Below are 72,089 nucleotides of genomic sequence, written 5' to 3'. Positions count from 1 at the left end.
CTGTTTCTATTTTGTGGAAGAGTTTGAGGAGTATTGGTATTAGTTCTTCCTTGAATGTCTGGTAGAATTCTGCACTGAAGGCATCTTGCTCTGGGATATTTTTGGTTGGAAGGCTTTTGATGACTGATTCTATTACATTGTGGGTTATAGGTCTATTTAAGTTGTTTGTCTGTTCTTGATTTAATTTTGGTAGGTGATAGTTATCCAGAAATTTGTCCATTTCCACTGAATTTTCAATTTTTGTGAAATACAGGTTTTCGAAATATGATCTGAAAATTGTCTGTGTTTCCTCTGTGTCCATTGTTATGTTCGCCTTTTCATTTCTGAATTGTTAATTTGCATGTTCTCTGCTTTTTTTGTTGATTTAGATAAAGGTTTGTCTATCTTGTTGATTTTCTCAAAAAACCAAATCTTTGTTGCATTGAGTTTTTGTATTGCTTTCCTGGTTTCTATTTTGTTGATTTCAGCCCTCACATTGATTATTTCCTGGCATCTACTCCTACAGAGTGAGTTTTCTTCTCTCTGTTCTAAGGCTTTCAGTTGTGCAGTTAATTAATTCTCTTATGTGACTATCCTCTGTTTTCTTCATATGGGCACTTAATACAATGAACTTCTGTGGTAACACTGCTTTCAGTGTTTCCCATAAGTTCAGATATGTTGTGTGCTCATTCTCCTTGAATTTCAGAAAGTCCTTAATTTCTTTCTTTACTTCTTCTTTGACCCCAGTGGGGTGCAATTGCACAATGTTCAGTTTCCATGAGTTTGTAGGGTTTCTGCCATTTGTGTTGTTGTTGAATTCCAATTTTAAAGCATGGTGGTCTGATAAGATACAAGGGACTGTTCCAAGTCCCTTGTATTTGTTGAGGTTGGTTATGCCAGCTAGTATGTGGTCAATATAGAGAAGGTTCTATGTGGAGCAGAGAAGAAGGTATATTCTTTAGTGTTTGAATGGAATGTTCTATAGATGTCTGTTAAACCCTGTTGGGACATAACTTCTGTTAGTTCTTTTGTTTCTTTGTTAAGTTTCTGACATGTGGTCCTATCTAGTGGTGAGAGTGGTGTGTTGAAGTCTTTCACTATAAGTGTGTGAGGTTTTATGTGAGGTTTGAGTTTTAGTAGCATTTCTTTTACATATGTGAGTGCCTTTGTATTTGGGGCATAGATGTTCAGAACTGAGAATTTGTGTTTATGGATTTCTCCTGCAATGAATATGAAATGACCGTCTTCATCTCTTTTGACTAATTTTGGTTTGGTGTCTAACTTGGTAGATATTAGGATAGCCACACCTGCTTGCTTCTTGGGTCCATTTGATTGGAAGATCTTTTCCCAACCCTTTACCCCAAGGTAATGTCTATCTTTGAAGCTTAGATGTGTTTCTTGTATGCAGCAGAAGGATGGATTCTGTCTTTGTATCCATTCTGTTAGCCTGTGTCTTTTTATAGGTGTGTTAAAACCATTAATGTTGGGGGAGAGTAAGGATCATTGATTGTTAATGCTTGTTTGTTTTAGTTTTTTGTTGGCAGTGGTATTGTGAATATATTTGTTCTGCTTTACCCTTCATTTCTGGTGTATTGAGATTTACTGTTGGCTACATCTTTGTTGGCGTAGTTAACTGCCTTGGGTTGTAGTTTTCCTTCCAAATCTTTCTGTAGGGCTGTATTTGTAGATATGTATTGTGAAAATCTGGCTTTCTCATTAAATAACTTGTTTGTCCATCTATAGTGACTGAGAGGTTTGCTAGATATAGTAGCCTGGGCTGGCATCTGTGGACTGTTAGTTCTTGTAGAAAATCTATCCAGGACCTTCTGGCCTTGAGGGTTTTCATGGAGAAATCAGGTGTAATTTTGATAGGTCTGCCTTCATATGTTACCTTTTTTCCTTCATGCTCTTAATATTCTTTCTTTATTCTGTATGTTAGGTGTTTTGATTATTATATGCCGAGGGGTCTTTTTTCTTTGGTCCAGTCTATTTGGTGTTCGGTGTGCTTCTTGTACTTTCATGGGCATGTCCATCTTCAGATTGGGAAAGTTTTCCTCAATGATTTTGTTGACTATGTTTTTGGCACCTTTGAGCTGGGCTTCCTCACCTTCCTCTGTGCCTATTATTCTTAGGTTTGATCTATTCATGGTATCCCACATTTCTCAGATGTTTTGTGTTAAGGATTTGTTGGATTTATGATTTTCTTTGGTCGATGAATCTATTTCTTCTAGGTTATCTTCCATGCCTTAGATTTTCTCTTCCATCTCTTAAATTCTGTTGGTTATGCTTGTATCTGTAGTTCCTGATCATTTGCCCAGTTTTTCTATTTCCAGCATTCCTTCAGTTTGTGTTGCCTTTATTTTCTCTATTTCAGTTTTCAAGTCTTGAACCGTTTCCTTCACCTCCTTAATTGTTTTTTTCTTGGCTTTTTGAACTTTCTTTACTTTCCTTAAGAAATTTCTTCATTTCTCCCCCCCCCCTTTTTTTTTTTTTTGTTTGTTTGTTTGTTGGTTTTTTTTTGTTTGTTTGTTTTTTGTTTTTTGGTTTTTGGTTTTTGTTTTTTCTTCCATTTCTTTAAGGGATTTTCGCACATCTTCTTTGAGGGCCTCTATCATGTTTATGATGGTAATTTTTAAGTTGTTCCCTTCTGCTTCATCTGTTATGTTGTTGTGCTCCGTTCTAGTTGGAGTAGATTCCCTAGATTCTGGTGGTGTCATGCTTGTCTTTCTGTTGCTGTTACATAAACTCAGGTTTCTCATGGGCCTTTGCTGAAGAGCAGAAAACTTTATTTTTTTTTTATGCATATAGAGTATTTTTTATTTAATTTTATATAACAAAGTCCAATTAAATGAAAACAAACATTTATACACAATATTTGGGAATTTGGGCGTCGTTCTTTCCAAACTACTTCCTGCTGGTAAGGGGCGCTGTCTTGGGGGATTCGAAGAAGATTCAGATATCCTAGCTGTAGTCTGTAGGGCTGTTTTGTCCAGCTGTTGGGAATGTAGGATCAGCTTGTACTCTGTTTAAAGCGGTCTGGTGTGATCAAACCACATTAGTCTGGAAGGAATCCACATCTTTTCATTTTCTGTGGAAACAAAAATAGAAATACTTTTCCCCAGTAACTTGTTCTTCAACTTAAATTTTGGAGTCAAAGCGTTTTTTTTTTTTTTTTTTTTTTTTTTTTTTTTTACATGTCGATCCCAGTTCCCTCTCCCTCCCTCCCTCCCCCCAAGCCCTCCCTCCCTCCTTCCCTCCCTTTTGCCCTCTCTACCCTCTCCCATGCACTCTAAACACCCTCCCCTCCCAACCCCCCACCACAATACAATATGTAGGGGAATGCCATCCAGTTGGGGTCATGTAGATCTGACAGGTCCTGTGAAGTAGGGACTAGGGCTTCTCTCCTATCTCTAGAATAAGGCAGTTATCCCTCCATGGGGGATATGTTTGCAAAGTCCTTTTGTGCACCAGGGATACATCCTGGCTCCACTGTCTGAGGTCTCAGACTGCTCAGACCTTCTGGCTGAGACCCATATTCAGGGGGGTCCGAGTCAGACCCCTGTTGGCTTCCCAGCTATCAGTCTAGTGGCCCTTAGCTCCTCCTTGTTCAGGTAAGCTGTCTCTATGTACTTCTACCGCATGGTCTTGTCCTCTCCATCTGCTTCTGGGTTCTAGTTTGACTCAGTGTTTATGTATGGGTGTTTGCTCCTGTTTTCAACAGGCATTAGTTGAGGACTCCATGGAGAAGTTAGTTGTTGATCTCACTCTCCGGGAAGGGCATTTATGATAGCCTTTCCACGGAAGCTGAGATTGTTAGTTGGGAGCAGTCTTGTAGTTCCCTCGACCTTTCTTTGTGTTCAACTTTATCTTCAAAACAATATTGGCTCCCTCTTTTATGTTCTCTCTCTCTGTCTCTGTCTCTCCTCTCTTTCCTATTTTCCATTCCTAACCAGGCTCAATCCTCCTGGTCGCACATGCCTTCCTCTCCTCCCTCTCATTTTCTCCTACTTCTCTCTCCATTAGCTGTCCTCCCCCACTATACCTGAGGTCTGGGGGACTTGTCCCTTCCCAGTTCTGTGAGGGACTTTATATGAATCTCTTAGAATATAACTTGTATCCTAGTTCCTCTGGTGATGTGAATTATAGGCTGATGATCATTTGATCTAGGTCTAAAATCCATATATGAGTGAGTACATACTGTGTTCCTCTTTTTGTGACTGGGTTACCTCATTCAGGATGGTTTCTTCAAGTGCCATCCACTTGCCTGCGAATTTCAAGATACCATTATTTTTTTCTGCAGAGTAGTATTCCATTGTGTAGATGTGCCACATCTTCATTAACCATTCTTCAATTGAAGGGCATCTAGGTTGCTTCCAGGTTCTTGCTATTACAAATAGTGCTGCTATGAACATAGTTGAACAGATGTCTTTGTTGCATTGATGTGAATCCTTTGGGTATATGCCTAAGAGGGGGGATTGCCGGGTCCTGTGGTAAACTAATTCCCATTTTCCTGAGGAACCGCCATACTGATCTCCAAAGTGGCTGTATGAGTTTGCACTCCCACCAGCAGTGGAGGAGTGTTCCACTTTCTCCACATCCTCTCCAACATAAGTCATCACTGGTATTTCTAATTTTAGCCATTCTGGCAGGGGTAAGATGGTATCTCAAAGTTGTTTTGATTTGCATTTCCCTGATAGCTAAGGATGTGGAGCATTTTCTTAAGTGTCTTTCAGCCTTTTTGATTCCTCCATTGAAAATTCTTTCTTCAGTTCTGTACCCCATTTTTTAATAGGGTTATTTGGTGTTTTGGTGACTAGTTTCTTGAGTTCTTTGTATATTTTGGAGATCAGCCCTTTGTCGGATATAGGATTAGTGAAAATCTTTTCCCAGTCAGTGGGCTGCCGTTTGGTCTTGTCAACTGTGTCCTTTGCCTTACAGAAGCTTCTAAGTTTGAAGAGGTCCCATTTATTAATTGTTTCTTTCAGTGTCTGTGCTCCTGGAGTTATGTTCAAGAAGCGGTCTCCTATACCAATTTGTTCAAGGGTACCTCCTACTTTCTCTTCTAAGAGGTTCAATGTGGCTGGATTGATGTTGAGGTCTTTGATCCATTTGGTTGAGTTTTGGGCATGGCTACAGACATGGGTCTATCTGCAGTCTTCTACACACCCTCATCCAATTGTGCCAGCACCATTTGTTGAAGATGCTGTCTTTGCCCCATTGTATAATTTTAGCTGTTTTGTCGAAAATCAGGTGTTCATAGGTGCGTGGATTAATATCAGGATTTTCAATTCGATTCCATTGGTCTACCTGTCTATTTTTATGCCAATACCAGGCTGTTTTCAGAACTATAGCTCTGTAGTAGCGCTTAAAGTCAGGAATGGTGATGCCTCCTGATGTTCTTTTATTGTATAGGGTTGTTTTGGCTATCCTGGGTCTTTTGTTTTTCCATATAAAGTTGATTATTATCCTTTCAAGGTCGGTGAAGAATTGTGGTGGGATTTTAATGGGGATTGCATTGAATCTGTAGATTGCTTTTGGTAAGATTGCCATTTTTACTATGTTTATCCTACCTATCCAATAGCATGGGAGGTCTTTCCATTTTCTGGTATCTTCTTTAATTTCTTTCTTTAGAGTCACAAAGTTCTTATTATATAGATCTTTTACTTGGAAAACTTTAAATATGTAGTAGAAACACTATAATCCATAACATACAAGTGTAGTGGGATAGTCCTTCTGTGGCACTGACCACACCCATTGGGGGGTGGAACCATGGGCGGGGTGAGATTGAACTCCAGCAGGAGCAACAACAGTATCCAACATATTTTTGGGAAAGTGTACGGTGCTGTCAGGAGCAACAATGTCTCATGTCAATGGAGTACTAATATTAAAACATTTAAATGCCATGTTCTGCATGTCTATGAAGTGACTGAAGATTAAGCATCTATATCTGACTAATCTCATAGGTACAGGAAATATGAGTGAAGATAATCTGTAATACTTAGGAACCTAGCTAAAGACTAATTAAAACTTCCCTGAGTAAAGCAGGAACAAATACTTAAACAATATAACTATTTACATATACAACAGATGAAAATTTAAGTTGATGTGCTTTAGGAACTTTCATGAAGGCATCCAGGGTACAAAAAACACTGATGTGTTTGTTCATAATGAAGGCTGGGGTGAAATATGGGTAAGAACTATCAGAGGCATCCTTGATTCATTACACATTTGATTTTGAATGCATTTTAATAGGTATATGGTTAGAAACATTATTGTATTGCTAAATTTTCAGAAGCTTTCTCACATAAAGTTTAGATTTCCACAGTACTATCCAAAGAAACTCAGAACTCAATGTCCCTTCTTCAAGAAATTCTTCTTTAAATTCCCCATGAATACTGTTTTTCATTTTGCACACTGAAGAAGATTTCATTGTGACTGTATGTTTCCTGTATTATTGCAAAGCCTATAACTTCTGCACTGTCTGAAATTCAGTGGACATGAGAGAAGCACACCCTACTTATGTGCAGATTCTCAAGGACAGTAATATATGACCCATATATCCACATCAGTGTTTTATAAGAGAAGATATCAAAGACTTCAAAAGACAATTTAGATGTTTTCTTTTTCCTTTTCACTATATCCAAATTAGTTCCTAAGACAATAAAGTGTTCCTTTCAGTTAGCAAGGGTTGAAAGCAAATGCTTTCAACTGAGAATTCATTGGAAGTCTAAACAGAATGTTGAATTTCATATTATAGGTCATGAAAACTGTTTACAACTTTTCAAAATAATTACAAATAGGATTAATATATTCTATGGAAGAACCAAGTTTATTTTCATTTTATAAAAAATATCAGTTAATGGGGTTTTCTTTATCATTAAAATGATGTTGATAGGTAGATAAAGTCTTCGTGAGAATTTGTAAGTCTTGAATAAAAAAACAAATAAAATGTCTTTCTCAATACCACTTTTGATTAAGAGATTTTTGCTAAAGGGGGATATTTTATTTCATTATTTTCTGTTTTGGAAGAATAAGCCATCTTATAAAATTGTCTTTTAAGATCCATTTCCTACTCCGTCTTTACATGGTGATTATCCCCCCCTCAAGATTCTAAGCACATGAATGATGACTTTTATTCACTATCATTTATCTTGCTCTCTTTCCTGCCTCTATTATTTATGCAGGGATATTATGACTCATCCAGACTGGGTACATCCTCAGATACAGCTCTGAATGAAGAGAAAAATTTTAAATAAGGTATTGATGTATTAACAATCTATTTTATATAAAAAGAGCTGTCTCAAATATGAATATGAGATATACTTATCTTCCATATGTTTATCTTTCAGTACCAATTACTGCCCAACTCTGGAACACACATCTCAATAATATTTGTGAACATTCTGCATATAGAGTATGGAATCTCAGTAACTTAAATACTCCTTAATCATTTATATTAGACAAGCAGACATTTAACAAATTAAGGCTGACTGAATGTTTGAAGGGGAAATAGAAAGCTGAGTGAAAATACAAATCTAAGGGAGAAAGAGTACTGCAATCAGGAGAAGATACTTCCTGCTGTGCCTGCTGACACCTGCTGTTTCCCTCTGCTGCCAAAGTTAACAAAAGCCACCACAAACAGGGACAAGTAGTTAAATTCCTCATCAAGAACCCTGTAATCAGTGTGCCTACAGCCTTAAGTTTCAGGTTTCTAACAGATTTGGAACTGTAACCTTCAAATTTGCAAGTCTCACCCCTAAACCTTAAGAATCTATGGATGGGAAATATTTCTCTTAGTATCTGGGTGATTTCTGTAGGAGTAGAATAAAAGGACACCAGTGAACAGATTGGTAACTATTTTGCTAAGTAAATAAATGTTATAATAGTTACACTAACAATAAATAAAACATACTTAGTTACTAGGGTAAATCTGAGTTTGTTGCCAAGCTTACAAATAAACAACACTAAGTAGAGTTTAGAGGAAAATAAATACAGTAACAGGATGAAATATATTTAGGCAAGCATTGGCATTCTGGTTTTAATTTTTGAAATATATAATATAAATACAACATTTCTTCCTTACATTTCTTCCGTCTAAACCCTCCTGTATAGAGCTCTCCACTCTCCTTCAAATCATGCCCTCTTTTTATCACTAATTGTTATTACATGCATATATGTGTATGCATATGTAGATACATATATTCCTAAATATAACCTGTTTAGTCCATATAATGTTACTTGTAAGTACCTTTATTTATAGAATCTTTGTGAATTAGATCTCCTAACCACATTAAACAAGAAAGTTTTAAAACTACCTATACAGAGTACACAAAACATTTAAAGAATTTTCTAAATATATGGCAATAAATAAGACAGTGATTAAAGATATTTAAAGCATACAACTGAATTCTAGAGAATTATACTTAATAATATAGTATATTGGATGATAAATGCTCTGTTTCCATGACAACTACATGGACTAGAATTTTATCTTGATTTCTATATTTGTAAACCATAAACCTAAGGCAGTTACAGAATGGTGTTTCTGCAAGTGAATAGTCATGTTTTATTCATACTGTATTGGATTTATTTTAGCAAATATGACACATTTGGTTCTGACAAATCTGGTCATGACAGATACATGAAATGGACTACAGCATTGTGCTAGTCAAGCAAAATGGATTAGCAAACAAGTATACAAATAAAAAATGCACATATATTATCCAGAATGAAGCATATATGAAAATAAGAATCATGCAACACAATCATAGCCTTCAGTAAGTTATATCCTTGTATAAATGTGTGCAATATATAAAAAATGAGACATACCTAGAAAAGAATTTGGAAACCACCTTAACTTGATATGCCTTGTGATCTGTTACTGCCATGTGCTATACAGCTCTACTGAGGAGAACTCATTGTTTTCTTCAAAATTAGACTTACAATATATTTTCCTTACAGAAAACAGTAGAGAGTAATATTGACATAATTATCACTTCTCAAATTGATGTTTTTAATTACATGATCAAAATGTTATGAAAGCAGAACTAGATTAGTCTATAATGGTTACATAATGTTCTCTCCCTCTCTGTTCCATGCTCCTGAATACATACATACACACACACACTTCACACACAAACACACAAACACACAAACAAGACCTGAAAGCTGAAAGGGGTATTACTTTGGAAAATGAAGGGGATTAGTGGGAATGGGAGAGAGGTAAGAGACTGTAATGAGTGGGTGAATATGATGAGGTACTTTAAGAACATATATAAAAATATAATGAAGCTCAAAACAAAAAAAAAAACAAAACAAAAAGTAAATTAATCAAAATAATCAATATTAGATACTGTCTTAGAGTTTCTGTTCCTGTAAAGTGATACCATGACCACAGCAACTCTTTTTTTTTTTTTTTTTTGATAATATTTCTTAATCTAAATTTGAAACAAGCTTGTTTTACATGTCAATCCCAGTTCCTTCACCCTCCCCTGTCCTGCCCCAGCCCCCATCTCATCCCCTTTCTGCTCCCCAGGGAGGGTGAGGCCTTCCATGGGGAGTCTTCAAAGTCTGTCCCATCATTTAGAGCCGGGACTAGGCCCTCCCCCACGTGTCTAGACTGAGAGAGTTTCCCTCTATGGAAAATGGGCTCCCAAAATCCGTTCCTATACTAGGGATAAATATTAATCCACTACCAGAGGCCCCATAGACTGCCCAGCTATCAGACTGGGGTCTATGAGCTCCCTCTTGTTCGGGTCAGCTGTTTTTTACCACAGCAGCTCTTACATAGGAAAGTATTTCATTAAGGTGGCATGCAGAAAGACATTGCACTGGATAAGGAGCAGAGAGTTCTACATCTTGATCCTCATGCAAAAGGAAAAGAACTGTGTGTCCCACTTAGCATAGCTTGAGAAAAGCAAACCTCAAAATCCACCCCCATACTCATACACTTTCTCCAACAAGGCCACGCCTACTCCAACAAAGCCACACTTCCTAATAGTGCCACTGCCTATAGGCTTATGGAGGGGGGGGCAATTACACTGAAACTACCACAAATACTAAATGAAAAATTAAGTAAAACAGATTTTCCACACAGAACAGTGCTATGGTGAAACTGTGTGGACCCTGCCCAAGAGAGCACCAGTAATGTATCTTTCCTCAACTCTATTCTCCATATTCCAATCCAATCAGAAGTGATCGAATAGAGCATTAAAAAAAGGAATTATAGCTGTAAGACAATGATTTAATTAATAAATCCTTTATGCATTTATTTTGTTTGAAGAATTTTCCTTCTTAAAGTATTTCAGAGATATAAATCTATATATATATATATATATATGTACATATATATATTAAATTAACCTCTTTTAAAATTTGTTTTTCACAACTGGGCATAGTGGTGCAAGCATTTAATCCCAGCACTTGGGAAGCAGAGTCAGGAAGATCTCTTTGAGTTCTATGACAGCCTGGTCTACAAAGAGTTCCAAGACAGAGCTGTTATACAGAGAAACCCTGCCTAAAGAAAACAACAAAAATTTAGTTTTGAAAATTTCATAACTGTGTTTGCATTATGACACTGCCCCTGTAACCCTCTTCAAATCTTTTTGTGCTCAATCCTGCTCTAATTCATATATTCTTTGTCTTTAATTATCATCTTTATATATTCATGTATATATAATACAGCTTGCTGAGGTTATTTAGTATTACTTACAACTATGTCTATTTATAGATTATATTTTATGATTATGTAAATTACACCAGGTCTCATATCTGGAAAAGACTGACCCTTCCTCTCTCTCTGCAGCCGTTGACTAACTGCAGTTCTTCATCTAGAGGTAGGGCCTTGTGAAATTTCCCCAGTCCTTCTTTGTACAGCAACTTGTGTTGTCATTATGCAAGTGTTGTTTAGAGGATCATATTTTTAAAATATAATGGACATAGCTTCTATGTGCTATCTAGAAAACATTATTTTTCAATACATAACTGTTTTTCCACTATGTCTCCTGGGATTTAGGTATGGGGTTGCACTGCAGATGTATCAGTTAGAATTAGAAATCCTGTAGTTTGTTGTTCTCTGGATTTTGACTAGTAGTGCTTTATAATCACCTCCATATACTTCAAAAAGAAGCTTTTTTGATGAGGGGAGAGAAATCCATTGTATAATGCAATTACACATTATAATAATTTAAGAAAGTGGTATGATCTTCTCTAGGTTTTATGATCTCACCAACATAGGAAGTTGGCTGGGTTTACATTACTAGGAGTAAATTGCCCTCTCAATTCGAATCAGACATCTGTAGAAATGAATACCACTACTGAGTCTTTCCAGACTTCCATGCTAGTGATTTTTGTGGTTTATAGGCTCACAGATGTGTGGAACTACTGGTTGCATTAGTATCTTGATAACATGCATAGCATCTTTGGATACTATGAGAACTTCTCCTCATGTTGGGAGCTTCTAGATTAATTCCAGCATGATTCCTAAAAGGCCTGTGTCTAAAGTAGTGGTGACTTCAGCAATGGGGTTTTACCTTCAAGTTCAGTGAGCAACCATGAGAAATGGAAATAACCTATATTATTCAGAGTCTATGCAACATAATTCACAAAGCTTGAAATACTATTTCCCAGTGTCTGACACTGGAATTTTCTTAAGTAGTCTATCGATCATAAGATCATAAGGGGAGCATTATAACCCAAGGGGCATGAATTCATTAGATAGATAGATAGATAGATAGATAGATAGATAGATAGATAGATAGATTCGTACATACATACATACATACATACATGATGATTATTCTTGGTAATTAACTTTACTACATATGTTGACTAAAACCCATACAACTGGATACATACATGAGGGGCTTTTCTTGATTGAATTTTGATTGAATTTTCTTGATTGAATCATTTAAGGTGAGGAGACCCTCCCTAAATCTGGGCCACATCTTTTGGTGGCAATATATATTTACAAATATGAAAAAAATGAAGTGCTTCTTCTAGCCAGCTTGCCCTCACTCTAGCTGGCAAGTTTATCACTTAACTGATATTAGAATCTACTTCCTTGGTATTCTGACATATACTAAACACCACCAGAGACATCCATCCTCATAGACAGAACAACTCCTAAATTCTTAGACTTCCTGTTGATAATAGATAGACAGAAATTGTTTAATTGCCTAATGTGCATATATATATATACATGTACATATACATATATATACACATATACATATAAGTGTGCATTCATTCTGATATGACTTCTTTTACCATTTATTAAAAAACAAACTCATGATAAAAGCAATATACAGTAAAACAACAGCCAATATCAAACTGAATGGAGAGACACTTAAGGCAATTCCTCTAAAATCAGGAAAAAGACAAGGCTGCCCTTTTTCGCCATACCTCTTCAATATTGTACTTGAAGTTCTAGCTAAAAAAAATAAGACAACAAGAGGAGATCAAGGGGATCCAAATTAGAAAGGAAGAAGTCAAAGTGTCTCTATTTGCAGATGATATGATAGTTTACATAAGCAACCAAAAAAAAAAAAACTCTACCAGGAAACTCCTATAGCAGTAAACACCTTCAGCAAACCAGCAGGATACAAGATAAACTCAAAAAAAATATGTAGCTCTGCTTTATTCAGACGACAAAAGGGCTGAGAAAGAAATCAGATAAACACCCTTTACAATAGCCACAAGCAACATAAGGTATCTTGGAGTAATGCTTAACAAACAAGTGAAACACCTAGACAATAAGAATTTTGTGTCTTAAAGAAAGAAATTAAGGAAGATACCAGAAAATTGAAAGATCTCCCATATTCTTGTGTAGGTAGGATAAACATACTAAAAATGGCAATCTTGTCAAAAGCAATCTACAGATTCAAAGCAATCCCCATTAAAATCCCAGCACAATTCTTCACTGACCTTAAAAAGATAATAATTAACTTTATATGGATCTGGGACAAAAGACCCAGAATAGCCAAAACAACCCTGTACAATAAAAGAACTTCAGGAGGCATCACTATCCCTGACTCTAAGCTCTACTACAGAACTATAGTCCTGAAAACAGCCTGGTATTGACACAAAAATAGATAAGCAGACAAATGGAATCGAATCAAAACTCCTGATATTAATCCACACACCTACAAACATCTGATTTTTGACAAAGCAGCTAAAAGTATACAATAGAAGGAGGAAAGCATCTTCAACAAAAGGTGCTGGCACAATTGGATGATGGTGTGTAGAAGACTGCAGATAGACCCATGTCTATCGCCATGGACAAAACTCTAGTCCAAATGGATCAAAGACCTCAACATAAATCCAGCCACACTGAACCTCTTAGAAGAGAAAGTGGGAGGTACCCTTGAACAAATATGGTACTGGAGACTGCTTCCTGAACATAACTCCAGTAGCACAGACATTGAGATGGACAATTAATAAATGGGACCTCCTCAAACGTAGAAGCTTCTATAAAGCAAAGGACACAGTTGACAAGAACAAATGGCAGCCCACAGACTGGGAAAAGTTTTTCACCAATCCTACATCTGACAGAAGGCTGATCTCCAAAATATACAAAGAAATCAAGAAACTAGTCAACAAAACACCAAATAAACCTATTAAAAATGGGGTACAGAACTGAAGAAAGAATTCTCAATAGAGGAGATCAAAAAGGCTGAAAGATACTTAAGAAAGTGCTCAACATCCTTAGCTATCAGGGAAATGCAAATAAAAACACCTTTGAGATACCATCTTATTCCTGCCAGAATGGCTAAAATTAGAAACACCAGAGACAACTTATGCTGGAAAGGATGTGGAGAAAAAGGAATACTCCTCCACTGCTGGTGAGACTACAAACTTGTACAGCCATTTTGGAGATCAGTATGGCGGTTCCTCAGGAAAATGGGAATTAGTTTACCACAGGATTATATCCAACTGATGACTGCTTACAAAGAAAAAAGGTAGTTTTCCATAGGACCTCGATGACTATAAAATCACTCTTAAGGGCAGAAGCCATGCCCAGCACAAAGTGAATTCAGTGGTAATTTGGGGAGTTCTTAGTCTCATGGTACTTTGTTTGGACATTTTTGCAAATATATTATGATTTGCAGGTGTATATTTTTGTGGGATTTCTATGTATAAGAATATGTATCCCTGTGTCTATATATTTCTTGTGCTTTTTCTTGGGCTCTTTTTCTACTGTTTCTGCTTGTTTTGTCTTATTCCTGGTTTTAAACTTTTATCTTATTTTCATTTATTATATTTAAAAGCCTTTTCATTTCTTTTTTACATTTTTTATTTTATATTTTTTTCATATTTCATATGTTGATCCTAGTTCCCTCTCCCTTCCACCCTCCCATGACCCCCTCAAACACACTCCCCTCCCTATCCTATCCCCCCCATTCATTCCCCAGGGAGGGATCATCAAAATCTGTTAAGTCATTTGGAGTAGGGCCTAGGCCTCCCCCGGCCCCCAAGTGTCTCTAAGATAAGGGAGTATCCCTCCATGAGGATTGTGCTCCCAAAGTCCTTTCATGCACCAGGATACATTCTGGTTCCACTGTCAGAGGTCCCATAGACTACCCAGGCCTCCTAACTGAGACCCATGTTCAGGGGGTCTAAGTCAGTCCTATGCTAGTTTCCCAGCTATCAGTCTGGAGTCCATGAGTTCTCCCTTGTTCAGGTGAGCTGTCTCTGTGTGTTTCTACAGCCTGGTCTTGACCCGTTGCTCATCAATCCTCCTTCTTTGCAACTGGATTCAAGTTCAGATCAGTGTTTAGCTGTGGGTGTCTAATTCTGTTTCCATCAGCTACTAGATGAGGGCTCTAGGGTGGCATATAAATTAGTAATCAATCTCATTATCAAGGAAGGGCATTTAAAGTAGCCTCTCCACTATTGCTCAGATTGTTAGTTGGAGCCATCCTTGTAGGTCTCTGAACATTTCCCTAGTGCCAGATTTCTCTTTAAACCTATAATGACTCCCTCTATTGTGATATCTTTTTTTTTTTTTCTCCCTCTCCACTCACTGGCTCCATCCCAATTTGCTCAGGAGATCTTTCCCTCTCCCCTTTTGTGAGGGACCATGTATGCCTCTCTTAGGGTCCTCCTTGTCTCCTAGCTTCTCTGGCTGTGTGACTTATAGGCTGATGATCCTTTGCTCTATGTCTATAATCCATGTATGAGTGAGTACATGCCATGTTCCTCTTTTTGTGACTGGGTTGCCACACTCAGAAAGGTTTCTTCTAGTTCCAACCATTTGCCTGCGAATTTCAAGATTTCATTTTTTTTATCCACTGAGTAGTACTCCTTTGTATAAATGTACTACATTTTCTTTATCCATTCTTCAGTTGAGGAGCATCTAGGTTGTTTACAGTTTCTAGCTATTACACATAAAGAGTGCTGGAGGCTCCCCCAGCTCCCCACCTCCCCCTCTTCCAGTCCCCTGACCTGCCAAACCCTTCCTGCCACCTAATCCCCCAGAGGGATCTTGAGGCAGAACAAAGCATCTTTTTTGTTTTCTAATGGGAGAGAAAAAGAATGTGTATGGAATTAAGTGGGAGGGCAGGTGTGGGGGATCTAGGAGGAATTGGAGGGGGAAACCGTAATCAGAACATATTCTAGGAGAAAAAAAGAAAAAAAAAAACTATTTTCAATTAAAATAATTAAAAGCACATAACTGATCACCAGGAGTTCCGAAGACCCTTTCTGAGTTGAAATTAGGGAGAGTTAAGGCAACAAATGTTGGGCCTAATGAATGGTAGCATCATTTAAAAAAATAGCACAAAGAAGCAGATGTGCATGTTCTAAAAGCAGAATATGACAGAAAACCATCATTAATACAGACTGATGACAGTGAAATGGTTACAGCTGTGAATTCATGAAAACAGGTGGATGAAGTTTTGCATGGAATAAATTTTAACTTCTTTCCATTTGATCAGCATATATACAGCAATTTTTAAATGTCTCAATTTAGGCTGGGAAAAATAACAGTTATCCAAATAGTTTTTAACTACCCTTTAGAGCTTTAAAAGTTAGAATTGCCTAAGAATAACATTTTTGTTTCAAACATGTTATTTTATTATACTCCTTATATTGGAATTCAATTTTTGAAAGACAGGCAGAATTTCTGTTCTCACTTCAGTCCCTGGTGCCTTCAAAACTAATGTTTTGCCTAGTTTTTCTTCCCCCATTTGCTTGGTTTGATGGTCTTCCAAAGGAGAAAGTTCAAAAGGAGACTGTAATGTATTTCTGTGCTTTCCCATTTTTGTTACATTGTTTATTACATTTTCTTCAGATAATAGAGCCTAAATTGTCCTTTTTATTTAAGTTCCAACACTGAAGCTTTTTCCAAACTACTAAATTTGTCTCTGGATTTGTCTACCTGCATCTGGTGTTGCCCCCATTAAATTAGTGCTAACCATTTAATACTATACTTTCTTAAGACACAAATTATCTTGTTCCTGGCACAAATATTTAGTTCTTCATGATCAACAGCACAATTTTTTTTTATCAACACATCTATGCTAATATTTTCTGCTTATACTTTTATCTCCATCAAACTGTTTTTCTGCCTCAAAATTTGACTACTACACCACATCATTTTATGTCAGGGGTGAATTTTCTCATCAACAAAGGAGTTTATAGAGCTCCAAAACTCAAGGGTAGGCCCTGAAGGGACTAAGAAAATATAAAGATAACCCAGGGATAGGAGAGATTAATATAGCTGTTATAAGTAGAGTAGGTAGTAATAATAGTAGTAATATAATAGTAGTATTAATCATGATATTAATAATTAGTAGTAATAATAAGTAATAATAGGATTGAAAGAGAGATATGGAGAGATTCACTTAAATTATTATCTAAATTCAGAGCTAATCAACTGCAATGGAGAAAGGTATTTTAAAATTCCAGATATTTTTGTGCTATATAGTTATAAGTTTAGTCTATACTCTCATAGACACAGACTTGGAGAGATATTCGCCTGAAAATTAGAAGTAGCAATGGGTTCAGAGAGACAGCTCAGTCATTTAAAGCACTAACCATCAAACCTGATACCTTACTTCTGAAGTTATTCTTTGCCTTCCACACTCATCCTCCTCTCCCACCATTCAAAATCAATACGTGTACTAAGAAAGCATCTAGAATGGCTTAGTGCTTAAGGAATCATGCTATTCTAGGAAAAAAAAAAAGACCTCAGTTCCTAGCACCGAGACGGTCATAGCTGACTGTAACTCCAGATCTAATGATGTGACCTTCCTCTGGACTCTGAGTGTACACACTCACATGGACACACAAACACACACACACACACACACACACACACACACACACACACACAAATAAGTGCTTTCTAAGAGTAGCAAAACATTGCACAGGTTCAGTGGCAAAGTGAACGGAACTCTTGGATCAAAACATGAGAATGACCATCCCAACTCATATCCCTGCCTAGCTTGAATCAAAGGAAAGCACTGTCAAATGAAGGGGGAAAAACTCTACAAATTGGCACAAAAGGGTATATGCAATATTATGTAGAAATGTTGAAATTCATTATCAGCTAGCTGCTTTGCTGATAAATACAATCTGTAGATTGAAATGCATATCTAATGAAGACCAGACTGTTATGAGCAGTTTTCCACCAGCCTGGTCCTAAGGCCACATCAGTCCCAAAATAACACACAGAGATTATGTATTAATTATAGAACCATTGACCAGTTACAAGCATTTCTTATTGGCTAGCTCTGTCTTAAATATTAACTCATTTCTATCAATCTAAGTATTACCATGTGGTCTTGTGTTACCGGGAACTGTGGGCCTGCAATTCCTTTGCTTGTTACATCTCTGCAGAGAAGAGATTTCCTGTTTGTCCCTGCTTCTATTCTGATTCTGCCGAGCTATGTCACCTCCTGTCTGTCTGTACAGACCTCCAGACCTCTATGGCTAGCTAGTAGCAGTGTTTGCCATGCTACATCACTTCCTCCCTGGACAATCAGTGGTTTATTAATCAACCAATAAGACAGATTATATATATATATATATATATATATATATATATATATATAAGCATTCCCCATCATCTCCTCTTTTTTTCTAAATAAAAACTTTAACAGTAACTTTAACTTTATGTTAAAGTTACATATGTTAATATATGTAACTTTAACATAGTAAAATTACATATAACAAAATAGTTATTAAGGAATAACTATAATTACAACATTTATTCCATTAACATTATCAAGAATTAAAGAAAATATTCTATCATCTATCCTATCTTTGTGGTTCTAAAGTCTTATATGTAACTTATCTTTATCCTAAGGAAAACTATAACCATAACTATCTGTCTTCAACTCCATCAAAGACCACAGAAGAATAATATATAAACTCTAAAACTGACAGAGACATTTGCTACCTGGACAGTCACCCAAAGTTCTTCTGTACAGGGGCACCCATCCCTTTGGCTCATAGGCCATATGTATATGACAGATTTCTCAGTGAAGCAGGGATTTTTAAACTGTCTGCCTATATTGTAAGTTTGTCAGTCATTTTTCTCTGTGTCCTGTAGAATGTCTCTGGCAGACTCCTCCATGAATCAGTAACCCTTCAGGACTATCCATATTGTTTTCTGAGTTCAGCTGTCACTTTCCTGTGAGTGCTGCATGTCTAGTTTATACAGAAACAGTCAAATAGTCTAGGCAAGGTTTGCAGTCACTCTTTAGCAATGGCTTGCCCAAATGGCTAGTCTTGCTATATAAAAAGCAAACTCCATAACAAGTTTCTTCAATGCCCATTTTCCTCTCAGATGTAATTGTTTTTTCCAGGAGCAGTTGTGTCTCATAGTCACAAAAAATCCTAAACCATTTTAAATGCCATATTCTGTAGGTCTTTGAAAGGTTTGATGACTATCAAATAGATCTCTGTATATCTAGAAATCCTAACTAACATAAGTTTTTACTGTTTTTAATTATGCATTACATTTTAAAAGATCTGTATAAACAAAATACCTTAACAAAAGGAGAAATTTACATATCACAAAATTATCCTTAAGTTTGTATCAATAAATGAAAATCCATACCAATGTAAAGTATTCATTTCTATGTCATTCTACCCCCCTTTTTTCCTTTAAAAAGATATTGGCTGTGATCATCACTATTTATAACCAACCCCATATAAATAAAAACAAACATTTATAAACAATATTTAGGAATTTGGTCATCATTCTTTCCAAACTATGTCCTGCTGGTAGGGATCACTGTCTTGGGGATCCTAAGATGACAAAGAAATCCTGGCTGTAGTGGTCTGAAAGGCTGCCTTGTCCCAGTTGTTTTGAATGTTGCATCGCCTATGATACTGCTACAGAGGTCTTGCTTGATCAAACCATGTTAGTCTGGAAGGAATCCATAGCTTTTCATTTTCTGTGGAAATGAAAATAGAAATAATTCTTTTCCCCGGTTAACCTGTCTTTATACTTAAAATTTGAAGTCAAAGCATTTTTAAAATATATAAATTTGATTAATCCAGCAACATTTAATAGTTATTGCTATTTCCTCAGCAGTCAAACAATACAAAGACAACACAATAACCACAATAGCATACAGTATCCAGACTATGTACTTTCCATCTTCACATGGCTTTATTATTACTGTTTATTATACTTCTATTTTTTTTTTCATTTTTTGAGACAGGGTTTCTCTGTAACTTTTGCTTGTCCTGGAATTCACTTTGAAATAACAGAGATTTGCTTGCCTCTGCCTCCAAAGTGCTGGAATTAAAGGTGTGTCCCACCACACCCAGCTACCCTCTTTCTTTCTACTTTTTTTTTAAACCACTTTAATCCTGTTTCTTTTCCACTCCCAAGCCTAACTATACCTTAAACACACTGTAAACCTTTAGAGGTTTTCTTTATCTTAATTTGTCTTTACTGTAAATTTTTATCTTTTTCTGGCTATGAGTCTTTTATGTGCTAAACAACACCATTGCTTTCCAATATGGCAGGGTTAGGTTTACCCCAGGACTGAGAGCTGTGCTCACCACCTTGGTCTATGCTGCCATCAATCAGCATGCTACGGGCTTGAAGATGTGGTTACTACCACTGCCAGCTCCCCATACACACCAATGAATTTTATGCAGGGCGTCTTAGAAGAGTCATGTGTTTTATTCTGCTTATGCCCAGTCAGGAAACCTACCTTAAAAGAGCTGCACGCAAGTCTCTGCTTGTCTCTAGCAAAAGAGAGCCTGCCCAAGAAAAATGATGCTACCAAGAGGCCTTGCTTGTTTTTGTTCTTTTTTTTCTAAAATCCCCTTTTAAGCTTTTGTTACGTTTTAAGTGCAAGTTCTTAGTACCCACATTTTATGGGCCATTTTTTTTTTTAAAACACAGAAAAGAGGAAATGATGGAAGACGTCATTCTGTATATATGTTTCTCTTATTGGTTAATGAATAAAGCTCTGTTGGCCAATATAAAATAAAGATTGGCAGGACTAGGAGACAAGAAGGATTCTGGGAGATGTAGTAAGAAGGATTCAAGGTGTAGGGACTTGAAAGAAGAGGTCTGGATGCTCTCTTCTCCAGTCAGATAAGGCCATGTGGAAACACATTAATAGAAAAGGATTACTATCTAAGACAGAGAGCTAGCCAATAAAAAATGCTAGTAACTGGCCAATAGTTTTATAATTAATACAGTGCCTCTGCATGTTATTTGGGGCTGATGAAGCTCTGGGACAAGGCTGGTAGGAAACTGCTCGTAATACCAGACTTTAGTGCAAGTCCTAGAGCCCTTGTCTGGTTATTTTTATAAATAATCACTGCATTGAATAGGCCATGGAATTGGTCAGGCCTTGTAATATAGAACCTGGAATTGCTGATTATCTGTATAATTTTTTTCTAATATAACCATTATTTCATATATTATCACAAAGAAAATTGATTCTTTCAACTATTTGTCAATCTCTAAAATGAAAATTTATAAATATTACTAGTTTATATTATTAATTTAAAATAAAGTTGAAACTTAAAATGTCTGGTTCATTTTCACTTGATCAAATTTTGAAAATTCACTAGTAAATATTAACCATTTTTTCTATCATGTTTCTATCAACATTTGATATGTATTAAAGAAATACATTTTCTTATGTATGATAAATATTTTAGAATAGTAGATTTTTGTTATTTCCCTTTTTTGACATTATGAAAGTTTACTACCTTCATATTTTTCTCATTTTAATTTTCACACATTAATTGATAAGATGCTTTATTTTGGATTTAGTCATTTCATAGAATAATTTAAAATACTTCAATTCAAAAATCAACATATTAAATACATAAAATACGTATTTCCTCAACAAGCAGTATGATTTGTTGAATATGTTATGAAGAGTGAATTTTGTTTCCTTTTCTATTTATATAGCATGAGAATATAAATTTACTGCAAGAGTATTTCTTGCTCCATACTGTGTTAGCATTTGCTCTTTTGCTTATGCTTATATTCTGCATGTTTACTTTATAATGAGTTTTGTTACATTGCACTCCCACTCTGAAAACTACAAAAACATACATTTTTTTTTTGTTGTACAAACCAAATCTATTCAAGGAAAAATTAGTTTTAAAAGATATGACCATCAAGAATAAGGTAGGTCCTTTGATTTACTAACTTCTCTTTCAGTAAGTATCTTGGCTTACTTCAAATGCCTTATCTATGTAGGTTATGCACATATTCAGGGCTATACTCAGAAATATAATAATAGTTTCTTTTCATAGTGTTGGGGATGATGGGGCTTGAACCCACAGCCTTACTTATGCTAACTACATATTGAACAGCCAAGTCATGTCTCTACTTCTACTACCAGGTTTATGTTGAAAGACTTTAGTTTGCAGAGCAAGGATATAGGAAAGGATAAGAAAAATAATTCTTGCAAGAAGAATATAGAAAATCACAAAGAATGGACGTTGACACAGGTGGAAAGATCAAGAATTATGAGAATGAGAAAGGTTACTATGGTGATGGGTCTAGTGGTTATATGCTAGGTTGATCTTGTTAAATAGGGCTACGTACTGAATCATCAAACCTTTGTGGAATAGCTGAAGGCTCTAAATATACAGCCAATAGAAAGCCAGAGTATAAAGGACTTTAGAAACAAAGATTAAAAAGTCTCTTACAGGTCTTGGCCCACAACAAGGAAATAGACCCCAACCTTGGAACAAATGAGCAGCCCTGTCTGGGTCATACCTGGCCAATGGACAGTCTGGGGACTTTCCGAGTAATTCTATGGTTTATCCTTTAAAGAACAGGTCATACCTGGGTGATCTCTCAAACATGAGATCATACTTTATAATCAGTCACCTTGTGCACCATGTATGTATGCTGATTGCAGTCTTTCTCTATAAAAATGACTTGAACCCTTTAAGGGATGTGCCACTTTCCCCAAGATTGCTGACACCCGAGTACACTTGCTCAATAAACACATCTTACTTGTTGCATCTCCTGGTTTTGGTGTTTGTGTCATGGGGCTCTCCTATCGGCCCATCAGGACCCCGAAATTAGGGTCTTACAATATTACTAATATAATGTTTATGTATGTTAACTATAGAACCAGTTATATTAACTCTTTCTGTGACTTTGTAAAAAATTGATTGTAATCTTAGTATTCTTTTTTTTTTTTTTTTTTTTTTTTTTTTTTGTGATTTATTCATGTAGAGTGCTCTACTCAAATGTATTCCTGTAGGCCAGAAGAGGGCACTAGAGATGGCTGTGAGCCACCATGTGGTTGCTGGGAATTGAACTCAGGACCTCTCGATGAGCAGCCAGTTCTCTTAACTGCTGAGCCATCTCCCCAGCCCCTAGTATTCTCTTATATAAGGTAATGCTAATCATCTTTCCCTCTTTGCTTGCATTACTTACATACCTCATTTTATTCTCTGTTCTAATATTTGCAGAACAGTTTTTTTAAAACTTAGTATAGCTTCTGATATATATTTGTTTATCTATTGCACTTAAAAGAATCACCAAACTAAAATTAGTGTGCTCAAATCTCACTGGGGCCGTGGATGCCCTGAGAATTCTTCATTTCCTTAAACCATGTGATACTGCTTTCTCTGAAATCTGTTAGGCATCTCCAAATGTCTTTACTTATTCTTTCTAATTTTTTTCAGATGTGAAAAAACTTTAAAAACCCTGAATGTTTTGTCTTATGTTATGGGCAATTCACCTACACAGGTAGATTCTGGCCTCCATTTAGCTGTTGCCTCTGATCTCTCAATGCACATACCACCTTGAATGCTATCTGGTATCTAGGAATTAGAAGAAGTATGCACATTCATTACTCCCCTCCACTGTCCTTTTTGCCAGAAAACATTAAAGGCAATCTGATTAATAAATCATGGAAAATTGTCTCTATGACTAATAATTTTCAGAAATAGATGGAAAGAACTTGTGTCTGTTACTTCATGTATGTTCCACTAACTCTACTTATAGATTCTTATAAAAATATTTTTTCCTTGAGGGTAAGGTTTAGGCTAAGGCAAAATAGCTAAATTCGAGAAACTGTTAATTAACTAGGCAGCAACTCAAAAGACTATTTTCATAGGCTAATTAAGAATCAAGCAGAAAAAGATAAAGGAGTTTCAGGAAGGTTCCAGAAAGTTAACTATGAGAAAATAAATGTCTTTATGGTCTAGATAATAAATACTAAATAGAAACTATGCCATGCAATGTGCTAACATAAAACTAGTATTGATTTTATACAAAAACCCTGTGAAGTAGTTAATGAGATCAGTTGTTTTCAAAAGACAACCTTAAACCTATGAAGGCTAAATAGCTAATTCATATCTATATTGCTCTATAAATTGTAACAGAAAAGTGCCCTCTCCAATAAAACATTTTGATAGTCTTTCTCCTTGGTGGTTTTCTTTGAGACCTTTTTAATCCTGGTAGGCTTCAAACTAGTAGCAATCTCCCTGCCTTAGTCTCCCAACTACTAGGATTACAGGTATGAACAAACCTTGCTCAGGTGGTGTGTGTGTGTGTGTGTGTGTGTGTGTGTGTGTGTGTGTGTGTGTGTGCGTGCGCTCACATGAGCATGTGTACACAAGTGTTAAGTATGGAAGAAGATCATGAACTGATGTAGTCATCTTTGACTTTTCTCCACAGTACATATATAGAGAGGACCTCCAGGTTGAAACTAAAGCTGCTGATGGCAGCTTGTCTAGATAGCCAGTGTTGTCTAATGATGCCCCACTCTTCTTCCTCAGCACTTGAATGACAAGCAGGCCACCACGCCCACACACATTTGCATAGAGACTTGTTTACTTCAGCCCTCATACTTCCTGCTTGTGCTGTAAGGGTCTTAACCACCAGGCAATCTTCCCAGCCCAACAGTCATCTATAACAATAAGGACAGAATCCATATTGTGGAATATGATTTGTCTTTTGTTCTAATTCTCTGTGAACCTAAAGCAAGGCAGGAGATACTAGGCAGTTTTGAAACTGTAACTAAGATGTGGTTTCCTAGCAACTAGCACTGGCCCAAATCTTCCTTCATTTCAAAATACTTCCAGTCTACAATTATGTCTCTCATCCTTTGCTTTCTTTTACATTTATTTACCATCAAAAAGTTGGTTATAAAGCCAACTGTTACTTAGAATATTCAAATTTTTAAAACCACATGTGTGGTAATCCTTGAGATCAGTATGGATTTCCTCTGTGAACATCCCCATGCAGCCTTAAGAGCTTCTAAGAAAAATCAATGACTATTTGCACGTGTAAGAAAATGAAAATGAATGAGTGGTCCTTAGGCTTTTCATGAAGTAGAAATGCAACAGCCGGAACCTTTCAGCAGAAAGAAAACAATGAAATGTAAACATTGTGACTTCTGGTAAATAAAGGATGAGTGAGGAAACAGGTGAGCAAAATAGGTAATGGACAGAAGGAAAGTGCTAAAGCAAACTGTGTTTGGAGCAGAGACGTTAATCTTAACTACACCTGCCAATCATTTTACTCCTGAGTTCTTTTTTTTTTTCTTTTTCAAAAACGCATTTTCATTTTAAAGGTATCTTAGTTATGTGTTTATATGTGTGCCTGTGTGGGGAAATGTGCATGTGCATGAAGGTGTCTTCGGATTCCAAAATCAGGTGTTAAATCTCCTGCAGCTGGAGTTCCAAGGAGTTGTGACCAGCTGAGTGTGCATGCTCAGAACTAGTTTCAGGCAGTTTTGAGCAGCTGAATGTGGGTGCTCAGAATTGGTTCCAGGCAATAGTGAGCTGCTAAATGTTGGTGCTCGGAATTGAACTCAGCTCCTCTTGAAAAACAAGAAGCCATTTTTATGGCTGAGTCATCTCTCTGGCAGTTATTTGTTTCTCTTTAAATCACCATAATAGGTTTCATTAAGGCATTTTCATACAAAAATCTGTTGATCTGCCCATTCTTCTCTCCCCACCCCTGTATGCCCTAACTGGTTCTCCTGTAACCATAACCCTTTCCACTATTCTAACACATGCATTCCACTACATTTGACCCTGTGCTGTCCTGGAAACCTCTTTTTTCCTCTCTCTCACATTTCCCCTTACAGTTATATTTTATAGAGATAGATAATCTTTATGTTGTGGATCACACAAGTGAATATATGTGTGTGTGTGTGTGTGTGTGTGTGTGTGTGTGTGTGTGTGTATAATGTACATGCCATAGGCATGAGTGTGCAAGTATCTGCAGTAGCAAATAGTGTCTAAGGGGTAAACACTTAAGAATATCATAGCTGGGTTACATATATATATATTTTTTACTTTTAGTCATATGCTAAACCTCCATACTGATTTCTTCTCTAGAATTCTTGCCTGTAAAATGATCACTAGCTAATTTTTAAGTTGATCAGCACCCAAGTTATATGCTAAGCTTCATAGACTTTCCCCTATAGTCTCTGACCACAATAGAACTTTAGGTGTAGAGTACAGGCTTTCAAAGTATAACCTGAAAATTGTCTGGATTTCCTCAGTGTCCATTGGTAAGTTTCCCTTTTTGGTTCTGAGTTTGTTAATTTGCATGTTCTCTCTCAGCTTTTTGATTAGTTTGGATAAAGGTTTGTCTATCTTGTTGATTGTCTCAAAAAACCAACTCTTTGTTACATTGATTTTTTGTAGTGCTTTCCTAGTTCATACTTTATTGAGTTCAGCCTCAAATTGATTATGTCCAGGTATCAACTCCTCTGGGGTGAGTTTGCTTCTTTTTATCTAAGGCTGTCAGTTGTGCTGTTGTTAATTCCCTAATGTCACTACCCTTCATTTTTCTTCAAATGTGGACTTAGTGCAATGAACTTCCCTCATAGCACTGCTTTCAGTGTGTTGCATGAGTTCAGGTATATTCTATCCTCATTCTTGTTTAATTCTAGGAAGTCCTTAATTTCTTTCTTTATTTCTTCTTTTTTACCCAGGTATAGTGCTATTGCGCATTGTTCACTTTCCATGAGTTTGTAGGGTTTCTGCCATTTGTGTTGTTGTTGAATTCCAATTTTAAAGCATGGTGGTCTGATAAGATACAGAAGATTATTCCATTTTTTTTTAATCTGTTGATTAAATCTGTATGTTATGTTGTCCACTATGTGGTCGATTTTAGAGAAGGTTCCATGTGGAGCAGAGAAGAAGGTATGTTCTTTTGTGTTTGAATGGAATGTTCTATAAATGTCTGTTAAACCCAATTGAGACATAACTTCTGTTAGTTCTTTTGCTTCTTTGTTAAGTTTCTGACTGGTGGTCCTGTCTAGCAGTGAGAGTTGGGTGTAGAACACTCTCACTAGGAGTGTGTGAGGTTATATATGAGCTTTGAGTTTTAGTAGCATTTCTTTTGTGAATGTGGGTGCCTTTGTATTTGGGGCATTGATGTTCAAAATTGAGACTTTGTGCTGATGGATTTCTCCTGAGATGAATGCAAAATGACTGTCTTCATCTCTTTTGATTGATTTTGGTTTGAAGTTTTCTTGGGTGCATTTCATTGGAAGATCTTTTACCAACCCTTTACCCTAGGGTAATATATGTCTTTGAAGCTTAGATGTGTTTCTTGTATGCAGAAGAAGGATGGATTCTGTCTTTGTATCCATTCTGTTAGCCTGTGTCTTTTTATAGGTGAGTTAAGATCATTAATGTTAAGGGAAAGTAAAACCATTGATTGGTAATGCTTGGTTGTTTTAGATTTGTTGGTGGTGGTGGTATTGTGAATATATATTGCCCTGCTTTATCCTTTGGGTTCTGGTGAAGTGGGATTATCTATTGCCTATTCTTTGTGAGTGTAACTTGGGTTGGAGTTTTCCTTCCAGAACTTTCTGTAGGGCTGGATTTGTAGATATGCATTGTGAAAATCTGGCTTTGTCATTAAATATCTTGTTTTCTCTGTCTATAGTTAGTGAAAGTTTTGCTGGGTATAGTAGCCTGAGCTGGCATCTGTGGACTCTTAATACTTGTAGAACCTCTATCCAGGACCTTCTGGTCTTGAGAGTTTCCATGGAGAAGTCAGATGTAATTTTGATAGGTCTGCCTTTATATGTTACCTGGCCTTTTTCCTTCACTCCTCTTAATATTCTTTCTTTATTCTGTATGTTAGATGTTTTGATTATTATGTGTCGAGGGGTCTTTTTTCTTGGGTCAAGTCTATTTGGTGTTTGGTGTGCTTCTTGTACTTTCATAGGCATGTCCTTCTTCTTTTGGGAAAGTTTTCTTCAATGATTTTGTTGAATATGTTTTCTACACCTTTGAGCTGGGCTTCTTCTCCTTCCTCTATGATTATTATTCTTAGGTTTGGCCTTTTCACAGTGTCCCACATTTCTTTAAAAATTTATTTCAGCAATATTGAATTTGATAACATAGCCGACAGCTTCTCACTCTGATATGAATAGCAGTAATGAAATTGACAGCACAGGTCAATATTTAAGTGTCAATGCCTGTGAAAGGAAATTAAACATAAAAAACTGAAGTGAAAACTTCAACAAAAAAGATTGTGATTAAAAAAAATTAATGAAGAAGGAAGCTTTGAATTTGAAAGGGAGCAAGACAGGTTTAGGGGAGGATTTGGAGGAAGGAAAGGGGAGGGAGAAATTATGTAATCATAATACAAACTCAACAAACTAACAGAAATATTTTTTAAAGGGAATAGTAAATTATCAGGAGAGAGGGTGAAAAGTGATGATGACATCAGTCAACATTGGTCACTAATTTTTACCCTGGGAAATTAGATTGGCAACTGCTGACACTTGTCAACACATGAAATGTTGAGCTCTATGTTAATTTGCTGTGCAGCCACAGAGGAGTGCCAAATATTAGTTTACATCATTGCTTTAAGGTTCTCGCAGAGACTTCAATTAGGCTATTATTTATAGATAGTGAATTTGCTTGAGTATGATTGCAAATAAACATTTGGAATATAATTGGTTTCTGAATACATATGTTTAGATAAGACTATCTTGGAAGAAGAGTAGGTAGTTAGGAAAAAAAAAAAAAAAAATATATATATATATATATATATATATATATATATATATATATATCCCAAGACATCAGGAATATTTGCAAGTAAAGCAGAGAGATGGAACTCAAGGAAAGTATTGAGAAGATGCCCAGGTTTAAAAGGAAAATTCAATATGTTCTTTTTACATGGAGCTGTTTTTTAAAATAGTTTAAAGTTAAAAAAAATAGTGAACACATTATAACATACTAATCTAAAGAAATGATTTGTTAAAGTAGAAAATAGACATAAAGTAAACTTTGGTTTTATCCATGTGTCAGTGACTTTTTATATATAAATACTAAGGAGTAATTTGGTGTAGAAACTGAAGGCAGATCCAGGTCAGATATGGTGATCAAGGTCATAGAAAGATCCTTAATGACTTGATACTTCTAGGAACTTTTCCGGAGGGAAGGGGGAACAGCTATAGAATAGTTAGAAAGCATGGCTGCTCAGGTGGTGGGCCCCAGAGTACATGGGTGTGGCAAGTATCTGTTTTGTATGAACTGGATGCAGTTCTGTACGGCAAGAGTAGATGTAAATCATTTCGGTGAGGGGGTGCTCACATAAGGAGCACAAGACTCACATATGTGTGTGCAGTTATGAGATGGAATAATTGACATTCCTTTCAGGCCCTGTCAATACCTATGCCAATACCAGTCAGAATTTGTTTTGTTAATAATATGCTTTGGTTACCATTGTAAGACATCTTTGAAGTAAACAATAACCACCCTCTTTGAAAATGAAAACCTATTTTACAACGAAAAGCAGATGGGAAGATATTTTTATTTGTGTTGTCCTTTGACTGTTGTCTTCCAAACCAGAATGAAGTAGGGGCAATGATATATCTGGGGTAATGACCAGAATGAATGAGGATTGGCTTTCCTTACTGGCTTATATATTACTATTTACCACCCTCAAAAAAGAACTCCATCTTTTACAGTAGCCACTTACAGATGCTCACATCCGAGTTCACCTGTTTCTCACCCCTGGAAATGCATTTTCTCTGTTTTTTTTTTCCCAATATTTGGGGCAGTTCAGGATATTTGTTCTTTTTTTAATCTTCTTAACTATAATAAACTATCCTCAAGATTTTCTACAATAATCATTCTTCAATTATTTCAACAAGAAGACTACTAGTATGGAATTCTTACAGCAATTACTGGGAAAATAGCCTGAAAATGTCAATAAATCTTACTTATGAGTTTGTGATGTAGATATGCCACCTGGATATTAAGGCAACATGAAGTTTTCAGTTTATAAGTCAAATAATTGTGAGATACTCTGATATTTAGAAAATATTTCTGGAATACAGTAAAAATATATTCAACATGAACTTTGTCCAATATTCTTCATACATTTTCTCTTTTGTAACACATAAACACAATAAAGAAAAGAGAAATTTTGCCCACTAAACCTTCACTATTTCACCTGAAGTCACAAAATACACAATAGGCCATAATTTTGCTATAAATTTAACTTAGACCAATCCAAAGTGTTAGTTCCTAATAGCTGAAAAATCTAGAATCCAGAAGTGTTTGGTTTGGTTATTTGCTGGTTCATGTTTCTTCTTGTTTCTAATTGTCCTTAATCAGTCAGACTACATGCCCAACCTCCATCATCCAGGTCTCTGTCTACTTTTACTTCTTTGTGAGTGATGAGGTACTTGAAATTGAAGAGGAGCCTGAAAATACCTGTGTTTTGAGTCCATTTTTTTTTAGCAAACTTTCAGACCCACTGTAGTTAAACATTGAGTCTATATTGTTCTGTACAATTTGGAAGTGGTTTATAGTCTCCAGATGAAATTCCTCAGTGTTTATGAGGAAGAATTAAAGAGGTTCTAAGACCTGGTATTTTTTCCTTTTTTTATTATTATTATTTTATTTTATTTTATATAACAAAGTCCAATTAAATGAAAACAAACATTTATACACAATATTTGGGAATTTGGGCGTCATTCTTTCCAAACTACTTCCTGCTTAGGACCTGATATTTAACTAGTATAAAACGTGTAAGAGTGTGATTGGCTGCTTCACTCAGGATTCCTTCATAAATGACAAATGTGGCAGCATTCCATTGTTTCTGTTGAATCTTTGAAAAAATCTAGATAAGGATATGATTATAAAGATATCTGTACATTTTTATACAGATAAGTATCTAGAAAAATAATGATAAGTTGACATTGAACAAAAAATAGAATTCATGTTTCCTAGAAAGTGGTAACAAATTCCAATTAAATGTGGATATTTCTAATACAACAAATTATTTTCAGTAAAAGACAACTATTTTCCATTTATATAGCTAATTATTCCATAAAATGAAAAACACTGACATCAACACCTTCTTGATGGGAGATGTCATTCTGTATATGTTTCTAATACTGGTTAATGAATAATGCACTGTTGGCCAATAGGAAAGGAAGATAGGAGGGACTAGGAGACAAGGAGGAAAGAGGAAGTAGTAAGGAGGAGTCAAGATGGAAAGTCTGGAGAAAGCAGAATGCTGGCCGGCTCCTCAGTAAGAGAAGACCACATGAAAATACATAGATAAGCAGAAATGGGTTAATACTTAAGACAGAGCTAGCTGATAAGAAACTAGTAACAGGCCAACAGAATTATATCAAATACAGAGTCTCTGTGTGATATTTGGGGCTGTCATGGTGGTGGGACAAGACCGACGGCGTGCAGATAAAACCTTACTCCTTACACCTTCTACTCAAATATCTTCAAGGTCTAAATGTTTGCTCCCCTCTGAAATTCAGAGTTATTCAGATCCCTCTTTCTTACCTGAAAGATCTTTATATTGATTTGATCCTTCTGCAATTTTGAGAAGTGTCTGTTTGCTCATCTGTTGCCTGCTAGAATAGGACCTCTAAATGAACACTACTTAGGCTACTGGGAAACTGTACTATTCTTAGAAGACTAGATGTCAGAATGCCTTCCTACTGGCTTCAGACTTCTACTCCAGGAACCCAAAACACTTAGTAGCATAGACGTCACAAACATTCAAGTTACACAAATGAATTCAATAATTGAAGACACTTGATTTCCTGGCTTTATAGAGATCAAATTTATACTCACCCAGAAGCTTCTTCATCAATGCTGGATAGCTTACATCATGCTAGAAGGTGCTATGTATCCAGCCTACCAGATAAGATCAGCAGTCATCACTCTTTTCCAGCCCTGAACCATGTGAGCTATCATAACAAGTCCAGTAAGACTTACCCACTGGCACAAAAGTAGCAGAAGCATTGCGAGAATAACTGACCACTTTGGATTTCAGGCGCCCTCTACAAATTGCAACCATGGCTGGCACTGTTATCACGGCCAAAGACCTATGACTAGACAAGTCATAGGCCCTGGTGGAGAAACTATTACTATTACTTTGCTAAGTAAACAGAGTAGTAAACTGACTTCTAATCAATTAGGCTAATGCATTAGTACTTATCTCAAACATGATCAGGGAAGAGTCTTTTTGCCTTTGGATGTGGTTAACAAAGAGACCCACACTGATCAAAGTGCTAAAAACATGATTTCATAATTCTCAGCCCTAAATTGGACATTTATATCCTATCCCTTCCTTCAAAGACTCAGGGATTCTTGTAGAAGGAAAAACTGTATAATTGTAAGAGCCAGAGGCAACAGATGGCTCTAAGGAAGCTGTTTCCTAGACACAGAAGAATAGTTGCACATAAGTCATGCTAGTTGTTACAGAAAATGCAAGACCTGTGGAAGTTCAAGCTAGACAAAATCCCAGAATAGAGGGAGGAGGTGGGTATAAAGTCACACCCCTAGCTGAGTAGCAATTGGCAGTTGATAGATACTGAGAGAATTGGTATTATTTAAGGGTGTAGCCCTTGATAGGACAAACACAATCCAGACAAAGGCCACACCTCTAAAAATATGTGGGTAGCACCAGCTGTCCTTGATGGGTGTTTAGGAAAAAGGGAGAAAATAAAAGGGAGGGTTTAGGGCAGGGCTACATAATACCGAAATACATCACATTTGATTCTCCCAGAACTAATAAAAATTGAAGAAAAATAAATTTATGATTAAGACATCACAATACATTTGATATCACTCTGACTTTTTGTTTTCAAATCAGTGTGCTTCTAAATTGATTTTTAAAATTACTCTGTGTTTCACTCCATGTTTTATTTCACTTCTCTTGTATTGAATGAAGCCATAAGAGAAAATATAACATTGGCATTTATAAAGTCACCATTGCTTTGTAGTTTGTTTTATTTTTTTCATGTTTTTGTTTTCTGACTTTTCTGAAACTGGGTATTATGCAACCCAAGTTGGCCTTGAACCATACACTCAGCCAAGGATGGTCTTAAACTCCTTAGTCTCCTGCCTTCACCATGCCTGGCTGTTTCCATTTTTTTATACATTTTTATAATGTTATACTTAATTTTTCACTGGCTTTTACTTTATTAACATTTTTTTCTTAACCATGGTATTACTAATAATTTCTAGGATTCTTATGAGAGGAAATTTAGTTAACATTTCATTGTTCATTCCTTCAGTCCATAAGACAGTATTTTAAATTATGTTTCATTTGACTGAGTGCCTTCAGGATGTCATCCAAATGTCAGCATAGATCTTCCCAATTGAATAAAAAATTATAATACAAGTGAGTGGGTTGTTTCATTTGCTTGTTTTTGTTTTGTTTAACCAATGATTTTTTTAAAGATTTTATTTATTATTTATGCGATGTTCTGCCTGCTTATATGTCTGCACACCAGGAGAGGACACCAGATCTCATTACAGATGGCTATGAGGCATCATGTGGTTGCTGGGAATTGAACTCAGAACCTCTGGAAGAGCAGACAGTGTTCTTAACCTCAGAGCCATCCCTCCAGCCCTTCACCAATGATTTCTAATCATTTTCTTACAATACATTTTATATTTCTCTAATCTGAAAATGATAAATTAAATCTATATTTTAAATTTATTTTTTAATTTCAGTTTACCGTCCAAACAAAGTTTTCCTTTCCCTCCTACCCTTCATGCTGTACCACCACCACCCCAGCCCCAGCTTCCCTACCCACTCTTCTCAACAGGTAAGAGCTCCCATGGGGAATCAACAAAGTCTGGCACATTAAGTTGGGACAGGACCAAGTCCCTGCCCCACCCCAATTAAGGGTGAGCATGACATCCCACCACAGGGAATGGGCCCCAACAAGCTACTTCATGCACCAGGGATTGACCCTGATCCTATTGCCAGGGGCCCTTCAGATAGTCCAAGCTTCACAACTGTCTCCCATGTAGAGGGCCTAGTTCCCATGGAGGCTCCACAGCTGTCAGTCCAGTGTTAGAGTTCCCACCAGCTCAGTTCAGCTGCCTCTGTATATTTCTCCATCATGATTTTGAACTCCATTACTCATGTATTCCCTCCTCCCCCTCTCTGATTGAATTCCCTAGTGCTTGGTTGTGTATCACTGCCTTGTGGTTCCATAAATTACTGGATGATGGTTCTGGCTTCTCTGGAGCTATGTGGTTTGTAGGCTGGTTATCCTTTGCTTTACATCTAATATCCACTTATGAGTGAATATATACCATTTTGTCTTTCTGAGTCTGGATTACTTCACTCAGGATGTTTTTGTTTTGTTTTTTCTAGTACCATTCACTTGCCTGCAAATTTGAAGATGTCATTGTTGGTTTGTTTGTTTTCTTTCATAGCTAAGTAGTACTCCATTGTGTAAATGTACATTTTCTTTATTTATTCTTCAATTACGGAGCATCTGTGTTGTTTCCACATTCTAGCTATTACAAATAATACTTCTATGATTATTGTTGAGCAAGTATCTTTGTAGTATGATTGAGTATCCTTTGGGTATATAGTCAAATTCTTATTGCTGTGCCTTGAGGTAGATTGATTCCCAATTTCCTGAGAAAACATCATACTGGTTTCCAAAATGGCTGTATAGGTTTGTATTCCCACCAACAGTAGAGGAGTGTTCCCCTGACTCCAAATTCTCTCCAACATAAGCTGTCCTCGGTGTTTTTGGTCATAGTTATTCTGAAAGGTATAAGATGGTATCTCAGAGTCATTTTGATTTGCATTCCCCTGATGATTAAGGATGTTGAGCAATTCCTTAAATGTCTTTCAGCCTTTTGGGATTCTTCTGATGAGAATTCTCTGTTTAGCTCTGTAAAATCAGGAACAAGACAAGGCTGTCCACTCTCTTCATATCTATTCAATATAGTATTAGAAGTTCTATCTATAGCAATAAGACAACAAATGGAGGTCATGGGGATACAAATTGGAAAGGAAAAAGTCAAGCTATTACTATTCACAGATGATATTATAGTGTGTGTGTGTGCGTGTGTGTGTGTGTATACGCACACCAAAACTCTACCCAGGAACTTCTACATCTGATAAACACCTTCAGTAATGTGGCAGGATACAAGATTAACTCAAAAAGATCAATAGGCCTCCTGTATACAAATGATAAATTGGACGAGAAGGAAATCAGTGAAATGTTACCTGATGGGAGATGTTATTATGTAAATATGTTTCTCATACTGGTTAATGTATAAAACACTGTTGGCCTATAGAAAAGCAAGATAGGCAGGACTAGGAGTCAAGGAGGATTCGAGGAAGTTAAAGGAGGAGTGAACATGGACAGACTGGAGAGAGCAGAACCACCGGCCCCCTCTCTCCGGTAAGATAAGACCATGTGTAAGTACTTAGATTAATGGAAATGGGTTAATAATTAAGACAGAGCTAGCCGATAAGAAATTAGTAACTGGCCAACAGCATTATATCTAATACAGAGTCTCTGTGTGTTATTTGGGGCTGGCATGGTGGTTGGACCAGGCAGACTGGCAGAAAAACCTTACTCATATCAATTACTCTTTACAATAGCCACAAATATAAAATATCGTGGGGTAACTCTAGCCAAACAAGTGAAAGACCTATATGATAATGACTTTAAGTCTATAAAGAAAGTAAATGAGGAAGACATCAGAAAATGAAAAGATCTCCCATGCTCTTGGATAGACAGGATCAACATAATAAAAATGGCAATCTTACGAAAAGCAATTTATAGATTCAATTAAATCCCCATCAAAGTCCCAGCACAATTCTTCAGAGAACTTGAAAGAACAATACTCATCCTCATATATAAAAACAAAAATCTCAAAATAACTAAGAAAATCATGTACAATAAAGGAACTTCTGGAGGCATCACCATCTCTGACTCCAAACCCTGCTATAGAGTTATACTACTTGTGTAAAAATGAACAAGTAGACCAATGGAATCACATCAAAGACTTTGACATTAATCTACACACCTGTGAACACCTGATATTTGACAAAGAAGACAAAAAGTTACAATGGAAAAAGGAAGGCATCTTTAACAAATGGCACTAGCATAACTGGATGCTAACATGTAGACTGCAAATAAATCCATATCTATTGCCATGCACAAAATTCAAGTCCAAATGGACCAAAACCTCAACATAAATCCAGTAACACTGGACCTGATAGAAGAGGAAATGAGGAGTAGCCTTGAATGCTTTTGCACAGGAAACTGCTTCCCAAATATAACAGCAGTAACACAGATAATCAATAAATGAGACCTCCTGAAACTGAAAAGCTTCTGCAAGGTAAAGGACATGATAAATAAGACAAAAAAAAAAAACAACAACAACAACAAAAACCAAAAAACCAGCATACAAAATGGAAAAGGATCTTCACCATCACCACATTTGACAGAGGGCTAATCTCCAAAATATATATAAAGAACTCAAGAAACAAGATGTCAAAATCAAAATACAAAATAATCCAATTAAATCTACATTTTTAAAGAGAAAAGAAATTAATTTATGAAAACCAGTCATTAAGACTTACATCCAAAGGCAAAAGACAAAATGATATAATTGACTATATATGCAACTTTTCCACTTAAAAACTTAAAAAAAGAAAATGCTTATTGTGTTTATATGTATACCTGTTCATGGCTGTGTGCAACTGTGTTTTCAATTGCATACATACATATGTGTACATATGTTTGGAGACTAGTATTTAACATGGTGTTTCTTCCTCCATCACTCTCTCTCTTGTTTATTTTTGAGAAGGTCCCTCATTGAATCTGGAGCTTGATAATTCAGCTAGACTATTTGACCTGCCTAGGCTTTGAAAGCACTGGGGTTATAAGGTCATAAAGCTACACTGGGCATTTAATGTGGGTACTAGAGTCTTATGTCTTCACACTTGCACATCAAGCATTTTACCAACCAACACATGTCCCCAGCTCCAGATTTAGTACATGGTTATTTGGCTCCATGATGTTGGACAGAATACCATAGTGGTAGAAGTATGTGGCAAAGAAAGAAAAAGAAAGAAAGAAAGACAGACAGAAATTCCTTTGCGGAAGAACAACACACAGAAGAATAAGACAAGTACCAAAGATACTATATTAGAAAACATGGAGCCTTAAAATCACAATTTATATGTTCACATGTCTCTTTCCATTCTGTTTTCATAGATTCTGGGATAAGATTGCTCATTTTTATGTAATATATAACACCATAGTGTCAATATTTATATGACCTCAGTATTGTGCTAAATGAACAACACCGTGAATCAGAAGTTGAAAAAAAAGAAAAAAGAATGTTCCCTTTGACTTCGATGTTCCCTTGCTTCTTCTGGTTTTGTCTACTTCTACCTATGGCTGGCTTCTAGCAGATGTCTTCCTCACAAGGACACTACATCAGCTTTTGAAATATACTTGTTTCTTCTGAGAGTGTAGCAAACATATTTGATTTCTAAGTTTATTTATAGGTTAATTATCATTTTTCAGCTTTATTGGAGTATAGTTAACAAAATAAGTATGTCTTCAAAGGATGCAAGATGTTTTAATATATGTCACTGTGAAATGACTAATACAATTAAACCAGTTAGGATACATATCATCTCATAGGATTTTGTTTTGGTAGTGAGGCTATTTAAAATCTCCTCCAATAATTAGTAATACTGAATTATGAACAGTGATCTTCATGTTTCACCTTAGGTCTTTAGTGGTTACTCAACTAGCACGTGTGTATTTTTATTTTTCTATCATGTCCCTATTTCCCTCAGCTCCAACCTCTGATAACCATGGTATAAACTCTGTTACCATGACCCTGACTTTATTATATATCAATGAAATCATGTAGTATTTTTCTGTTTCCAGTTTTGATGTAGTACAATGTATAGCAGATTCACTTGTGTTGTAAATGATAATAATTCCTTATTCTTCCTTTGGATTGTTGGATAACGTGTGTGTTATACTTTCTTGTACATTTGGGTTGTTTCCAGAGCCAAACTATTATGACTAACACTCAAGACTGCTAGTACACATACTTTCTTAGGAGAAAAATAGACACATCTTAACCAAACATAGCAGTAAAGTAATAAATTACCTAATAGGATTCTGAAAAAAATATTTACATGCTAAAATAGTGCTTTCTAAGGAAGGAATTCTAAGATCTAGGTTAAAGGGCTAAGTTTGGAAAATAGTGATTAAACAGCCAGAATTAGAAAGTTGTAGTAAACTACTTGTTTACACTGCAAAAAGGAAGAAAACATTGATCTACTCATTTAGATTTCAGAGTATTGTAAAAGAACAGAACAAATGGTTGTCTATTTTTGAGGGTGGGGAAAACCAAGAGAAGTGTGTGGTTTATATAACCAAATACTTCTCTTCTACACATAAGTTCCAGTACTGATGGGAGATGTCATTCTGTATATGTTTCTCACACTGGTTAATAAATAAAGCACTGTTGGCCAATACGAAAGGAAGATAGGAAGGACTAGGAGACAAGGAGGAAATAGGAAGTAGTGAGGAGGAGTCAGAATGGAGAGCCTGGGGAGAACAGAACCGCCATCCTCCGCTCTCGGTAAGACCACGTGAAAATACATAAAAATGGGTTAGTAATTAAGACAGAGTTAGCCAGTAAGAAACTAGCACCTGGCCAACAGCATAATATCAAATACAGAGTCTCTGTGTGTTAATTGGGGCTGGAGCAGCGGCGGGGCAAGACCAGGCGGTGGGAGAAAACCTTACACCCTACACTTACAAATTTGCTTAACTGATAATTCATTTTTCCATTCAAGATAGAAGCCAGATCATTCTTTGCTTATGATAGGCAAGAACTCCTTCATTGAGAGATTCCCCTAGCTCAAGCAATAATCCATTTCTTAATTGGAAACTCTTGCTGTGGTTTTCAAGATAACACACACTGATGAATATAAGAAGACACACTAGATGCACGAAAAGTTATCTTTTGAAAGGAGACCTGCCCATCCACAAGGGACCACCCGTAACTTCCACCTGCTTGGTCTCTGACCACACATCCAGACTTCTGCTGGAGTACCAGGCCCCTCCCAGAGATCCACCTATCTTTGCGGGTTCACTCTGAGTTCCTACCAGCAAGATCCTTGACCCCCAAGCAGGGCCACTGCTAAAGAAAGAGCCTCAGCTGGAGAGTCCCAGTTTCCAGTGAGAACCGACTATCCTGCAAAACCATCCAAAGTTTCAGCTCAGCCTTTGTCCTCTTCCACCAGCTATTGGCCAGAGGTGAGTCTGGGCCCAACTGGGGCTGCCTCTCCCCTACAACCTCTCCCCCCCACCCAAACTCCCTGGGTAGGCCCCTGATCCTGCTGCTCCTGTGTCCTGTCCCCATTGAGAGCACCCTGTAGCTCTGATACACCCCCACCCATCCCCACCACAAGCCTGCCCCCCCTACCCTGTGCCCTACCCTGCCAACTGTCCCACTGCTCTGGTTGAGCACTGAGACAGAGGGTGAAGCCAATAGTCCACCCTACTTCAGAGCTTCTCAGAGCAAATCTGAACAAAGGAGACCTGCCTATCCACACGGGACCACCCTTAATTTCCACCTGCTTGGTCTCTGACTCCACCTCCCAGCCTTTGCTGGAGTCCCGGGCCCCTCCCAGAGGTCTGCCTATCTCTTTGGGTCCACTCTGAGCTCGTGCCGGCAAGAACCTTGACCCACAAAGCAAGACCACTGCTAAAGAAAAAGGCCTCAGCTGGAGAGTGCCAGTTTCCAGTGAGACCAGACTATCCTGTAGAAACTTCCCAAGTTTCAGCTCAGCCTTTGTCCTCTTCTGCCAGCCATTGGCTAGAGCAATTGGCTAGTGGCATCTTCTACTGGATCCTCAGCCCTGACCCTATCCCTGGGTCCCTGTCTGCAGAGAAACCTCCTAGAGAGATTGGGCCACCCAGAGCTACAGATATTGAATCTCTGACCCACATAAGCCCACCGGGGAAGTAGCATAGAGAGAGGGGGAGACCCCCAACAACACCTACTGGAAGAAGCTATGGGAAGAAGGCAATACAAGAAAACACCTAACAACAGAAAGATAAGCACGACACCACCAGAATCTAGAGAATCTACACAAACTAGAATGGAACACAACAACAAAGCAGAGGAAGCAGAAGGGAACAACTTAAAAATTACCATAATAAAAATGATAGAGGCCCTCAAAGAAGATGTGAGAAAATCCCTTAAAAAATGGAGGAAAAAACAAACAAAAAAGTGGAAGAAATGAAAAATTCCTTAAGGAAAGTACAGAAAGCCAAGAAAAAACAATTAAGTAGGTGAAGGAAACGGTTCAAGACTTGAAAACTGAAATAGAGAATATAAACACAACACAAACCGAAGGAATGGTGGAAATAGAAAAGCTGGGCAAAAAATCGGCAACGATGGACACAAGCATAACCAACAGAATTCAAGAGATGGAAGGCACAGAAGATAAACTAGAAGAAATAGATTCATCGACCAAAGAAAATCATAAATCCAACAAATCCTTAACACAAAACATCCAGGAAATGTGGGAAACCATGTGTAGGCCAAACCTAAGAAGAATAGGCATAGAGGAAGGTGAGGAAGCCCAGCTTAAAGGTGCCGAAAACATATTAACAAAATCATCAAGGAAAACATTCCCAATGTGAAGAAGGACATGCCCATGAAAGTACAAGATGCACACCGAACCCCAAATAGGCTGGAACAAAGAAAAAAGACCCCTTGACATATAATAATCAAAACACCTAGCATACAGAATGAAGAAAGAATATTAAGGCAGCAAAGGAAAAAGGACAGGTGACATATAAAGGCAGACCTATCAAAATTACACCTGACTTCTCCATGGAAACCCTCAAGGCCAGAAGGTCCTGGATAGATGTTCTAAAAGTATTAAGAGAACACGGATGCCAGCCTAGTCTACTATATCCAGCAAAACTCTCAATCACTATAGATGGAGAGAACAAGATATTTAATGACAAAACCAGATTTTCCCAATACATATCTACAAACCCAGCCCTACAGAAAGTATTGGAAGGAAAACTCAAACCCAAGGAAGATAACTACGCCCACAAAAATGTAGGCAACAGATAATCCAACTACACCAGAAACCAAGGGTGAAGCAGAACTAATATATTCACAATACCACTGCCATCAATAAACCTAAATCAAACAAGCATCAACAATCAATGGTCCTTACTCACCCTCAACATTAATGGTCTTAACTCACCTATAAAAAAGACACAGGCGCTCTTTCTCTTCCAATCCCAGGTGCTTTGGGTGCCGCCGGATACCGTTCAGACATGGCCAAGTCCAAGAACCACACCACACACAACCAGTCCCGGAAATGGCACAGAAATGGCATCAAGAAACCCCGATCGCAAAGATACGAATCTCTTAAGGGGGTTGATCCCAAGTTCCTGAGGAACATGCGCTTTGCCAAGAATCACAACAAGAAAGGCCTAAAGAAGATGCAGGCAAACAACGCCAAGGCAATGAGTGCACGCGCAGAGGCCATCAAGGCTCTTGTGAAGCCCAAGGTGGTAAAACCTAAAATGCCAAAGGGTCCTGGCTGCAAACTCAGCCGTATGGCTTTCATCGCTCACCCCAAGCTTGGGAAGAAGATTAGAAAGTATATGGCAAAGGGTCATAGGCTCTGCCAACCAAAGCCCAAGGTTCAAACCAAGGCAAAGGCCTCGGTTCCATCAAAGGTCCAGGCTGCAGCTCCAGCTCAGGCTCCCAAAGGTGCCAAGGCCCCGTAGAAATGGTTTCTGCCACTGTGAAGACAGATGGACTGGTGTGACACATCTACACACTATCTTCAGATGACCTGTGCCCTATGCTGTTTCTACAAATAAACTTGAGGCAAGATCTGTTAAAAAAAAAAAAAAAAAAAAAAAAAGACACAGGCTAAGGATTTCTGCATCATCTTAGAATCCCCCATCACAGCGCCCCGTACCACTTGGATGGATATATATATATGTAAAAAGTCACAGGCTAACAGAATGGATACAAAAACAGAATCCATCCTTCTGCTACATACAAGAAACACATCTAAGCTTCAAAGATAGACATTACCTCAGGGTAAAGGGTTGGGAAAAGATTTTCCAATCAAATGGAAATAAGGAGCAAGCAGGTGTAGCTGTCCTACTATCTAACAAGTTAGACTTCAAACCAAAATTAATCAAAAGAGATAAAGACTGTCATTTCGTATTCATCACAGGAGAAATCCATCAACACAAAGTCTCAGTTCTGAACATCTATGCCCCTAGTACAAAGGGACCCACGTTCGTAAAAGAAAAGCTACTAAAACTCAAAGCTCATATAAAACCACACATACTTATAGTGGGAGACTTCAAAACACCACTCTCAACACTAGACAGGACCACAAATCAGAAACTCAACAAAGAAACAAAAGAACTAACAGAAGTTATGTCTCAACTGGGGTTAACAGACACCTATAGAACATTCCATCAAAAGACAAAAGAACATACCTTCTCTGCTCCACATGGAACCTTCTCTAAAATTGACCACATACTAGGTGGCATAACAAACCTCAACAGATACAAGAGAATAGGAATAGTGCCCTGTAACTTATCAGACCACCATGCTTTAAAATTGGAATTCAACAACAACACAAATAGCAGAAAACCTGCAAACTCATGGAAACTGAGCAATGTGCAATTGCACCACCCCTAGGTCAAAAAAGAAGTAAAGAAAGAAATTAAGGATTTCTAATATTCAATGAGAATGAGGACACAACATACCTGAACTTATGGGACACCTTCAAAGCAGTGTTACGAGGGAAGTTCATTACACTAAGTGCCCATATGAAGAAAACAGAGGATAGTCACATAAGAGAAGTAGCAGCACAACTAAAAGCATTAGAACAGAGAGAAGAAAACTCACCCTGTAGGAGTAGATGCCAGGAAATAATCAACTTAGCTATCAGGGAAATGCAAATCAAAACAACTTTGAGATATCATCTTACTCCTGCCAGAATGACTAAAATTAGAAACACCAATGGTGACTCATGTTGGAGAGGATGTGGAGAAAGGGGAACACTCCTCCACTGCTGGTGGGAGTGCAAACTCGTACAGCCATTTTGGAGATCAGTATGGCAGTTCCTCAGGAAAATGGGAATTCACAGGCAAGTGGATGGCACTTGAAGAAACCATCCTGAATGAGATAACCCAGTCACAAAAAGAACAACACAGTATGTACTCACTCATATATGGATTTTAGACCTAGATTAAAGGATCACATCACCAGAGGAACTAGGATACAAGGTGTATTCTAAGAGATTCATATAAAGTCCCTCACAGAACTGGGAAGGGACAAGTCCCCCAGAGCTCAGGGGAAGGGGGGGAGGCAGCGAATGGAGAGAAAAGTAGGAGAAAATGAGGGGGAGGAAAGGAAAACATGTGCGACCATGAGCCTGGTTAGGAATAGTAGACAGGAAAGAGAGAGAGAGAGAGAACATAAAATAGGGAGCCAATATTGGTTTGAAGATAAAATTGAACACAAAGAAAGGTCTAGAGAACTACAAGACTGTTGCCAACTAACAATTTGAGCTTCCATGGAAAGGCTACTAAAAATGCCCTTTCCGGAGAGTGAGATCAACAACTAACTTCTCCATGGTTTCCTCAACTAATGCCTGTTGGAAACAGGAGCAAACACCCATACATAAACACTGAGTTGAAGTAGAACTCAGATGCAGAGGGAGAGGACAAGACCAGGCGGCAGAAACACATAGAGACAGCTTACCTGAACAAGGAGCTAACGGGCCACCAGACTGATAGCTGGGAAGCCAGCATGGGACTGACTCAGGCCCTGAATATGGGTCTCAGGGACCTGAGCAGTCTAAGGGACCTCAGACAGTGCAGGATGTATCCCTGGTGCACAAAAGACCTTGAGAACACATCCCCCATGGAGGGATAACTACCTTAACCTAGAGACAGGAGAGAAGCCCTAGTCCCTACTTCACATGACCTGTCAGATCTACATGACCCCTACTGGATGGCATTCCCCTACATATGGAATTGGGGGGGGATGGAAGGGGAGGGTGACTAGAGTACATCTGAGAGGGCAGAGAGGGTAAAAGGGAAGGAAGGTGGGAGGGAGGCAGGGAAGGAGAGGGAATTGGGATCAACATGTAAAATAATAAATTAAATTTAAAAAAAAATGGTTTGACTCCAAAATTTAAGTTCAAGGACAAATTACTGGGAAAAAGGATTTCTGTTTTTGTTTCTACAGAAAATGAAAAGCTGTGGATTCCTTCCAGTCTAATGGGGTTTGATCAAGCTAAACCACCTGAAACAGAGTACCATATGATTCTACATTCAAAGCAGCTGGACAAAGCAGCCTTACAGACTACAGCCAGGATTTCTGCCTCTTCTTAGAATACCCCCATGACAGTGCCCCTTACCAGCAGGAAGTAGTTTGGAAAGAATGACTCCCAAATTCCCAAATATTGTCTATAAATGTTTGTTTTCATTTAAATGGACTTTGTTGTATAAAATATATATAAAAAAGAAAAGTTATCTTTTAATTAATAATTTTTGAACCAATTATAGTAACTGTGCATTGGCTTTTATGATGAGAAGACATGATAGTAATAGTCGCAAAAAGTAAATTTACGTACTGAGATTAAAACCCTCAGAATGTTTTTGAAAGTAATGTGTTTGAATTAAAAACTGTCTAAATAGTTTTCCAGTTCAAAGAAGTAAGAGAAGGAAGTTGTCATAATTTTCTTAAAGAAGCTCACAGGGAAGAACAGATTGTCATGGCTGGGAACATAGCTCTCTGGTAAAGCACTTGTTTTGAAAGCTCAGATCCTCAGCACCTGAAAAGAACAACTAAAATGTAAAACAAAATTAAAACAAACAAACAAAAAATCTTATATCTATGAAAAATGAGCTTTTTGCTGAAGAATTGCTGGTTTTTTATATTGATCATTTGGGAACCTCCCATCAAGTCCCAATTTCTCTCATTTCACAGTCTTCCCATGTCCATTCAACTGCCCCCCCACAAGACCTCCCCACTCCAAGGGGAAGAAGAAGTCCATTTTCTGTTATCCTTATATTCACTAGAGCATGTCCAGTTTCTAGAGGCCAGGTCCCTAAGAGAGAATGAAGCTTTTTCACCCTGCACCCACACTGAGATCATCAACTGAGGAGAGCTGTATGATGGTCAGGGCCAGCTCTCCCACAACCACACCACAGCTTGTACCACAGTACTGTGGGTTGGTGAGTGGTGTGGCTAGTTCTCCCCTAAGGAGCCAGATAAAAGGCCATTTTTTTAACTGACGTTGGAAAATTCAACATTTTTACCCCTTAATAGTAAAACAAAATAGTTAAAAACATGTCTACATGAAAATTTGCACCCAACTGTTCTCTTTTAGCTGAACGTATAAATATAACTGTGGTACAGGCATATACTAGATCATTATGTAGCATTAAAAGAAATGAATTATCAAACTATGGTTAAAAAAAAGAAAACTTAAATTATATTATTAAGTGAAAGCGACCAACTCTACAAAGCCGTAAAGATTAAGATTTCAAACATATGACATTTAAGGAAACAGGCAGACCCTCAGAAATAGTAAAAGATCTGTGGTTTTCAAGGTCAGGGAAGAGAGAATGAATAGGCTAAGAAAGGATTTCAAAGCCTTTTTACAGTTCTATAGAGTGTCAAAAGTGTGAACAAATGTAGTTTTTGCAGATAAGCAAATCCACAAGATATGAAACTTAGAATTTCCCTACACATGACCCACAGACTTTGCATGATAATTGTGTGAGTATGTTAGTTTACCACTATTAATAAGCATGCCACTCTCATGGAGATGATCAACAGAGACCACGTGCATCTGTGGGGACAGGGCTACGTGGGAAGCCTTTCCACAGTCTAGTGATTGTGGATTTAAAACTATTGTAATATATTGTCTCCTTAGAAAAGCATAATATACCACTGTGTGGTTCCTTCATTCATCAGCAATTAAGTCTTTATTGTGCTTCAAATGGTAATGAGCTTGAATTTAGATGAACTTGGATTTATAATCTGGAAATATTAAATCAAATGATGCATTGTGATAGACTATGTTATAGAAAAACGTTTTGATATATAATATACTCTCTAAGGTCATAATTGCCAAGGTAAGATGTTATGTGATTGTCTTCAAAAGATCATTTATTTCTATTAAATCCCCTTGAAATTGTCTCTTTCCAAGACCTAAATATCACATTTAACACTTAAATGCAGAGTGTTTATCTTAAAGCATAGTTTAATGTTCAAACATAGCACAGTCACAGAGTGACTATGGGACATACAGGGAAAGGGGGAAAATGTCTATGGTCTGTATTAAAACACCTAGCATACCACTAGAGAACAGGAAATTCAGATATAAGTTATTTGCTTATAATCTGAATGGAATTATACTGTCCATAATCCATAGACAATTGATTTAACTTGTATTTCTGTTGTAAAAGCTATACACACAAATAACAGGAAGTTTCCCAATAATGTGAAATGTAACAGTCCATAACATCTTGTGACTGAAAATGGATTTCTGCTACTCAAATATCAGTGAAATGTTGAGACAAAAACAATGGAGAAAATGTCAGTAAATATTCATCTGAGCAAAAATGCTTATAGATGCAAAAGCCAGTCATTTCAGCAAACACCACTTACTTAAACGTGAAATACAATGTGATTGTGGGCAGTGCCTATAATTTGGTGCTCAAGTGCCATATAAGCCAAAGGCTGCGAGGTGTTCACAAGGCCAGCTATGTTGTAAACTCATCATTCATCATGAGAACAGCTGGAAAACAGCATCAGATCTGAACTCAAATCAGAGGCATCATGGGAAGAGAAAACTCCAGCCATGTCTCTTATCAGTTAAGCACATACAGTAAAATATAGGAATTATTTCCCTGTTTCTAAACCTAGTAGAGGAAAATTAAGGTGATTTAATAGTAGAGATAGCAGCTATAGTCACCCTCACCGATTTTCTGACTTTAATGGGGCTTTTTCCCTGGAAATATACAATTAAATTGAGTTTGTGAAGGTATATTTCGTATTCTAAAAAATGACAGATATTTATATATTAATAAGTAGGAATAAGATTGAGTAGAATAAAACCTTGACTATGGAGTGGAACCTTTAAACTAAATATATTTTTAGAGCCCAAATGTCACTAATCCCAGAACTTGGGAGTAAACGGGAAGCGACATCACACATGTAAAGACATTAATCTAAGTCACTATTTTTGAGGCTAGGAAAACAGACTGATTCCCTTTCCTACGAGTAGTCAGTTACTTCACTAAAGTCTAACAGTGACATCTTGTGGCTATAAATCATCTTCCATGTTCTACATTGTGAGTTTCCAGAAAACATGTAGCTATTCAATACTGGTGAATAAGATTATATTTAAAAACAATAAGCACATAAAGCCAATAAAAAAAGGTTATATTTGCATAACAATATAATTGTAAGTTGAAACTAATGAAGGTAGCTTTGTTTTTTTTCTCAAACTAACACTCAATCTAACTCAAAATTTAATACCTACAGAAAAAATATAACTAGAAAAGATTATTTTGTTTCTAATCATATTTAATATAATGAACACAGTATGCAATGCAAATACGCTGGTTGCCTTTTCTTACCAACTTGGTACATCCTACACAAAGCTGGCCTGTAGGCATTTTCTTAATTGATGATTTATTTTCGTGGTACACACATAATTGCAGATGATGCATCCCCTGGGCAGGGGAGTCCTGAATTGTATAAAAACACAGATTGAGCAAGCCAAGTTTCTGTAGATCATGGATGTTATCACAGCAGCAATAGAGATCTCATTTGAACAGCCAATATCTCCTCCAGCTCCATAACTCAGGTCTTACACATAGTTACAACAGTCTGTGCATGTCAAGCAGAAAACCACAGGTGTAATTCTGTTGTAAGTGAGATATGAACCCATAAGATTCATTAAAAAATCTCAAAGATAGAAGAGATATTTAGTTTGTCTGTGAATTTATGTATTTCTCAGGCTGGAATTAGGTGATATTTGTACATAGAAGTATTACTTATTTGATTTTAACTTTTTCTTTTAGGAAGTATTAATGAAAAAATATTTTTTAAAAAAATTTAAATTATATATAGAAGTAGTTGGGGACAACAAGGATCATGAAGCTTTACCTGTATGCACTTAGACACAACCTTAGTCTTCTGATACTGCTGTAATTAAAATAATATAAACTCTTCCAAACGTCTTCAACTGAATATAAGAATGTCTCTTCACCCTTTTACATCTTGAAATGTTTTCTTATTTCAATTATTGACTTGCTGCGGTTTTTTAAGATTTTTTATTTATTTGTTTGTTTATTATGCATACAGTATTCTCCATGAGCATAATCCTGCATGCCATAAGATGGCACCAGCTCTCATTATAGATGGTTAAGAGACAGCATGTTGGTTGCTAAGAATTGAAATAAGGAGTTCTGGAAGAGCAGCCAGTGCTTTTAACCTCTGCACCATCTCTCCAGCTTCTAACTCTATTCTAAACTAACTCAACACCTTGATGGTGTCAGAAGCGGAGGGAGGGTGGTGAATGCAATATAGGAGGAGATAAGTAATTATACGTAGTTTCCATGAAGAAATTACTACTTGGAAGAGACTATTTTATTCTACTTACCTGTTTTTCCTTTAAAAATAAAAAAGCTGGACCTTGTAGATACTCTCCCCATTTACAGGTGAGGGAACTCCTACAGATAGTTTCCACTAAAGTTGCTAGGATTCAATCTATGTGGATTTCTAAAGATTTTTTGTTTGGTTGGTTGGTTTGGTTTGGTTTGGTTTGGTTTGGTTTGGTTTGGTTTGGTTTGGTTGAAGAACAGAGGGAAAAGATTTTGAAATCTCTATGCAACTGAGAGTCACCAGCCAATACTCAAGCAGTCAACATCCAAAAGCTTTTCCAATTCCCTTTGTAACTCATTAACCCTGCCTTTCTTGAAGTTGTATTGTCCTCTTAACCACCATGTTCCTGCTGATCAGAAAATAGACCACCAGAGTAGTAGAGAGGGGACACTGGAATGCCCAACTGTTGCTGGAGATTCTTGTCTGGCTATGTCCCACTGGCTCAGCCCCAAATGAACACACAGAGACATTCTAATAATTATTAAACTGCTGGTCAATGGCTAGGGCTTCTTATTGGCTAACTCTGTCTTAATTTTTTTTTTTTTTGTCATTCTTCTCTCTTCTCCTTTTCTTTATTTTTTTATTTTATTTATTTTTTATTTTACATGTCGATGCCAGTTCCCTCTCCCTCCTTCCCTCTTACCCTCTTTGCCCTCTCACATGCACCCTGACCACCCTCCCCTCCCATCCTCTCACCCCAATTCCATATTCAGGGCTCTGTCTTAATTATTATCCCATTTCTATTAATCTATGTATTTCTACATGGCCTTATCTTACCAGAGAATGTCTGGCATGACCTATCCTCCCCATCTCTACAAGGTGTCTCTTCAAAGTCTCTCTCTGCCTACCTTTCCCAGAACTCTCCTCATCTCCTAGTCCTGCCTATCTTCCTGCCTCTATTGGCCAAACAGTGTTTTATTTATCAGCCAGTAATAGAAAAATATATACAGAAGGACATCATCCAACGTTGTGCTGTCCACTACAGGTGACCAAAGACCCATTGTCTCTGACCAGCTGGCATGGCACATTGGGTCATCTAGGCCCTTTGGTGCTTGGCTATTTCAGTGTCTCTAGAGCACCAAAGCAGGGGGGAGTGGCAGAGGAGTCATAGAGATGTTGACTAGAGTTGAGAGGACTTGGCACAGTGTCATTTGGCTCCCAGATATTATTTGATATATAAAAATAGCATGCAAGACTATAATCCTCAATATGGTGAACCTCAGGAAAAACCACCTACCATACTTAATTCCATACACAAATGATAAAAATGTGAGCATCACAGTTTACTTGAAGGAACCACCAACAAACAACAATTGGAGGATGTTATTCAAATCTTTCATGACTATCAAAGGTAGCCTTCATGGAAGAAATTTCCAGGTCAGTTCTAACTTAATTTCTCCACTTCCTTTGTCTGACTTGTGTAGTTTCTTCAGGATTAGGGATTTACCTTCAATTTCTGGTAGGAAACCAACTGAAATGGCATTTGTGTTTATCATTAGAGGAGTCTCTTGGTCCCTCCTGATGAATAATTCAAAGGAAAGCCTCCTTGAGTAGTACTACTTTTTGTTTGTGTCTTTACTGTTTTTGTTTTGTTAGATAGCATATGGTTCTTGAGGGGAGCATTTCCTACAGTGTGGTATAACTTTACTTAAACTCATGCATGGGTAACTGTGTGAGTATGGGCATATGTGTTTGTGTACTATGTGTATACAAATATATGTGATTGTAAGTAGGCTTATAAAGCAATGTTCCCCTATGTCTTCTTCAAATAGTTTTACTATTATGTGTCTTTCTGTCCTCCCTCTGTATTGCCTTCCCTCTCCAGCTATACACATGATTTTTATCCAGATTTAATCTAATGCAGAATGCTTTTCAGTTGACATAGTACATAATACTAAATATTTTAAAGCAAGTGTGTAAATCTAATCTCTTAAGAATTTTTGTCTCCTCGTTCATTTACTGGTTGCTAATAATAGGCCACTTCAAGGTGGGAATAATCACTTACAAGCATTGATTTAACAACTATTACTATTAGGAATTGTGTAATATCTAGCATGTATTAATGAATTGGAAATTGTGACAAAAAACAACAAAGACTGTTATGAGTAAAAAAAAAAAGAATTTTTGTCTCTATGTGATTAAGTATTATAAACATATTAATCCTTATTATTTGCATAGGATTTTTCAATAGTTCACTGGTTAGGAAAAACATTGTCTTTAATTTCAGCATTAATGTAGTGGGAAAGATTTTTGCTGTGCACTTGGCATGAAAATACACTTTATTTGACTTCAGGCCTTCCACAAATGAATGTGAACAATTGCTTTAAGGATTTTCTTCTGCTTTTTATTTTTCTTATTATTGGTATCATCAGTATGCCTCACTAAAATAATAAAATATAAAGTTTGCTTTATCTGAATATTCATAAAAAATAAGTTCAAAAAACAAAAATACTTTAAAAATTTACAAATTAAACAAGCTAGTGTGTCTATCTTATAGAAACTGAAGAAGTTGGGATAAATTTTAAACAGAACATAACATCAAAAATAAAATGTGTAATCTTCCCAAAGTTTTTAGGCAAAATAATGCTGAATTTAGCATTTAAATAATAGGATTAAATAGTCTCAGACAGTTTGGAAATGCATACATTTTAATTTTTAAGCTCTATAAAATGTACACATTTTATAGAGCAGACAATTAGTTCTAAAGGCATTTTGTGCTATGGACACATATTAGTAATTACTAATTATAATACCTAAAATTGTTAAACTTTTTTCTCTTTTGTGATTTATTTTTTCTTTAAAAAAAGTATTTTTCATTTAATATATTAACCCCAATTCCCACCATTTTCCTTCTCCTGCCCCACAACTCTTCCCTACCTACACAACTACCCCTCACTCCCCAATCCCTATGCAATCCACTCCTCATTGGGAGCTAAAGCCTTCCTTGGGATGTTAACAAAAGTCTGGCATACTGAGTTGAGGCAGAACCAAGCCCCTCCCCACTGTATCAAAGCTGAGCAAGGCATCCCACCATAAGAAATAGGCTCCAAAATGCCACTTCATGCACCAGAGAGATCCTTGTCCCACTGCCAGACCACCTAACCCCGCAACAGATCAAGCCATGTGACTGTCACTCACATGCAAAAGCCTAGTTTGGTCCCATGCAGGTTCTCGGCTGTAAGTCCATAGTTAGTGAGCTCCATTGTAAAGATAGGGGAGCAATAATATGAGTTAAGGGTGAAGACCATGTTGGTGAAAGTCTCAGAAAGAGCTGACCTGAGCAAGTGGGAGCTCATTGACTCAAGACTGACAGCTGAGGAACCTGCATAAGACAAAACTAGGTGGCCTATCTCTGTGGGTCCACTCTGAGTTCCTACGGGCAAGATCCTTTACCCCCAAATCCGGGCCTCTGCCAAAGAAAGAGGCCTCAGCTGGAGAGTTCCAGTTTCCACTGAGATCCCACTATCCTGAAAAATCTTCTCAAGTTCCAGCTCAGCCCTTGTCCTCTTCTGCCAGACTCACACAGGTGAGTCTGGGCCCAATCGGGGCTGCCTGTCCCCTACAACCACTTTTCCCCCCGCCCCCAGCCGAACACCATGGGTTGGCCCATGATCCTGTTGCTCCTGTCTCTTGTCCCCATCGAGAGCACCCTTGGAGCTCTGATACACCCCCACCCATCCACACCACCAGCCTACCCCCCCTACCCTGAGCCCTACCCACGGTCCTGCCCCTCTGGTTTAGCACTGGGACAGAGGGTGGAGCCAACAGTCTACCCTTCTTCAGAGACTTCTCGGAGCAACTCTGAACAAAGAAGACCTGACTATCAACGCGGAACAACCCATAATTTCCAGGTGCTTGGTCTCTGACCCCACCTCCAGTCCTCTGTGGAGTAACGGGCCCCTCCCAGAGATTCGCCTATCTCTGCAGGTCCAGTCTGAGTTCCTGCTGGCATCTTCTACTGGATCATCATCCTTGACCCCATCCCTGGATCCCTGTCTGCAGAGAAACCTCCTAGAGAGCTTGGACCACACAGAGCTACAGATATTGAATCTCAAACCCACATAAGCCCATTGGGGAAGTACCATAGAGAAAGGGAGAGAACCCACCAACAAGTACTGGAAGAAGCTATGGGAAGAAGGCAATACAAGAAAACACCTAACAAAAGACAGACAAGCATGACACCACCAGAATCTAGGGAATCTACACCAACTAGACTGGAACACAACAACAAAGCAGAGGAAGCAGAAGGGTACAACTTAAAAATCACCATCATAAAAATGATAGAGGCCCTCAAAGAAGACGTGAGAAAATCCCTTAAAGAAATGGAGGAAAAAACAAACAAAAAAGTGGAAGAAATGAAAAATTTCTTAAGGAAAGTACATAAAGCCAAGAAAAAACAATTAACCAGGTGAAGGAAACAGTTCAAGACTTGAAAACTGAAATAGAGAAAATAAAGGCAACACAAACTGAAGGAATGCTGGAAATAGAAAAGCTGGGCAAAAAAAAAAAAAAAACGGCAACTACGGACACAAGCATAACCAATAGAATTCAAGAGATGGAAGAGAGAATCTCAGGTGCAGAAGATAAACTAGAAGAAATAGATTCATCGACCAAAGAAAATCATAAATCCAACAAATCCTTAACACAAACCATCCAGGAAATGTGGGAAACCATGTGAAGGCCAAACCTAAGAAGAATAGGCATAGAGGAAGGTGAGGAAGCCCAGCTTAAAGGTGCCGAAAACATATTCAACAAAATCATTGAGGAAAACTTTCCAAATATGAAGAAGGACATGCCCATGAAAGTACAAGAAGCATACCGAACACCAAATAGGCTGGACCAAAGAAAAAAGACCCCTCGACATATAATAATCAAACACCTAGCATACAGAATGAAAAAAGAATATTAAGAGCAGCGAAGGAAAAAGGACAGGTAACATATAAAGGCAGACCGATCAAAATTACACCTGACTCATGTCTGTCACCATGCACAAAACTCAAGTCCAAATGGATCAAAGACCTCAACATCAATTAAGCCACATTGAACCTCTTAGAAGAGAAAGTAGGAGGTACCCTTGAACAAATTGGTATAGGAGACCGCTTCTTGAACATAACTCCAGGGGCACAGACACTGAAAGAAACAATTAATAAAGGGGACCTCTTCAAAATTAGAAGCTCTGTAAGGCAAAGGACACAGTCTCCAAGACCAAACGGTAGCCCACAGACTGGGAAAAGATTTTCACCAATCCTATATCCGACAAAGGGCTGATCTCCAAAACACACAAAGAACTCAAGAAACTAGTCAACAAAACACCAAATAACCCTTTTCAAAAATGGGGTACAGAACTGAAGAAAGAATTCTCAATAGAGGGAATCAAAAAGGCTGAAAGACACTTAAGAAAATGCTCCACATCCTTAGCTATCAGGGAAATGCAAATCAAAACAACTTTGAGATACCATCTTACCCCTGCCAGAATGGCTAAAATTAGAAACACCAGTGATGACTTATGTTGGAGAGGATGTGGAGAAAGTGGAACACTCCTCCACTGCTGGTTGGAGTGCAAACTCATACAGCCATTTTGGAGATCAGTATGGCAGTTCCTCAGGAAAATGGGAATTAGTTTACCACAGGACCCGGCAATTCCCCTCTTAGGCATACACCCAAAGGATTCATATCCATGCAACAAAGACATCTGTTCAACTATGTTCATAGCAGCATTATTTGTAATAGCAAGAACCTGGAAGCAACCTAGATGCCCCTCAATTGAAGAATGGTTAATGAAGATGTGGCACATCTACACAATGGAATAACACTCTGCAGAAAAAAATAATGGCATCTTGAAATTCCAGGCAAGTGGATGTCACTTGAAGAAACCATCCTGAATGAGGTAACCCAGTCACAAAAAGAGGGACACAGTATGTACTAACTCATATATGGATTTTAGACCTAGATCAAAGGATCACCAGCCTATAATTCTCATCACCAGAGGAACTAGGATACAAGGTGTATTCTAAGAGATTCATATAAAGTCCCTCACAGAACTGGGAAGGGACAAGTCCCCCAGAGCTCAGGGGAAGTGGGGGGCCAGAGAATGGAGAGAGATGTTGGCGAAAACGAGGGGGAGGAAAGGAAAACATGTGCAACCAGGAAGATTGGGCCTGGTTAGGAATAGAAGACAGGAAAGAGGGAGAGAGGGACAGAGACAGAGAGAGAGAACATAAAAGAGGGAGCCAATATTGGTTTGAAGATAAAATTGAACACAAGGAAAGGTCAAGAGAACTACAAGACTGCTCCCAACTTACAATTTGAGCTTCCGTGGAAAGGCTATCATAAATGCCCTTCCCGGAGAGTAAGATCAACAACTAACTTCTCCATGGAGCCCTCAACTAATGCCTGTTGGAAACAGGATCAAGACCGAGCGGCAGAAGCACATAGAGACAGCTGACCTGAACAAGGAGGAGCTAACGAGCCACCAGACTGATAGCTGGGAAGCCAGCATGGGACTGACTCAGGCCCTCCTGAATAAGGGTCTCAGCCAGAAGGACTGAGCAGTCTAAGGGACCTCAGACAGTGGAGCCAGGATGTATCCCTGGTGCACTATAGGACTTTGCGAACATATCCCCCATGGAGGGATAACTGCCTTAATCTAGAGACAGGAGAGAAGCCCTAGTCCCTACTTCACAGGACCTGTCAGATCTACATGACCCCTACTGGATGGCATTCCCCTCCATATGGAATTGGGGTGAGGGATGGGAGGGAAGGGTATTTAGAGTTTATCTGAGAGGGCAGAGAGGGTAAAATGGAGGGAAAAGGGGAGGGAGGGGGGAGGAGGAACTGGGATCGACATGTAAAATAATAAATTAAATTTTAAAAAAAAAAATGGTTTGACTCCAAAATTTAAGTTGAAGGACAACTTACTGGGGAAAAGGATTTCTATTTTTGTTTCCACAGAAAATGAAAAGATGTGGATTCCTTCCAGCCTAATGTGGTTTGATCAAGCCAGACTGCCTGAAACAGAGTACAACCTGATCCTACATTCAAAACAGCTGGACAAAGCAGCCTTACCGACTACAGCCAGGATTTCTGAATCTTCTTCGAATCCCCCATAACATCGCCCCTCACCAGCAGGAAGTAGTTTGGAAAGAAGGACGCCCAAATTCCCAAATATTGTGTAGAAATGTTTGTTTTCATTTAATTGGAGTTTGTTATATAAAATTTTAAAAAAGACAAAACTAGGCCTCCAGAATGTGGGTGTCAGTTGGGTGGCTTGGGCAGTCTATGGGGCCACTAGCAGTAGAACTGCTATTTATCCCTAGTGCATGAACTGGCTTTTTGGAGCCCATTCCCAATGGAGGGATACCTTGCCCAGCCTAGATACATGGGGGAGGGGACTTGGACCTGCCCCAAATGATATGGCAGACTTTGATGACTCCCATGGGAGATCTCACCCTCTTTGAGGAGTAGATGAGGAGTGGGGTAAGGAGACCTGGGGGTGTGTGATGGAAGCGAGAGGGAAGTGGGATTGGTATATAAAATAAGATTATTTTAAAAATAAAAAAGGAAATAAATAAGGAGAGATAAATAAAAGGAAAAGGAAAATCCCTCACAACCATATGCAGCCAAGTGGGTTTTAGTTAATTTCAGATATACTCAAAGTCACAGTAACTGAAACCAGAGGTCAATGGTTAGGTTTGACTGGCTGGCCAGCAAGCTGAGATGGTACTATCTTTCCCTGTCCAAAAATAGGAGTTACAGTTTCAGATTGCTGTGCCTAGCTTCTACATGTGTTCTAGGAATGAGAATTTAGATTCTCATGGTTCAGTGAGCCATTCCTAGCTCATAATCATAAGCCTTTAAGATGTTGTTGACATGAGCCCTAGAATTGGGAGATTCAATTGGGCTTACAGAAGTCCTTCAGTCACTATTCACTTCTACCTAAAGTTGTGCAAAACAAAAGTTGAATTGGTGAAATTTTGGGTAAATATGTATAATATTTGGCACTTATGATTAAAACACTCATTATATCTGAAATTAAATTTAACTGAGTATATTTCATTTACTAACTCTGGAAACCCTACTTCAAATTCATATATACAGAAACTTCCAGGAATAAGACTGCTCTGTGCCAACCACACTAAAAGTCATTTCTTAATTATGCAACCAGGACATTTTGGGTCTAATCATTCATTCATTGCCTGACAGTCTCCATTATGCTAATGCTGCCTAATCTTGGATTTCATATGTTCCCTGCCATAATACCATGTGGACTGCCCAAGAATATCTTGAACCACAGGACACAGTCTATGCCCTTGGCCTTTTGTGTGTTCCCTTTGCTTGTTTTGAGCCATGTCATGTCTGGAACAGTTTTTATTTCTGCTTTGCTAAACCATTCAGTTGCTTGTGAAGCAAGCCCACTAATTTGAACAAATTATTCTGATTTTCCCAAAGCACTTTCATCTATTAAGTTACATGTTTGAAAAAAATCATAGCTCAAAAATAACTGAATAATCTGATATTTTTTAAAATACTATATTGTGGTATAATAAGGATTAGGATAAACAAATAGGCCAAATAGATGTTTATTCAGGAAGAAATAACTTACAACCTAGACAGACGAACACCAGCAAGTTCCACCGGATGCTCTCCTCTCCATGTTTCCCTAGCAAGAGAGCATTCCCCAGCTCCTGCTACAATCTAGTTTCACAGGTCACTTCCACCTCTGGCTCCACCCCCAATGGGCATGGTCAGTGCCAAAGAAGGAGACTACTACAATTCCCCTTTTAGTCTAAAGAAAAGATTTAGGCTTGATACAGAACGATATACAAAACAGTGAATAACAACTGTGCAATATGAAAAGGAAAGTCAAGAACAAAATGACCTACATATCTAATCCTAGGGTGAAGGCATAATGGAGTTTACAATAGAGTTGTCCTAAGCTGGAAAACTTAAGTCTAGTATCTAATATATCTAACTAGGAAGAGAGCATAATAGTTGTGATAGTTTAATCTTCAACCTCATCAAGACCTGAGAAGGAAAGTAACAATACTAGGGTACACAGGAAGTGTGGATGGGCAACTTCCAAAAGGTGCAGCAAGGACAGAAACTGCAAGCTGCCTGGACAGTCACCCTAGTTCTCACAGCAACATTGGTACACCCAGTTTTGGCTAAGGAGAAGAGTACTTGACAGACCACAACAACAGCAGGGAGATAGAAAAGCTGTCTTACTTGGCAAGGTTCATCAGTCTTCTATATTTGTCTCCTGCAAGCACATAGGACTGCATGTCCAAATCAGTGGTCAAAGTGTGGGCAGTTGTTTGCCCAAGAGGCCATTAGCTGAGATTAGAACAGACTCCAGCAAGAGCAACAACAGTGTTGAACATATTTTTGGGAAAGTGCATGGTGCTGTCAGGAGCAACAGTGTCTCGTGTCAACAGAGCACTAGTATTAAAACATTTAAATGCCATGTTCTGCATGTCTATGAAGTGATTGAAGATTAAGCATCTATGGCTGACTAATCTCATAGGTAAAGGAAACATGAGTGAAGATAATCTGTAATACTCAGGAACTTAGCTAAAAAACTAATGGAAACTTCCCTGAGTAAAGCAGGGACAAATACCTAAATATATATATATATATATATATATATATATATATATATATATATGTAAATCCCTAAAATAGAACTAGAGTAGAGATGTCTAGACAAGAGGTAGAACTATAAAGGGCAGCATGATAAATATCCCAAATTGTATCAATATACAAAATGTCTGGACACAAGCAAAAGTATACATACATACAATATGGTAAGAATAATGTGCATACAACATCATAAGTGGAAAGATTTCACACAATATGACAAAATATAATATACCATTCTTCGGGAAAGGGAATATAAATTTAATTTTACATAGCTTACCACAAATAAGAATATATAACAATGCAAGCTGTTTAATACTATTATTAGCTCACTCTTACTAAATAATTCACAAGATAGGCTATATCCCATCTAAACCATACCTTTCCCAACCATACCCTATTTCTGTCCAAAAGATAAACCTGAGTTTAAGCATCACCTTCCATACCCAACCCTAAGTAACTAAAACCAACACAAAGAAGATGACTATTATCCCTAAATTCCGAGGGTAGGGAAAGGGGACATCGTTATCTCAAGATTACTTCCTGCTGAAATGGGATGATGATTGTGCCATGGGATCTTGTAGGAAGAAAATTTTTAGCAACCAAATTTCTCAACATAACTGGCTGTGACATATGTAGCTAGACACTGTGTGGCAGAAAATACTTAACTGTAGTTCTATTTGAAACTCTGGCCAGGATGGAATAAGAAGGTGCACCATTGCAGCTAGCTAGTCATGAGTTGTCTCCAGCAAAACAGTCTCAAACCGGTTTTAGGGTGATGTTTGTAGTCCAGATGCATCAGGTTGAATCAAGTGGAAATGATGACATGGGGCTCAATCTTCTTTCCAGAGAGTTCAAAGATTGATGTTAGGAATTGTTATTATTCCTTGTAGAAAACTTAAACATCAATATTAAAATAAAATTTTCAAGTTTTAAGGTATGCATTAGGGAAAGGCAACAATAAGCATGAAAATGTATATGAAAAAATAAGGATTTCAGAGAGAAAGTTGCATTTAAGTGAATGAGTCCCCAGATTTTGTTTTCTTCTGCCTTACACCAATTGGCTTCTTGATTTAAGGCAGAAACTGTGAATTTAATCTTAATGACATGCTTGAATTTAAAGAAGGAAAGCCAAATACAAGTCTAAAGCCAGCATTGGTTTACAAGAATTGGGACTGCAGGAATACTAGATAGTAAAGAGAAATATATTTCTGTATAGAAATAGTTTACTAGAATTAAATATTTTTACCATATATCAGATTCCTCTTCATTAAGTGATTGTTTCTGGAGAGCTGTCTTCTCTTCTGTAGGTACCTACATGTTCATTGTCTTTTGGCTGTTTGAAGATAGGTTTTCTCTGTTTTCCTGTAAGAACAAGAACAGAACACTTCCCCTACCTTTGAGAGGTCTCATGGGATCTAATTTGTTGAATGACTTGTCATTTCTCTTCATTAAGATGTTTCTCTTGTTCAACTGGGATCTTGATTAACTTAGATGGTATCCATAGTTTTTCTTCTCCTGTAGATACAAATGTGAATATCCTACCCCAACATAACACATATCCTGCTTTCCATTCTGAGGTCAGTACATCCTTGAAGTACACTGGCTGATTTAGTTCAGAAGTTTTTTCTATTGCCCAGTGTCTTTCTGTAGCTGTTTTTCCATTTTCATCAGCATTAAGAAAGTTTAATGTTAATACAGCATTATGTAATCTGTGTTTGGGTGTCTTGGTTCCTCCTGCCTGTTTATGGAGCATTTCTTTTAAAGTATGATTGGATCTCTCAACTACTGCTTGTCCTGTAGGATTGTGTGGTATACCAGTTATGTGCTTTATGTTATAGTACTCAAAAAAACTGTTTCAATTTGCTGGAGACATATTCTGGAGCATTGTCAGTTTTTATTTGTGCAGGTATGCCCATAATGGCCATTACCTCTAATAGGTGTGTGATAACAGAATCAGACTTTTCAGAGCTCAGAGCAGTGGCCCACTGAAACCCTGAAAATGTATCTATAGTGTGATAAACACATTTTACTTTTCCAAATTCTGCAAAATGAAACACATCCATTTGCCATATTTCATTCCTATTTATACCTTTAGGGTTACTGCCTTTTGGTAAAGGAGTTTGGTTAAAGAATGACCAAGTAGGACATTTCCTTACTATTTCCTAAGCTTGTTGCCAAGTGACAGAAACATCCTTTTTTAAACTTTTGCTGTTCACGTAGTATTTCTTATGAAACTCTGAGGCTTCTAGCACACTTCCTATCAATAATCAATCAATTTCATCATTGTCTTGTGCTAGAAGACCTGGCAGACCCGTATGGGATCTGATATGTGTTATGTATATATATAGGATGAATCCTCTTTCTGATAGTATCTTGTAATTGTATAAACAATGAAGTTAATTCTGTATTTTATTGTTAGGAATAAATTCTGCTGTCTCAATGTGTAAGACGACTCTCTCTGCATAGTGAGAGTCAGTACCTATATTGAGGGGTTCTATAAAATGCATACAATTCTGCCTTTTGTACAGAATTGTAAGGGCTTTGAACCACTTTGCTAATTTTTCCTGACATATCCTGCCCTACCTGATTTGTTTGCATCAGTGTAGAATGTATGAACTCCAGAGGAAGGTGTTTTTCTTACAATGTGTGGAAGGATCCAAATCGTTTTCTTTATGAATTTGATTCTTTCACTTTTGGGATAATTGTTGCTAATCATTCCCAAAAAAATACTGCATGCTCTTTGCCAATATTCATTATATTTCCATAGGAAGAAATTTCCTCATTAGCTAAAGGTACTATAATTTCTGCTGGGTCCCTTCCTGTTAGCTGACGAAGTCTTAATTTACCTTTTATAATCAAGTCAGAGATCTTTTCTATATATGTTTTTAGTCTTTTATTCTGTTTATGTGGTAGGAATATCCATTCTAATGTGATATCTTCTCTCTGCATCAAAATCTCTGAAGGATATTCTCTAGATGGTAATATAAACAGAATACAGTCTAGGTTTGGATCCACATGGTCCACATGTGCTTCTAGTATCCACTTTTCTACCCATTCTAATTCCTTTTCAGCTTCAGCTGATAGTATGCATGGACTATTCAAGTCCTTGTCTCCTTTTAGGGCCATTTTCAAGTTTTTCAAATCATGCCCTTCTACTACAATAATGGTTTGCATTTGAGAAATCTCTCCTAGTAATTTTTGAAGATCATTAAGAGTCTGGTAGCAATCTCTCCTTATCTGTACATTTTGTGGCCTAATTTTCTGTAGACATATTTTATAGAATCTCCTTTTTGTATTTTTTCAGATGCAATTTGTAATCCCCAGCGAGGTAAAACTTCCATTACTTTCTCAAACATTTTTGCTGATATTTCTCCTTTGGAGTCAGCTAACAATATATCATCCATATAATGATAGATTATGGATTGCGGAAACAGTTTATGAATTATTTCTAGTGTTTTTTGTAGAAAATATTGGCACAGGGTGGGCCTATTTAGCATTCCCTCTGGCAAAACCTTCCAGTGATATCTCTTCACTGGTTGAGAATTATTGTAATTAGGTACCATGAAGGCAAATTTCTCTTTATGTTGTTCTTATAAAGGTATAGTGAAGAAGTAATCCTTTAAATCAATAACTATAATAAGCCATTCTTTAGGTATCAAAGAATGTAAGGTCATTCCAGGCTGTAGAGAGCCCATTGGCTGAATAACTTTATTGATGGCTCTCAGGTCTGTAAGAATTCTCCATTTACCAAATTTCTTTTTGATAACAAATACAGGAGAATTCCAAGGGCTGGTTGATTCCTCAATATGTCCAGTATTTAGCTGTTCCTGAACCAGGCTTTCCAATGCTTCTAACTTCTCAGAGGTCATAGGCCATTACTTTACCCAGACTGGTTCCTCTGTTAGCAATTTTAATGGTTGGGCTTTCGGTTCCTCTGTTTGTTCAGTACTTGTATTCTGTTTTTGTACAGCCTGGACATTTGGTGTCTATCTTGTATAGTACTTTATAATATTTTTACCACAATCATGAGGTCGTTTATAGTTCCTATCTAATACTGGAGAAATGTTAATCTGTGTATTCAATTGCTGTAATAGATCACAACCCCATAAATTTATCCCTACATCTGCCACATATGGTCTCAACCTTCCTCTGTGTCCTTCTGGTCCTATACATTCAATCCATCTCATACTCTGTTTTACCTGAGACAGGGTTCCAGTCTCTAAGAATTGAACATTTACCTCATGCAGGGGCCATCTTCGAGGCCAATATTAATTAGTTATGATAGTTATGTCAGCCCTGTGTCAAGTATCCTGTCAAAGAGTCTGTTATTCATCTTAACTATCAATCTAGGCCTTTGACTGTTTATAGAGATTTGCCAAAATATACGTTTTTTATTTCCTTCTGTCATGTTTGATTCAACTTCCATCCCTAATTTGTCATTGTATGAGTTTTTACAATAGGCACAGAATTTTCTAATTGTCCTGTGGGAGATTGTCCTCCACTGTGACTGGGAATGTTCAGACCACCTGTGATGTGGGGAGCCTTCGAGAGAACCTCCAAGGAGTTTCCTGATGGTAAAGGGTTTCCTTGCTTGTCTCTGGTTGATCTACACTCATTTGTCCAGTGTCTGCCTTTGCCACACCTTCTACATAACTCAGAAGCCTGAGGTCTTCTGTTTGATTCATTCCTGGAATTGTTATTTCTTTCTCTTTTTTTTCACACAATTCTAGTTTATTATGGTAAAGGTGAAAATACCACCTTCTCCACAACCAGTAAAATTTATCCCAAAAATAACTCGGTACAAAACAGGTCTGTTTCAGAATTTAAAAAAAAAAAAAAGAAAGAAAGAAAGAAAGAAAAAAGAAAAAAAAAGAAAGCCTTTTAGATCCTATTCTCAAACAGGAAAAAAAAGAGAAACGAAAAACAAATCCAGCATTTTCTCCACAGTCCAGTTGCCAACCCTCCCTCCAGGGATCGTGGACAAGGCTTCTGGGTCCTGTGACTTGTGTGGATTTGCTTGGCTGTTTAACTGGTGTCCACCCTTGCATTATATGCATCCAGCTGCGCATCCAACTCCTCCTAAGAAAGCTGCTGCTGCTTTGAGTTTCTGCCGGTACCTCTACCTCTTCCACAGCTGCCTCCACGGTTCCCTCTCTAGGTGCCACCACCACCAAACTTCCAGAGCCATGGTTTCTTGTCCTGCGACCTCTGTTTATGCTCTGTGCAGGTCTTCTTTGCATATCGATTTTTGATGTGACGAGCTGGATGTTCATGGGACGGCCATCCAAGGGGACACTGTTGTACTGTTTCATGGACTTCAGGGCATCTGCCTTGCGTTCAAAGTGCACATCTGCTGTCCCTAAACTTCGTCCAGAGCGGTCGTAGTGCACAGATACCTTCTTCAGCGTTCCAAACTCAGCGAAGAGCTCCTGAATATCAGTATCTGACACCCTGAAGTCAAGGTTTGACATCAGCAGCTAGCTTTCCTCCGTCTCCACCCGGCCCCGGAAGCACGAACAGATCGTGGTGCCACTTGTCTGGAAGCTGCTTCGGCCTGCTGTATGGTGCCAGCCAGTTCCTGCTGCCGCCTACAACACCGCGAGAGATGGCAGGCCGGTTCTTCAGAGGCCCGCCACCTATAGGTTCACCCACGCGGCTACAGCCTGCATGGCACCGCCGCGGCCGCCCTGGGAGCCGGCCCTGCCAAGGCCCTAGCCTCAGCCAGGGCCGCCTTGCTGGCTCCAGTTCAGCTTAATGATGTCTTTCAGGGACATGTCCATTTTGTCCGCCATAGCAGGCACGGAATCCAGCCTTGGCTGGAATTGTTATTTCTAGAGATGCTTCGCCTACAATTTCTTTTTAGATGTCCTCTCTTATCACAGTTATAACATCTGACATTTTGATATCTTTTAAACCATTTGGAGATGGCTTCTCCTTCCCAAGCTTTTATTTCAACATAGTTAAGACCTCTGTTATCTTGATATCTTCTCAGACCTTTAGATATAGCTTCTCCTACCCATGCTTCAGTGTTCTTACCATTATACTCAATGTAGGCTATATATAGGACCCATTCATTCAAAGGTGCTGATCGAATTTTTAAAGGCCAAAGCATTGAGGATTTACATTCTCATAAGCTAAAGATTCTATGAGTATTCACCTAGAATCTATGTCTGCTACCTCCAATTGTACTGCCCTAGATAATCTTTCTAGAAACACACTAAAGTGTTCTCTAGGTCCTTGCCTTACCTTGGTATAGGATTCTATCCTCTCCCCTAATTCATGGACCTTATCCCAAGCATAGAGACAAGATATGTTCATCATAGGCAGCTTGGATTTCTGGGTCAGCATAAAGACCCTCACCAATAATTTTATCTTGGGGAGCTTTATAACCTGTATTTAAGCCCTGAAGTTCAAGAGTTTTTGCTTCCTCTTTCCATAAAGCCCTCCATTCTTATTGAGAGGAGTTTTCAAGGACAGCTGATATTAATTGATCCCAATCCTTAGGGGTTACCTTGTTATTCCTTGCCCATGATTCTAATAATTGCTTCACATATGGTGAGTGCATGCCATAAGAGACTACTGCTTCCTTTATACCTTTTAAATCTTTCATACGTATTGGTTCCCACTGATATGCAATGACACCTTTTGGGTGTTTTTTCGTTGCTGGTTTTTCATTAATAGATACATGGAAAGCTCCCCTGATCCTAAATGGTATGGAAAATTTTAAGTCTTTTTCTTGCCCTGTTATCTGTAGTTCTTCTTCTGATGTATCAGACTGAAGGTCTTTTAGAGCCTGAAATCTATTCACCATTGTTTCTTTGACTGTCTGAACTTCTTGAATCATATAACTTTCTAGAGACTTCACTGCATCAGTCAGTTTCATACTTTCTCCAACTATAAATGATTCCATGTTTTTAATATTCTCATCCTTAGATATTATCCAAATGGCATGTAAACTGCCTTCCAGAAACAATGTTCTATCTGCTAGCTTGCCATTATCCTCAGACATGGAAGAGATTCTACCATCTCGTCTTTCTGTCTTTTTAAACTTATTAGTAGCTTCCTCCGGCCAGGAATGAGCTGTTTCTGATAGCGTGTTAATGCATTGCATTGTTTCTGTTTTGGTTATTGAGGCATCAGAAATGGAACAAATTCTGTTTTCTACTTGGTAATTTTTATGTTCCATGTTTTGTATTATACCTGTCAGCTCTCCAATGCCATCTTCAATATTCTGAACCTTTTTTTCTAAGCATTCTGATTTGAATCCTTGTTACTAAGTCTCCTATGGTTTGTACAAGTTCCTTATTGTTTGCTCTAATCTCAAACCATTTCTTTAAGAATATCATGTTAATGATGAAACCCATTGCTATTACAAAATAAATGTACATATTGGTCCAGTCATAATTTTCTTCTGCTAAAATTCCTTCTACATATGAAGTAAAAGAATTCCTAAAGTCCTGCATTGTAAAATTATCTGCCATAGGTATGGAACAATTGATCTCAGATATTATATCAGTTTAAATTGCAAAGGATGTTACAATTACCTTAGGTAATTGTAAGGAGACAAAGTGAATATCCCACTACAATACTACAGAGTTCCTTTCAGTAGATTATTATTGCTAAGAAATGCATAAGAATATAATGTCTGATGCAGGGTATTGTTGGTGCTCACCTTTAATCCCAGCAGTTTTTGAGGCAGAGGCAGGCAGATCTCTGTGAGTTCAAGACCACCCTTGTCCACAGAGCTAGTTCCAGGACAACAGGCTCCAAAGCAATTTAGGGAAATCCTGTCTTGAAAAATAAAAAAAAAAAAAAAAAAATATATATATATATATATATATATATATATATATATATAGTCTGTTTCTCTGATTCAGAAAGTAGAGTACAGCATAGAGATAATCATGAATTCTCAAAATTGGGTTGGACTGTCTGACTAATCTGTTTATCCTTCAGTATAATAAAAAGGTAAAGAAAAATACAAGGTTATATTTATAGGTTGACATTAAATTTACATTTTCTCATCAATATCCCTTACTTATTCTAGTATTTCCCTTCACGACATGTTACTTTAATATAGATCTTGTGGATAGACTAATCATATTAGATCATTTTATAAATATGTATGATTTCCACCCACATGAAATGTCCATTCCTGTTTACTGAACTTAGAAATTATATTGCTGTCACTTTCATTTTAGAGTTTAGAAGGGCTTCTAAATAAATTTGAAATTGATTGTCACTGAACTGTCTAAAATAAAGTTTAAAGTTTTCCACTCCCTTGCCTACAATGGTTCTACCTTGAGCAATAGAATTATAATTCTAATGCCTTTCTTTTGAAGTAACAGTAAGAATGGCAATTTGAAATTGTTACAACTGATAAGCCTCTTGCAAAAAAAAAAAAGAAAAGAAAAGAAAAAGAAAAAACTTACAACTACAATTTTAAGTTACCATAAGACTATGAAAATGTCACCATAAAACTCTCTATTTTGTACAATTAACACTCGAAGAAAAAAGAAAAGAAAGTGTAAGAAAAAATGAGACAGGGAGGAAGAGAGAGAAAGAAATGAAAAAGGGAAGGGAAGGAGGAATGGACAGGTGAAGGGAGGGAGGAAAGCAGGCTTGATAATATTCAATAGACTGTATGAGAGTCTCTGGGGTCTGATTCCTATCAGTAAACCTATAGATGCCTAACTATAGCTTCCACCTTTCTACCCCCTAAACAGGAGGATGTAAGCTTCTCTTGTGAAGGCAAATATCTTCTTTTATAATACTAGAAAATATGACTATCTGTGATATGTATTCTATAGTGTTTGAAGTAAATGTAAAGCCTCAAGAGGATGTGTCCAATAAAAATGTCAATAATTTTTTATATATTAATATAAACTATATGGTCCTACTCTGAACATGGATGTAAGAAGTGAATTTCACAGTTCTCTGAGGAGGTACATATGTGAAGTCATTGTAATTTGGCAAAGGAATATATAGGTTTTGGCAAACCCTATATTTTTTGAGAAAGAAAATGGAGTAGAAGCAACAGCATCAGGCAGACTCCTGTGGTCCACTTCCTCTAATGGTTCGGAGACGTTCTCTGCAAGTCCATCCAAGTTGTAGTTATAAGAATGCCATATGTTTAGGTAATATTTGAGAATACCGGGAAGTTACTTCTTGAAATTGAAAACTAGCATTATTCACAACTTAGAGATTTCCTTTGTTTCATGTGATTCATAGTTCTATTTTGTACCAGTTAGAACTCTGGCCCCTGCTCTACCAGAACCTCAGGTAAGCCCTCACCCCAACACCACCAACACTTCCTCAGAGGAAGAACAGCCTTCCCCAACGACCTGCCTTCTCCTTGTCATCATATACTTGCCTACAAGTCCTGTGGAAGCCCCATGTTTTATCAGAGAACTCAGCAACACCCAGTACCCCAAGTAAGCCCATTCTACCTGAAACAGTCCCCTCTCATCATTACCATATCCCAGCCCACAACACTCGTAGAAAACCCCTGCTTTACCAGAGTCCACTCTAGCACCCAGGTTCTCAGAGGCCATGCAGGCCACCAGAACCCCAGCAGAGGCACCCTGCTGGGCCAAATGATAGACCAGCTAAGAGAACCACAGGCTACTAGGGCAAAAACACCAAAGAGGAAGCAGAAACCAAGGGAAAACCACCCATACAACAAAGACAAACTGAGAAATCCACACATAGACCTATATTTACCCCAAAGCCAGATGCCTCGACACCAGTTTAAGAACATAATCAACAATAGCCATGTAAATTTTTCCCCACAAGAATTTTTCCCCAACTATCCTACTACAACAAACCCTGAATATCCCAACACAGCTGAAGTACAAGAAAATGAGCTTAAAATCAACATTATGAAGATGACAAGGGTCTTTAAAGAAGAAACAAATAAATTCTTTAATGAATTGAAGAAAAGACAAACAAAAAAATTCAAAAAATGATAAAAATCCAAGGCCATTTGGAGAATCCCATCCATCTGGAAGGACCCGTCAAGGCGATGTTGCAGACCTCTGTGCTGATCTTAGGCAGCTCATGGGCTTCTGGCATCTATAACTTTCACTATGCTTATTCTTTTGGTAATTCTCACTTTTGCTTTGTCACTTGTGGTTGTGACTGAGTTTATTGGGAACAAAAACTGGTAATTTTTCTAAAAATTTCTACTGAGAAATCAAGCCTCTCTTCGGTCTATCATAGAAACTGGTTTCTCTAGTACCCTGCCCCAACCCCCCACTCCCACCTTCCCCCCCTCACTCCACCCCCACTACCTTTGCGTTCATCCTTAGTAAGCAGGAGGAACTCACTAAGGTTAATGGTTCTTGCTTACTTAACTATCCTAAAAAAGAGATAACTATGTTCCAAAGAACTTAAGAACTTGGGAGACTGTTTCTTAAAAGATGCCATTAAGAACTTATAGGGACACATAAGGGAAGATAAAGAACATGAAATGTCAGATATCTCTCTGGTGTCAGGACTTGAATGGTTAGATATTTTTTCAATTAAAACTCTCAGTCCCCCACAGCCAGGATTTCTGAATCTTCTTCAAATCTCCCATGACAGCGCCCCTTACCAGCAGGAAGCAGTTTGGAAAGAACAACGCCCAAATTCCCAAATATTGTCTAGAAATGTTTGTTTTCATTTAAATGGACTTGGTTATAAAAAATAAAAAAAAAACTCTCAGTCCCCCTCATGAACCCTAATCTGAAAGCTGGAGAACCCGCATAGGACCAAACCAGGCCCCCTGAACATGGGTGTCAGCTAGGAGTGGGCAGTCTATGGGGCCTCTGGCAGTGGAACCAGGATATATCCCTAGTGCATTAACATACTTCAGGAGCCCATTCCCCATGGAGGGATACTCCCTTAGCCTAGAGACATGGGTCATGGCCTAGGCCCTATCCCAGATGGTTTGACAGATTTTGATGATCTCTCATGGAGGGCCTCACCCTCCCTGAGGAGTGGATGGGGGATGGGATGGGGAATTGGTGGGGAGCATGGGAAGATGGGAGAGAGAGGGAACTGGGATTGATATGTAAAATAATAAAATTTATTTTTTAAAATTCTGGCTTACAAAAACAAAAACAAAACCAACAAACAAACAAACAAAAAAACTTCCCAATTCCCTTGGAAGTAAAATACATGTAGACACTACCAAGAAGAATAGAAACTTGGTCCCAACAGTAAAACAGTTAGATAATCATGACCATTTTGAGAATGTATAAATAATAGGATTACAACTGTTGTCCACTTAAAAGTAATAGGGTTTTTCATTCTCTAGGCACACTGAGAAGAGACTTGGTGAAAAGCTCAGCTAGTTCGTGGATCAGCCCTTTCAGTCTAAGCTACAGAAAATGAAAAGCTGTGAATTCCTTTCAGACTAATATAGTTTGGTGAAGCCAGACTCCTCTGAAGCAGTGGTCCAGAGCCATGGTGAATTATAGATGCATTTGAAGAAAGCTAAGTAACCTAGACACCTATAAATGCAGCCTGTCTTCTCTCTCAAGCCTGCCTTCTCTCAATTAGCTCTGCCACGTACACTGTGAGTCATTATAAGGCAGCCAGACAGCCACTAAGGTGCACACAACTGAATAGTCATGAGAAAAAGACCAAGTATCATATATATATATATATATATATATATATATATATATATATATATGAGAAGAAACTGACCAGACTGTCAGGATTACTACAACACACTGTTCTCATTTCTTCTTCTCTGACTTCTGCTCTCATCTTTTTTTTTCATTTATTTATTTATTTACTTATTTACTTATTTTTCTTCTTTTACATATCAATTCCAGTTCCCTCTACCTCCCTCCCATGACCTGACAGATTTTGTTACTCTCATGTTCTTAACTCCTCCATGAAGGGGCAATAACATCAACTCCTGTAGTTGTTACAAGTATCAGAACAAGATAGTGTGGGGGAAGAAACTATAGTACCATGAACATATTGTTGCTGGTTTTCTTTTGGATTGGGTTGTCACTGTCATAGAACACTCGCCAACTATGAACGGCTGCAGATTCCTTGGCTGTGTCAGGAAATCTTTGAGCTCAGATGTGAATTGTATACTGAAAAACTAACATGAGCTATCTCTGAATGTGCAGCATAGGTTCTAACTTCCTTCAGAGAGCAACCTTCATCACACTGACTCATATATATAATGTCTACTTCAATATGAGCATATTACTGCTTGAAAATCTTACAAGGTACAGTTTTGCTATTATTTACATTGTGTGTGCTAAAATAGAAGATTAAAGGCTCCTGAGTGTGTTATCATGCATCCACCAATGTGCATTTTAACTTTATCAGTATCCTGGATCCTTTGACTTATTTGTATAGTGGTCCCACTAGTCTTTGTTGTAGACTTGCCCTTCTGTAGTCTAATATATTGGATATCTTGGGAAAAGGTTTGGGGTTTGCACAGACCATTCGCCAGATATGCTATGATGTTGATCTGGATTTATGTTTTCTACTGAGTCACCAAAAGTTACACAAACTCACTGTATGGTTCATCTCATTGGCAAATATTAGTAACAAAGACACTGCCATAAAAGTTACAAGAAATAACAAAACGCATCACAAATTCTTTCACTTTTGTAAAGGCAAACACTAAATAGTCAACTGTTTTCACAACTGTGTATTGAGTGCCCAACAAAGCTCTGCTATTCCATTCTGAAATAAGATGGTTGTGGAAAGAAGTTTTAAAACACAAGTTTTTGAGCTTCGTGATAAGCTCAATATGTTCTTTAATTGGAAAACAAGACCACAATTCACAGAGTAGTTTTCAGTGATGAAAGTGAATTGCAGAAAACACCTTACTTGGTGGATATCTTTGCCATCTTGAATGAGTTAAATTTATCACTTCCAGGATGAAATGCAAATGCCTCTATTTGTCTGAAAAGATCCCATCATTTAAAATATAACTTCAACTTTGGCAAAAAATAAAAAATAGGGGCAAGTGAAAATAAAATTTACATGTTGCCTACCTTATCTACTTTCTTTGTGTAACATGACATTGAACCAGAGAAGAGCATTACAATGATAATTTCTGGAAGGACATTGCATGTGCTTCCAAATGAAATTTTTTCATATTTTGCAAATCGACCTGACACCCCATTTGCATTTGCCAGAAACTCATTCACCGTCAAAGTTGAAGATGGCCCTCAGACAGCACAAGAGGTGTTGACTGAACTTATTAACAGCTGTGCAACAAGAACAAAAACTCTAAAATGCCAGTTGAACAATTCTTGATCAAGTGTTTGCAGTAATATCCTGTTCTATCTGAGACTGTGTTGTGCATTCTTCCATTTCCAACAAACAACATACCTTTCTGAAACAGGGTTTTCCATCTTGTTAGATATCAAATTTAAATAAAGAAATAGGCTTATAAAGATGTCTGTTACGATCTTGCAAAAACTGCCTGGAGAATTTCTGATCTGGTGAGAAAGAAGCAATCTCAACATTAGCTCTGAAATTGACTTTTTATGCATATTGTATAAAATGCAGCAATATCCTTTACAGTTGCTATATGAAGACTTTTACTCATGCTACACCATGCTTCAAGACAAAAATTCATTTGTCTGTAATTAGAAATAAATATTCACAGTATAAAAAAGTGATATAATAGTTTTTTAAGTTGACTTACACCTGAAAATAATATCCTAGGTATGGCATCATATACTTATCTGATCACAAAACTATAAGTATCACATTGTTAAGAGCCAATTATAGTGCTTGAATCTCTTACATTTTGTAACCATATGTTTGCTGCCCTCTAGGGCACAGTATGAGTAAAATGTGCTTTCCTATGTGTTATCTGATGGGGGAAGTCCTTCTGTATATATGTTTCTCTTATAGGTTGATGAATAAAATACTGTTTAGAGTCAGGAATACAGGTGGGGATAGAAGATAAGGAGAATGCTGGGGAGAGAGGCAGAAAGTTCCTGAAGAGATGCCATGTAAATCACAAA

General features: G+C 37.6%; 1 protein-coding gene and 1 pseudogene across 1 annotated transcript; one reads left to right on the top strand and one right to left on the bottom strand.

Moving 5' to 3' along the window:
• Positions 1-41,031: 41,031 nt before the first annotated feature.
• LOC127220807 (60S ribosomal protein L29) lies at positions 41,032-41,537 on the top strand. The gene has a single exon (XM_051182701.1). The coding sequence runs from the start codon at positions 41,064-41,066 to the stop codon at positions 41,520-41,522; it is 459 nt and encodes a 152-aa protein (XP_051038658.1). The 5' UTR covers positions 41,032-41,063; the 3' UTR covers positions 41,523-41,537.
• Positions 41,538-62,993: 21,456 nt separating this feature from the next.
• On the bottom strand, positions 62,994-63,884 carry LOC127220562 (THO complex subunit 4-like; annotated as a pseudogene).
• Between the last annotated feature and the right edge of the window lie 8,205 nt (positions 63,885-72,089).

Source organism: Phodopus roborovskii, unplaced genomic scaffold (assembly GCF_943737965.1).
Source record: "Phodopus roborovskii unplaced genomic scaffold, PHOROB, whole genome shotgun sequence".
Taxonomy (NCBI): domain Eukaryota; kingdom Metazoa; phylum Chordata; class Mammalia; order Rodentia; family Cricetidae; genus Phodopus; species Phodopus roborovskii.
This window is presented reverse-complemented; position numbering and strand designations above follow the sequence as displayed.

What these genes read in the sequence shown, in the direction of transcription:
- LOC127220807 (XM_051182701.1), top strand. Translation starts at nt 41,064, where the DNA reads ATGGCCAAGTCCAAGAACCACACCACACACAACCAGTCCCGGAAATGG.